At 42.6% G+C, this 72,089-nt stretch overlaps 1 protein-coding gene across 2 annotated transcripts; it reads left to right on the top strand.

Annotated features, from left to right (window-relative positions):
- The first annotated feature begins 14,740 nt into the window (after nucleotides 1–14,740).
- KCNS3 (potassium voltage-gated channel modifier subfamily S member 3) lies at nucleotides 14,741–68,989 on the top strand. Of its 2 annotated transcripts, XM_054548360.2 has the most exons (4): nucleotides 14,741–14,928; nucleotides 37,084–37,225; nucleotides 53,708–53,899; nucleotides 66,980–68,989. In XM_054548360.2, the coding sequence occupies exon 4, from the start codon at nucleotides 67,039–67,041 to the stop codon at nucleotides 68,512–68,514; it is 1,476 nt and encodes a 491-aa protein (XP_054404335.1). In that variant the 5' UTR covers nucleotides 14,741–14,928; nucleotides 37,084–37,225; nucleotides 53,708–53,899; nucleotides 66,980–67,038; the 3' UTR covers nucleotides 68,515–68,989. The 2 variants fall into 2 exon arrangements, with proteins under 2 accessions (XP_054404335.1, XP_002812311.1); XM_002812265.5 differs by lacking the exon at nucleotides 37,084–37,225 and having other exon boundaries at nucleotides 14,745–14,928.
- The last annotated feature ends 3,100 nt before the right edge of the window (nucleotides 68,990–72,089 follow it).

Raw genomic sequence — 72,089 nt, 5'->3', positions numbered from 1 at the left:
CTGTTGCTTCAGGGAGGATTACCGTTGTTGTTATAGGAGTGCAAAAAGAAACAAATGTTAGAGTTTCACTTTGGACTTGCAAAATAGGCTCTTGGAGCCCAAAACAATGACTTTGAGAGAAAAGGATTAATTATTGAAGTTCAAGAGTCAAATCCTGGCACAAATGACAGATGGAAAAGAGAATAGTTGAAGAACCAGTTTTTCTACACAGAGCTTGCCATGAGATGGTGGGAAGTCCTTTGGGATTTGGCCTTCAGAGAGTTGGCGGAGGCCCTATGAAGGGGAGAAAGCTGGAAATCCCAGGTACGTTTGGAAAAATCCCATGGCAGAGGATACCAATGCCACTTTCGCAAGCAATATCTGCTTCCAGCATGGTGATGGAACCAGAGTAGTGACAGCTGAGTGAGCTGTCTGGAATTGAGAGGCCAAGTGCCTTACAGGTGCCTTGAGTGAAGGGAAAGGGGCTGAGAGTTTCTGAACCCTGCAAAGGTAATTTGGAAATGCTGTAAGTGATGGACCAGAAGCACTGGGGTCAGGCCATGAGGGAACAGAATGCATTCAACAAGCAACTGAGGGACCAGTGAGCAGGAGGACATCAGTGATGAGTCATGGTTGTAGGATGAGCATCAAGCAGTGGGGAGCCCATCCCAGCAGAGGCCAGTGTGGGCAGAGGCCCACTGTGGAGACTTTACTCCACTTACCCCGTTGCTGGGTGGTACACAGCCAGCAAGTATCCACGATCATAGATACTTGAAGGGATAAGGGAAGGAAGGGGGCAGAGAAAGAGTCTGAATTAACAGAGTTTAACTCTAGGAATTACCAGATTTACCTGGAATTGCTAAAATTGTTTTCTGCTGCCATAAATTCAGCAATAAAGAAATAAAGACAATTAAGAATTTGTACCTCTAAATCTGTGCCCTTGAAATTCACATTTAATAAAATATCAGTTCTTTGCACCCAGCCTGGTACAATGCTAATGTTAGGAAAACATTTGTTGACTGGTGGAAAGAGTGAATGGAAACATAGCTCTTCTGACTGCCAGGAAGACCATATTTGGAAGCCATGTTTCTAGCCCTTTACCCTAAGGGATTCTGCTTGTCATCATATGACAGTATTTGCTGACTCTGCCCTCGGATAGTTTACATATAACAGGAATTCAGTTCAACCAGATTACTTACAGCCCAGTACTTCATTGTGAGAATGGAAGGGTATGCCTTGAAGTTTATTCAGGATTTATATTGATGCTCTTCATTATCCAACTAGGAATTTATTTTGTTTATGAGAAATTTCTCTTTATATACAGAAAAGGAGTATAGGTACTGAGGGCCAGGAAGAACAGTGAAAGATAATTCACATTTATTATTCTCTATTGTGCGTGGTGGGGCACTGAAACCTCCAGACAAACTTGTAAGTAAATATTAGTATTACCCTCATTTTAGAATGATTAAATTGTATCTTTGGTTAGTGCACTTGGCACTCAATAGAACTTAAAATGTTGGTTGAATAAATTAACTAATAAAAGTTGAGCTACATGCTCAAGGCTATGCAGGCAGTAAGTGGTCCTGCAACAACTCTGAAGCCTGTAGATTTCCATGAGGCTGTGAAGCTCACGCTACACTTGGAAATTAGCTTCTTGGTGATTGTTTCAGTCCATTTGTGCTGCTATGATGAAACACCTGGGACTGGGCAAACTATAAATAACACAAATTTATTTTTCATAGTTTTTCAGGCTGGGAAATCCAAGATCAAGGTACCAGTAGGTTTGGTCTTTGCTTCCAAGTAGGCCCTTGTATGTTATCTCCTCACATGGTGGAAGAGGAGGAGAGTAAAATCACTCCCCTAAGCCCTTTTATAAGGGCTCTAATCCCATCCATGAGGGCTCTCCTCCTAAAGGCCCCATCTCTTAATACTATAACATTGGCCATTAAGTTTCAACACATGAATTTTGGGAAACACATTCAGACCAGCGATTGTTTGTTAAAACTCTATTTTTTTTTTTGAGACGGAGTCTCTCTCTGTCGCCCAGGCTGGAGCGCAGTGGCGCGATCTCGGCTCACTGCAAGCTCTGCCTCCCGGGTTCACGCCATTCTCCTGCCTCAGCCTCCTGAGTAGCTGGGACTACAGGTGCCGGCCACCAAGACCGGTTAATTTTTTGTATTTTTAGCAGAGACGGGGTTTCACCGTGTTAGCCAGGATGGTCTCGATCTCCTGACCTCGTGATCTGCCCGCCTCAGCCTCCCAAAGTGCTGGGATTACAGGCGTGAGCCACCGCGCCCAGCCTAAAACTCTATTTTTTTATGGTCTTGGATTTCTTGGTCATTATTGTTTTGACTCTCCAAAGTACTTGGATATAAGCATCTTTCTTCAAGGCAGGAGAAAAAGGGAGACTTCAAGATAGACAAGATGGAAACTGAGGGGCCATACCTCCTGTGGCCTCTATTTTCTTTCTTTCTTTTCTTTTTTTTTTTTTTTGAGATGGAGTCCCTCTCTGTCACCCAGGCTGGAGTGCAGTGGCGCTATCTTGGCTCACTGCAACCTCTGCCTCCCGGGTTCAAGTGATTCTTCTGCCTCACCCTCCCGAGTAGCTGGGACTACAGGCACATGCCACCACGTCTGGCTAATTTTTGTATTTTTAGTAGAGATGGGGTTTCACCATATTGGCCAGGCTGCTCTCGAACTCCTGACCTCATGATCTGCCCGCCTCAGCCTCCCAAAGTGCTGGGATTACAGGCGTGAGCCACTGTGCCTGGCCTTTTTTCTTAGTAAGTAGGTAGACAAGTTCTCTGCTGTGAATGAGACCTGGGGATTGAATTGGTATGAAGATTTCCAGGGTTTAGAGTAGGGAAGACTTGGATGGGGTTTTCTGGGATATGTTGAATAAACTAGAGTTGAGTAAAAGGTTTGCTGATTCCCTCTACTAAGAGGGAATCCCTAAATAATTTATGAGGGTAGTTTCTAAGCTCACAAGTTTCTGATGGCAGAAGTTGTTATTCTTAAGTTGTGGATGAGACAACTGAGAATTTCCCAAGGTTCTACGATTTGTATCAACTCCTGTAATTATCTATATATTTTTATGGAGTTGGCTATCAATATTTATTTCTCAATTATTTGATAGAATGTCACTTCTTGAGAGCAGAGACTGTGTCTTCTTCATCTTTGTGTTTTCTTAAGTCCTGAGCATAGTGTACAGCACTGAGGAGGTTCTCAAAGGACTGGGATCAGAGCTAGAGGCTGAGCTCAAAGAGATAGCAAAATATACAAGCAGTGATTGAATCAATTGAGAATTGCTTGTCTAGAGGAGTAGGCCTGGAGTGGGGAGGACAGAAGCTCAGGGAGGAGCTTAACTCACACTCTCATGCAGTATCCTCCATGAAGGTGAGGCCTCTGGATGTTCAGATTGCCCCTGGCTCATCAGGATTCTCCTTCTGACCCTGGAACTTATGTGTAGAAGGGAATCTGCCTTTCTCTGCTTTTCCATGAATCCGCCTTCACCATCAAGGACTGACTACTAAGCTTTCTTGCTCTTGCTCTTTATGACTCATCACCCCACTTCCAGCCTTGTATAACCAAGTTCTTGAAAATAATAACTCATAATAACTTAGTGTTCTGGTGAAGGGAAAATCCAGGGCCTTCAAAATTGCAGGAAATCCCCTGGAGCCTGCTATTGAGTATGGATATGAAAGTGTACCTGTGTGTGGCTATGCATGTGTGTGATGCATAGTGTGGCTTCCTGAAAGTACGTGTCCATCCATGCAGGTAAGCGTGTGCATATGCTTGTGAATGAGGGTACATGAGGGCTCAAGTCATGTCTAGCTGATTTATTGTCCTACAAGTTCACCTGCTACTTCAAAAGAAAATATAATTTTCCAGACTTCTCAGTCATAAAGTGACCTGAGCCCAAGTATTGATTTGAATCTCCTAAAGATAGTTGTGAAAATACCTACATTGCTCAGCACCACCATATCACTTGATATTCCAGAAGTTAAAAAAATTCTTGAAGCATGTTAGTTTTAAAATAAATCTCATGAGATCTTTAGGAGCTAAATGAAGTAGGGATTATGTGTAATACTTATTAATGTTAAATATTTTCGTTCATCAGTTGAGATTGGAATCAGTTGCATTAATACACACATACACACACATCTATACATAAGTTAGCTGTTTGTTTCTCAGGTGAGAGAAGTACACTGATTTGCATTATACAACATTGATAAAATAGCCCTGCAAAGAGGTGAGGGCCCCATATTCCAATTAGCTCACACTTTGCCACCCCTAAGGTGTATCCATTGTTCTCATGGCTCCAAATGGCTGCAAGAATTCCAGTCACCTCATCCACATTCTAGGGAGGAGGTTGGAAGAGAAAAGGGAAAAGGGCATGGCTTCCTTTTTTAAAAAGACTCCCTGGAAACATAAGAGAATGCATAGGCTTACATCTGATTCTAAAAGTTGGTTTCTCCACACTAGTTGCAAGAGAGGCTGGGAAATATAATGTGTTTAGTTGGGGACATGTCTGCCCCGTAAAAACGGGAGTTCTGTTACTAAGATAGCAGGGCAGAATGGAAATTGAGTGACAAGTGGCAGTTCCTGTCACATTATATGGTGCTTTTATCTCTCAACTCTCTATCCTGCTATCCTGTTATTCTAACACTCTATCTGGTGGATAAGGCAGATGGTGTCAGCCCACTGAATTGCGAGCTCTTACAGGGACGAACCTATTATTCATCTTTTTTATCCTGTGTCTTCAGCTCCTTTCTTTAGCTTTGTGTCTGGCATATTAGTAAGTTCAAAATCCCCATTTTACAGGTAAGAAAATGGAGCCAAAGGGACATAGTGTGACTTACACTGTGGATTAATGAGACTTGAGAGCAGAGTCAGTCTGCTGTCACCCAGATGCTGGAGACTTATCACCCATTACTGCCGTGGATTCCAGAAACCCGGCATCACTTTCAGGTGCTGGGGGATTTGGAGAAGAAAGCAGTCTTATATTACAATCTTATCTTTCAGGTCCTGGAAATGCAAAAATGTAGCCTGTCCAAGCAGTCACCATTTTAATTCTGAATGACATTTCTCATTGTCCTACAAAAAAGAACATGTTCATAGGAGTGTATTTTCTTTAATGTGTTTTTTCATTTTTGGCAATGAAACATGAAGTCAGTCAGCACAAGGTAGGGTCTTTTCAAAAGCACATAAGAGAGATTCTGCTTGATTCCCACCCAGGTTCCGGCAGTGCCTCAACCTCTGGCTATTACCAACATCCTGTCCTGGCTATGTTCTTGTTTGCTTTTATTTTTGTTTGCATGAGCTTCTACCAGACCTAGGCAAGGTGCTAGGTGCTTTATGTATATCATTCCCTTCAATTTCTCAACTCTTTAAGATAGGCATCTGTTCTGATCACCTCCTAGTCATTCCATTGGTAAAGGAGGCCTCCTTTGCCCTAAATAGCATGGGATGACTGCACATAGGACACGCGACACTTGACAGGTGGTTCTGACAGCAGTTTATTAGTCACATATACTCGCAGCCCTGGGGTGGAGGATGCTGCCTGTTATGCAGGGTCACATGGGGTGGCACTCAGGAGCAGAATGAACCAACAGGGACTGTGGGAGGCAGGCTTTGTAATGACAACAGCGTCAGGTGCCTCTTAGTTTCCTTAAGAGGATGTGATCGGCTTTATCAGTAGTTTCATGGGCTGGCAGGGAGGTAAAATCCACTAAGTTGAGTTAGGGTTAGGGGATGCAGCTGGTCCAGCTGATAGGGGATATAGCCAGGTAGGGACCCTTTACCACTGTGTGGGGGCATATCTAGCGAGAGCATGGGAACTCATGGCTAAGACTCTGGAGACCTGTGAGGCTCAAAGATGTCAGTGGCACGTGGAATTTCAGACTTTACAATACAGTATCATTATCCCCATTTTGCATGAGAGGAACTGAGGCACAGTTGGGCCAAGGTGACTTAGCTAGCATAATGCTGAGCCTGACACCATATAGCTTTTCCTTTCCTCTCTATTGCTCTGTATCAAATCATCTTGCAAATGAGGAGGCCGAGGATCAGAGAGAGAAATGATGTGCTCAAAGTCACTCAGCTAGAGAGGGACGGGGTTAAGTTAAAACTCGAGGTGTGGAGTCTAGTGCTCTTCACCTGCTGGGACAACTGCCTCTGGCTGCATTGGTCCTGACATCGGAAGACTAGTCACAGCCTGCTGGCTCCCACATCTCTGGGCAGGCAGAGTAGAACATGACTTTGGTAACGCCGACTGAAATATCAGCAGGGTTCCTGCAGCTTCACTATTTCTTAAAGGTTGAACTGGAGATTGGACTGGTAAGTTTTTGTTTTTAGCTGTTCTGTAGAGAAATAAGGATTGAAACAATCATATTGTATCCAGGGATGATATTCAAATATTTCGCAACTGCTAGAAAGACTGTCAGTTCTAGCTGCTCCAGACATTAACTCTTTAGTTTTTGAGAGGGCGGAAAAGTCTGAAGTGTCCCTGGGACAGGGCTGGGGCAACAGGAAGGATGTTCATGGGGCTTGGGGGCGTGGCTATTTACCAGCCAATGCAGAAGCATTTCAATATTCTCATATCAGCTCTGTTCGTATTCTAACCAGCAATCCTGCGCTGTGTATATATCCCCCTCACACTCTCCCCATGCGCATAAAGTGGCACATGCAAGGATGTTCATCTCAGTGTTGTTTGTGTTGGGGGCATTTGGGGTAGTTTGGGCATCTGTCCCTGGGGAGTGTTGGGCAGCATGTGGATAACATGGTAATAACGAGGAACAGGCCAGATGCACCCAGAGCAAGAGTGATGGAGCTAAAAACACCACACCGTGTGGAGTGGAACACAAGAAAAGAGTGAGATAAAGGACAAATTACCATTTACATAAATTAAAACAGTATGCATTCAAAACAGTCACATACATTTTAAAGGGACACATGGAAAAAGAGACTATCAATAAGCATGTTAGAATGGCTGCCTATATGGCTGGGCATGGTGGCTCACGCCTGTAATCCCAGCACTTTGGGAAGCCGAGGCGGGTGGATCACTCATGGTCAGGAGTTTGAGAACAGCCTGGGCAACATGGCAAAGCCCCATCTCTACTAAAAATACAAAAATTAGCCAGGTGTGGTGGTGGGCGGCTGTAATCCCAGTTAATTGGGAGGCTGAAGTATGAGAATTGCCTGAACCTGGGAGGTGGAGGTTGGAGTGAGCCGAAATTGCGCCACTGCACTCCAGTCTGGGGGACAGAGCGAGACTCCGTCTATGGAAAAAAAAAAAAAAAAGAATGACTGCCTATGGATAGTGGGTTGGCCATGCAAGTGTGGAAGAGGGAATAAGCAAAACGAACAAACAAACAAACAAACAAACCAAGAGAGAGGCCTTGTACGTGCTAATGATGACAATATGCTGTAACTGAAGAGTATGGTCAAGTTAACCCTCTGCATCCAAGGGAAATAAAAGAAGGAAAGAAAGACGAATAAGTCAGTGCAGCTGACCAACACTCCTGAATATTTCCAGCTGTTCATAAAGAGGATGAGTGAGGTGCATTCAAGATGAAATGACCTGCGAGTTACCACTTACAGAGAGTGGGGCATTCACTGCCCACGGTGCTCATCCAGAAAGACTTTTTGAACCCTTCTCACCACCATATTTTGAAATGGAAGAATTTCCTTCTCATTATTGTGAAAAGAAATGGTGATTTTTTTCAAAGGAAATTTTAATGGAAAATGAAACAAGACAAAATATGTAGAACAGAAAGACATTCAGAGAAATAATGTCTAAACACACGTTTTCTTTTTTTAAACCCTAAGAACGAGTATTCTAGTCCCCAGGCTCCTGGCTGAGCCTGTGCCTGGATGCCTGGCCTTGGGCTCCCTTCCTTGCCCCAGGCGGGCCTCAGGCCCTGACCTCATCTCCCACCTCCACTTGAGGAGCACGTTCAGGGTGGTTACAGCTGACTCCAGGCCCCTTTTCTTTCAGAGGATAGGGGGCAACTTCCTCACAGATGCAGCCTAGTGATGCCACGTGTGGCCCTCTTATGTATGATATTTAGTTTAACACAGGCTTTCTGGAACACACGGGAGAACCTGGGTGTCTGTGTTGTGGGGTGATGGGTTTCCACTTGAGCACTTAGAGAACCCTTTGTCTCACGATGATGGACACTCCTATTTCCTTCCCTTCCCCAACCCTGGGTTACACTAGACCTGTCATTCCTCTTTATATCACTAAGAGCAGGGTAGTGAGTTTGCCAGTTCTTTCCCACAGGGCTGAAGGAAGGCTCTGTCCTAGCAGCCTTGATTCTGGTAACATAGGATGTTTATTTCCTTCCTTCCTTCCTTCCTTCCTTCCTTCCTTCCTCTCTCCCTCCCTCCCTCTTGCCCACCCCTCTCTCTCTCTCCCTCCCTCCCTCCCTCCTTCCTTTCTTTCCATTCTTCGTGGGATTCCTTAAACATTTTATTTGAATCTCATTCATAAATACATTTTAACTTTTAAGAACTAATGAAAACCATCATGAAGACTCAAGAGTGCTATGCCAAAACTTTAACACACTGAAACTCATCAACAGGTTGAATACTTCTGACACAATCCCCCAGTTTGCTCATGCTTTAGAATAAAACTTCAGCTGTGCCAGCACTTATCAGAACCTCCTCTGGCTTAGAGTTGGGAGCTCTCAGTGGCCTGCACACGGGAGGTGGGAGGCAGTGAACTGACTGCCATGGTCACCTCACCAGACACACAGACTAGGACCTGGTACCTGGGCCAGAAGGTGTGGGCTACTCTCGCCTTCAACATAGGGTATTTTCATAATACAAGGGACTGGGGAACATGAAGAAGAGGGATCTTCAGAAGCCAGCACCCAGGTGTGAGGGCGACATCTGAATCCCCACTTTTCAGCAGGCAGAAACTCTATTCTTGAAGATGGATGTGACAGAAACCACAAATAACAACAGCTGAAATGAGATGCTAGTTTCTTTCTTTCATATAAATGAGGGCAGTCCAGTGCTGTTAAGAGGACCTAGGCCCCTTCTAGCTACTCATCTGACCATCCTTATCATGTGGCTTGTACCTGTGGGTTCAAATGTCTTTCCAGATCCAGTGATCTTCTCTGTGCTCCAGAGAGCATGAAGGCAAAAGAGGGAAGGGGAAGGGCACTCCCCTCTTCCTGTGAGGACACTCCCCAGAAGCTGAATGTGCCACTTCCACTGACGTCCCATAGGAAATAAGTCTGATGCTCTCCTCTCACTGCTAGGATGTGTAGATTTTATCCTAGGCAGCAATATTGCTAGGAGGATGGCCAACTGTCCTGGTTTGCCCTGGAATGAAGTGGTTCCTGAAATGCTGGACTTTGAGTTTTAAAACTGGGGCAGTTTCAGACAAACTGGGAAGAGCTGGTCACTCTAGTACCCAGGTAATACTTGGAGATATTATTACTGAGAAAGCAGAAATGATCATGAGGGTATGCACAGGATTCTTTGCCATGGGGATACTCTTCATTTGTCTAGTTGGAAATGAAGGCTGTGCCTTAAGTTCCACTCCACAAATGAAGGGCTACTAAAGAGGTGCAAAATGCCCCCAGAGGAACAACCATGAGGATGACATATCTGGTCTTTGCTCCCTCTTGGTTTGCTTTCCTGTACCTTTCCTGTACCTTCCCCTGTTGTCTTTGTTCATCCGTCCATCCAGTTATCTATCCAGGCATCCAATCATCTCCCTTTTCATTCATTTTTTTCTTTTTTTGAGATAGAGTGTTACTCTGTCACTCAGGCTGGAGTGCAGTGGTACAGTCTTGGCTCACTGCAACCTCCGCCTCCAAGGTTCAAGTGATTCTCATGCCTCAGGCTCCCGAGTAGCTGGGACTACAGGCACCCACCACCACACCTGGCTAATTTTTGTATTTTTAGAAAGATGGGGTTTTACCATGTTGGCCAGGCTGGTCTTGAACTCCTGACCTCAAGTGATCCGCCCACCTTGGCCTCCCAAATTGCTGGGATTGTAGGCACGAACCACGACGCCTGACCACTTTTCATTCTTAAAGTATTTGCTGAGCATCTATAATGTGCTCTGAAGATATTGAGATGAACAACACCACTTAGTTCCTGCCCTCAAGGAACTCACAGTTTAATCCATCCATATAGACAATGAATGACAGTACAGGAGTCTAACTGTAATTGGAGCTTTGTACAAAGTATAATGGGACCCAATAGAGCAAGCAACTAAATTTGCTTTGCGAGTCAGAGAAAGCCTCGGAGAATGGGTGACATATACTGGATCCTGCAGATTAAGCAGGCATTTTCCAGGTGGAGAGGGAAGCACTATAGGAACGAGGCACCAGAAAGGCGAGACTCAGATGGCATGCAGTGAGCACAGAGGAGAGATGGGCCACTTCTGTCGGGCTGGAATGTGAGGAAAGTGCCGAGGAGAGGGGAGGGGAGGTGGTGGGGAATGAGTAAGGCAGAGAGAAAGGTGTGAAGAGCTTGAAATGTGGTAAAAAATCAAGTTGTGACCAGAGTATGAGCAATCTGGAAGGCCATCCCTGGAGATATTTTCGTGGGCTAACTTCTCAGAGCCTTTCCTATGCTAGAGTGTTATGAGGACCTGCCAGTGTGATGGAGTAAACACCTTCCTTTCCGTGCCTAGGGTCAGGCACAGGTGTTCTGTGGCACTCACCTTGGGCAATACTCAAGGGCCTTCAGAGGGTGACTCTGAGTACCTGAGGGCAGCATTCCTTTGTGCCTGGAGACATAGCCTGTCACAGGGTTTTTTCTTTCTTTAATAATTTATAAAGTGTCTCCTTTTATCTATAGAAACATAAAGCTTTTAGAGCTGGCAAGGGCCTTAAAGATCATATAGTCCCAACCCAAATGGAGGGCCTGAGAGGAAATATCACTGAGCTAATCAGGGACAGAGCTGAATCAGAATTCAAGTCTTTGGACTTGAAGATCATAAAGATTTAAGGAATTTTTCATTTTCTTTTCTTTTCTTTTTTTTTTAGACAGGGTCTCGCTCTGTCACCCAGGCTGGAGGGCAATGGCACCATCTCGGCTCACTGCAACCTCCACATCCCAGGCTCAAATAATCCTCCTGCCTCAGCCTCCCAACTAGCTGGGACTACAGGCATGCACCACCGTGCCTGGATAATTTTTGTATTTGTTATAGAGGCAGGGTTTTGCCATATTGCCAAGGCTGGTCTTGAACTCCTGGACTCAAGCAATCTACCCGACTTGGCCTCCCAAAGTGCTAGGATTATAGATGTGAGCCACCACACCCAGCCTTAAGAAACTTTTGATATAAAAACAATACCATAGGGCAGTTAGGGTAAGCATACAATAATTTTGTGAAAACAGCATGATCATTGTAGCAATAATCTGAAATAAAAACATTCTAGCTGATTGAGAACTAAATTTAATTTAATGTAAATTTAGTTCTGAGCTTCCTGGCAGCCAAGCAAAAACAGCGATATGATGGTTTACATGTTTTATTTTTACCTGGCAAAAGGTAGCATAGAAATAAGGGATTTAGGTTTTGACTAGGAGCAGACGAAACTGGGCAACCTTCAGTAATTCACTTCACAAACATGCAGATTCAACAAAAGCTCCTGGAAATTCAGTCTTCAAGGAGCTTATTGTCTAGTGGATGATAAACAGTTAAAATCCCATATGGTAGATTCTATGAAAGTGGGAGGCAAAGGGTGCTGAGGGAGTGTGGAGAGGAGACACACAACACACAACCCAGGATGAGAGAGGCGGCTTCCCAGAGGGTCGTGATTATGATGTGATTATCCACTGAATCTTATCCTAAGGGAGAAGGGGTCTGTTGGGCAAAGCAAAGCTTGGTTGTGGGGAACTGTGTTCTTAGCAGAGGAGGCACTGCTGTGCGTTGAGAGAGTCAAGAAAAAGCATGGTGGGTCTGGGGAGTTGCAGGTGTTTCATGTGCTCAGACTAACTGGAGTGATATTCAGGCAGCTGGGTAGAAAGTGGCAAGTGAGAGGCACCCATCAAATAAACGCTGCTCATTATGACTAGACCCCTCACTCCCAACCTTCCTGCCAGAGATGAGCACATCTTCATTTTCACCTGCAGACCTGTTCCAATTTAAGAAGCTAATGAGCACTTCCCTTTCCTTCAGGACTAAGGTAAGTACCAATCTAGCTGATTTATGTCATTTGGACTTAAGTGAGAATAAAAAGTCGGGGACAGGTTTGGCTGTGGGGAGGGAAGGGAAGACATGGACGTGTGATAGGTGGGTAAGAGAGGGAGACCTCCAAACGAGGCCTGGAAGACAGACTGAAATGCATCCCACATTGGTGGCATGTGTCTCCATCCACTCCAGGAGTCCTCTGAAACCACAGAGGAGTGAGCATTACTGTCAACGATGATTAAATGATTGACCCCTCACAGATTAAATGCATGGCTTATCTAGATGCTTCCCTATAGGCACAGTTAATTAAGAGGGAACGGGATGTCATATCACCAGGCATAAAGACTGGGCAGGAGGTGGGTGTGTGGGGAAAAGGAGGCAGTTAGGTCACAGCATGCCCCTGGTAATGGAGACTGGGGTTGGGGAAGGGACTACATACCATGTGTGTGAATTTACCACTTTGCCTAGCTCAACCTTGGTCAACATTCAAGAGTAAACTTTTGGTGAGCAGACCTGCCCCAGGGGTCATCCGGTGTGGTCCTTTTTATTATTTCATTGGCTTCACATGATTACCCTGGGAGAGAGGAACTTTCCTTACAGATGACAAAACCCGGGCTGAAAGACAAAGTGGCTCCCTGCAGGGCTCAGCAGGGTAAGAACTCCTGTCTGTCTCTCTGACTCTCAGATCTGTGGCCCTTCTCTGTGCCCACTCCTACATGCCCACCGTGGAGGCCCAGCCCTTCTGTCCTCAGCCCCCGCAGATGCACAGGGGCCCTTACTGGCTCCCACTGTGTGTGCCTTCCCGACTGCTCATATGTGCCACCCAGACCCCAGGAGAAAGACCTCACTGCCAACTCTCCTGCACTGCAGATGCCTTCTGCAGTGCTTAGAGATTCTGAACATATTTCCTTCTCAAGTAAACCATGCTGGACTTTTTGGATAAACTTAGTGATTTTAAAATGATTAAATAGGTAACTGCTGGGAGAGATCTGGAAGCATTCTTCTAAGGTGTTGATAAAATGTAAATATATTTTTAGAACAATCTTAGATCTTATGCTAAAGATGATGAACTATGTAAGAAAGTTACCTTCTTCAACCACTTGTAAATAGCAGTGTAGACCAACGCTTCGGATCCTCTTCCACAGGAGAGGAGACAAGATTGGAGGAACCAAAGAACCATGGAATTAGGGACAAATGGCTCAAAACAGTGCTCTGCAGACACATGCATCTGTACTTTGCTTCCCAGAAGCCAAATGAAACTGTTGGAGCTTGGTGGGCTCCAGGCCTCAGGGGGAAGACCACCTTAGGCTTTAGCTTTTCCTCTGCCCTTCCTGCCTGCTGTTAGCCTCTCCTCTGGACCAAAACTCCCTTTAAGGGGAAAACCTTCTCTTTGAAGCCCACAGGATACTGTGAGGATTACTCCCTTTTTCTGATTTCCAGCGTGGGTTTTTCATTAAGCAAAGAACAATTAGGAAACCCACAGATAACATAGGGTATTCAGTAAGTTCAGGAAAGTGTTTTCCACCATCTCTTTGCCCCCATTCCCTCCCCAGCGCTTGGCTCAAGGCCTGGAGCTTGAATCTGCGTCGTCTTCCTAGGTGCTTGCCTGAGGTGAGTGGTCAGCGGGTGCTGGCTTGGGGGCAGCTGGCAGGGCGTATGCTGCGGGTAGGAACCCAGGGAACACTGGGCGCCTTAGCTTGGAGCAGCTGGCTCCGAGGAATTATTGCATGTCTGCACAACTTAAAAATCTGCAGTTTGGGGGCGGGAGGGGGAGCGCGGGGGTGGGTCCCGAAGTGTCCCATTTCTCCTCCTGGCTGTTAACTGAGCGCTCTCGCTCAATGCAGCGAGGCCAGCGATGCCTTCTGGACCACACGCCGTCCTCGCCGAGGTCCTGGTTTGTTCCTCAACGTCGGCTGAAGGCATCGTCCCCTGACTCCCTCTTCCATTCGTCCTTCCGAAAGGGGACCCGACTGGTTCCTCTTCTACGTATGAGGCGCATCTGCTTGGTGCAAATGTCCAAGCACCTCTTCTGACTCGGTGAGTGGAGGAATGAGACAAAGCATCTTGTTCTGCATTGTGCGTGAGTCTTCAGGCAGCGGGACCGGTGGCAAACATTGGCAGGAACTGTAGCTATATGTATTCTCCTTCGCACTTTGTTTTAAAACAAGTTTGGGCCTCGCGATTTCCTGAGGAAATCCAGGCAAATTAGCAAAGTGTCGCTTGGGCCGCGACTTTAGAAAGGCGGTTGCCCCAGCCGCCGGGGCCGCGGGGGAGGTCATCTTTTTCCCGCCGGGCCACGGCGCTTCCGGCCCAGGAGGGCGCGCAGGTGGGAGGCGCGGGGAGCGCTCCTGGTCCCACCCGGACAGCGCCCGCCGCTCCGGGGTGACTCTGCACTTGGGCCTGGGCGGGGGCGCGCGGCCGGCAGGGCAGCGTCTCGGTCTATCGGCCTGTCAGCCTGTCTCGCGGTCGGGGCCCCGCAGTCCTCAGCCGCCCGCGCCCTCGGCCCAGGGCGCCCGGCTGCCGGCCCGAAGCGAGGGGCTGGCGGAGCTGCGACCAATGGGGCGGTGGCCGAGCGGCAGGCCCCGCCCCGCCCCGCCCCGCCCCGCCCGCAGCTCCCGGGAGCCGCGCTCCAGCGGGGCGGGACCGACGGACAGACCGGCCGACGCGGGCCACCCCGCTCTCCTCGCCGCCGCGGCGGCAGGCGCGGGGCCGCGCCGCCAGGCCTGATTCCTGCAGCGCGGGCGGGCGGCGTCTCAGAGCGGAGCTAGCTGGATGCGTCCGGACTCCTGCAGGTACCTGGCTGGCGTCCCCACCTCCCTGCGCGCTCCGGAGACTTCTCCGGGCGACCCTGCAACTTTACCGCGCCTTCCCCCACCTTTTGCTGCCCCAGTCCCCCGTAGTCCAGGTCGCGGGTGCACGACCCCGAGGGTCTACGGCCGCAGAGCACTTTCCGTCCTGCTGGGCGCCTGGCCCGCGGCGTCCGCATCCTCTGGTCCCCAGAGCCCGCCGTCGCTGGAGCCCTAAGGCTCCGCCTGTTGCGTGAACTGCGGGCTGCTGAAGCGGTGGCTGGGTTGCTTTGAAAGCCTCGGGGAAGGTATTTAGGATCAGCTTTCGGGAAGTGGGGTGGGCTATGGTCAGGGGGAGGACCACCTGGAGGCGGGAGAATCGATGAGCCGAAGAAAGGCGGCACCTCGCTCAGGGGCATCCCCGGGGCGTTTCCTTGGCGGGGTAGCCGTTCCTTCCCTTTCTCGAAAGGAGGCGCTTTCCTGGCGCTTGTAAATGCTTCCCGGGCCGTCTGCTCCGCCTTCTTTGTCATTTCTTCCCTCCCCTTTGCCCTGCAGCTGTGCTAGGCGCCCCGCGACAGTTGCAGGGACGAGCGAACCCAGGGCCCTTGCTCTTGTGCAGCGCCGCGCCCTGGGTGGGGACGGCGTGGGGCTTGCAGCGCAGGTGTGGAGTCACTTGCGGACTCTGCGTTTGGATCAGTGGCAGTGGTGGGGAAGGGTGCCCCGGGGTCAGGAACTCCTCTTTTGTTTTTCGCGCCCTTCTGGGTGGCTGCCCGACCTCCTGAGGCACCTTGGCTAGCAAGCGAGCCAGTCTTGCCGGCAGGGGCCGCGGCGAGCCTGGCTGGGCGCCTTTCGCATTGCAGGGCTTGTCCTGCACCCCCAACCCCGCTCTGTCCCTTCTCGTTCATTTGGAGAAAGGAGCACCTTTTGCATTCTTGATGTCTCCCCCCGGTTTTGTCTGGGGAGACCGAGCCGAAAGCTTCACTCGGGTGGCCCGCAGCAGGGGCAGAGGACAGCAAAGAGCTACCTCTACCTGCCAAAATGACCCAGGGGCCCTGGTTTGGTGCCAAGGCACGAAGTGGGGGGAGGGGCGGTAGGTGTTCCTTACGTTCCTGCCGGAGAGTAGCTTTGTGGTTGGCCCGGGGCCTTCGGGTTTTTTTGTCTTTCACCCTACCCTCTGAAAATACTGGAGCAGGTGAGCACAACCAGTTCAGAAGCCTTTCCTGTTTCTTTCCCTGTATTTGCTCAAGCGATTTGCGTAACCATTCACTTAGGACTGTGTAAGTCACTCCTAGTTGCCACCCTTCTTAGACTATTTGCAAATACCTGCCCAGGTAAACAGGAAGCACGCACCTATCTCTTTGCTGAAGGCATATGCCCTCGTGCTTTGTCCTCCCTGCATATCTGGAGCCGAAGAGGTGGCTTTGATTCTCTAGCTGAACTTGGTGTAATGTGCAGGCTCCACTTCTTACCTGGGTGGTGACCTTCTTGAGAAGATTGACTCGTTCAGTATGCATTTCCAACCAGCCCGCCATGGGCCAGGCCCCAGGATGCACTCGGGGACAGACAGCAAATGGATGATATAATTTCTGCACCCAGTCTAGTCTGTTCTTTCTTTCTCACCAGCTTCCCTTCTTCTCTTGTTCTAATATGTTTGTCATTTCTGAACTAGGAATTGTCAATATTGGGATCCAGAGAAGGTCATATGAAAGTGCCATAGAACTCTGAATCCAAAGCATCTTGTGAATATACTAAGGAGACTTGCGGGATCTGTTTTAATTGAATCTTTTGTCTGAGCCATAATTGCCTGAATAGAGCCATTGATGAATGCAGCTACTCTAAGGTTTTGCTGGTCAAGTGTATGAGGGCAAATTGGGAGGTCAGAAGCAGTCTTTGTTCTGTTCTGAAATATTATAATATTAAAAATCCAAAGCTCTGGAGCTTGAGTTTGCCAGCAAAGCACCAACTAAGTATCATCATCTTCTTTTAAGAAGGAAGGGGAAGAGTGGGAACTGTAGCTCCCTCCTGTCTTCAGTGGGTTTTGCCCTTCACTGTAATTCTTCACAGATGTGCATCCCTCTGTTCTACCACCCATCTCAATCTGCCCTGTGTCTGGCATTTGCCGTTGGAATGTGTGTCGGCTTTGAGAGAGTAGGCACCACAGGGTTTTCCTCCTCCTTTTCCTTCTATTTTTTAATAGATAACATTTATTGGCTGCATACTATATATCAGATACTCTGCTAGGCACTTTTCCAGGCATTATCTCATTTAATTCTCAAAACAACTGCATGAGGATGTGATGCTTGCTTTCTTCACTGCCGTATTGCTGTGGGAGCCAGCAGTAGATGGAACCCCCCAGGTGCATGTTGAGTCAGATGGGAGGCCAGTGGGAAATGGTGGGCCTGAGATCTCACTAGGAGGAAGGACGGCTCTGCAGGGTATGTTGAAGCAGAGAAGGTGGGTGTGTTTATTGACTCTCCTTATCAGGTGTCAGGAAAGTGGATCTTCCAGAGTGCCCCCTGTGTGAAATACCCACAAAGAAACATCATAGAGAAGAGAATAGGATGTGGGGACCCAGTTTCCAGCTGTGATATCTATTTCTTTATGGCTCCTTGACTTGACATGTCATTTTGCTAATCTGGGTCTTGGTCTGTTTAGCTGCACTGATCTAGATCTCTAATATTTATTGTTACGCTATACTAGGCACTAAAAGCTAAAAGCTTTTACATGTATGAACTCACTTCATCCTGATGACAATCTTAGGATGGTAGGTTCTATTATTACCCTATTTTAGAGGAGGAAAGAGAGACAAACTGAGTAACTTGTACAAGGTCACCCAGCCTGGAAAAGGTGAAGCTAGGATTCTATCCCTGGCAGTCTGACTGCAGAGCCACTGTGAGATTCAGTCTTCCTCATTTATTCCTACAGTTCCAACACTGTTCCCTGTGCTTAGTGGGATCTCAGACTACGTTTGTTGAACAGTGACAGAGGGGGCTTACAGTTATCAAGTGACTTTTGGGTCCCATGTCTCAGCCTTAAGAGGAACCTTAAAGACTGCATTAGCAAAATATTATTTTTGCCTTTGACAAAATAGTCTGCTTTTCAGTGAAATTCTGCTCAGCTGGTTAGGAAAAAAGGAAGATAAACCATAAAGATCATGGGCCAAGGAAACATTATGGTGATTTTCAGAAAATGTGTTTATCAATATAAGAAATTCAGAAAAACCACAGAACACTTTGCACTCTGACTCAAATTTGTCAAGAAAATCAACCAGTGACCAATTCACAAGTACTTATTGTGTGGGTGCTAAGTGCCCAGTACTACAGGCAATGAAGGTAGGCAGAATCTATGACGTGGTCTCTGAGCTTGAACTCGTAGTGGATCTGGAGTCCCCAGATCAATGAGACAAGATAGAACAATACAAGATGCTAAATGTTTAAGTCCTGATAAAAATCACAATGACTCGGTCACATTTGTATAACCTATTGTGGTTTGTAGCAACTTTCACATGGGATATCTCATTCTAGTCCTCAGAGCAACTGAGAATTATAAGCTATAGGTGGGACAGAAGTTAGGAAGCCCATATTGCTGATGAAGAAATTAAGGCAAAGTGAGCCTTGAGCTTGGACACAGTCAGGGGTCTTCTGACTTCAAGTCCGGCATCTTTCTGCCTCACTTCTGTTTGGAGCTAGAGAGCAGAACAGGAGGGCAGTGAGCTATCGAGAGTCCTTGGGGAGTGGGGAACTGAGTTTGAATTTCATCCTGGACCTGGCCTTTGCTTGCCGGTCTTGACTACCGTGGGTGCTTAGTGGAGGCAGGGGATGGGGAGTAAGTACAAGCTGGGGAGGAGGAGAAAGAGGAGAAGAGTGTTGTTGTTTTATTTTTTCGGGGGCCTGCTGTTGTGTGAAGCCTGGAGTGAATACTCAATTATCATGAACATAATAACAAGGCTTAAAATGTACAATAAAATGTAGAAACTGATTTAGAATTTTCATCCCTGTTTTTCCTTATCATTTCTCTAGATCATCTTTTGAAACTTTTTAGCATATCTGCATATTATACTTTTTTTCACAGTTGTTAAGAGGATCAAAATCTGCACATTATAAAAGTAAACTCTTTAATAAGCTAAAATAGTTACTAGACTAGGTTGTGGTATTTTTCTTGTGGGCAAGAGGTCTCATTCTCTTTGGAATCCTGCACAGCCTTTCACTATGATTTGCTTTGAGGAGATACTGTATAAATATTGTCTTCAGTTGCACAAGTATTGAATGATAAAGGCATAAGATCTGCTTTTAGCCAATAATGTTACAGTTAAGCAGTTAATGTTGGCAGCAGCCAGCCTCGGTGAGTTTGGTGAAGTGCCAAACGAATGAAGTATCTTGCTGACTATTCTACTAATCAGCCATCCGAGGACTTACCATATGCTCACCAAAGGTGACATAATGATTAACTTATATAGTCACATATATGTATTCTCATTATATATTCAAATCTGTACATACATTCATTCAACAAGTATTTGAGTACTTACATGATGTTACGTACTATGCTAGGTGCTGGGTATACTGTGGTAAAGGAAACAGGGGGTGGGGTGGGGTGGGGTGGGGTGGGGTGAGAGGTGGGAGGGAGACAGGCATTAAACAAACCAATGCAAAATTTAAGTGGTGGTAAGTGCTCTAAAGGACTTCATGGGAGAGAGTAACAAGGGTAGGGAGGCACTGGTTTAGATGAGAGGGTCAGAGAAGACCTTTCTGAGGAAGAGACATTTCATTTTGAGTGATAAAAGGAGTCCATTAAGTGAAGAGTGGGAGAAAGAGAATTCCAGGCTGAGGATTCTAAGGCAGGAATGAGCATTGAGCCTCTTTTTGTTCTATGCAGGAACTTCAAGAGAACAAGGGTAGGAACAGTTGGGAGGAGGTTGTAGAAGAGGGCTGGGGTCAACCCATTACTGGGTATATACCCAAAGGATTATAAATCATGCTGCTATAAAGACACATGCACACGTATGTTTATTGCGGCACTATTCACAATAGCAAAGACTTGGAAACAACCCAGATGTCCAACAATGATAGACTGGATTAAGAAAATGTGGCACATATACACCATGGAATACTATGCAGCCATAAAAAAGGATGAGTTTATGTCCTTTGTAGGGATATAGATGAAGCTGGAAACCATCATTCTCAGCAAACTATCGCAAGGACAAAAAACCAAACACTGCATGTTCTCACTCATAGGTGGGAATTGAACAATGAGAACACTTGGACACAGGAAGGTGAGCATCACACACCAGGGCCTGTTGTGGAGTGGGGGGAGGGGGGAGGGATAGCATTAGGAGATATACCTAATGTAAATGACGAGTTAATGGGTGCAGCACACCAACATGGCACATGTATACATATGTAACAAACCTGCACATTGTACACATGTACCCTAGAACTTAAAGTATAATTAAAATATATATATATATATATATATATATAAAGAAGAGGGCTGGGGTCAGATCAAGCTGTGCCCTTTAGGTCAAGTTCAAGGTCTTATGGTTTATTCTGAGGGCTGTGAAAAATGGATTTGCAGAAGGTGAGTGTCACGAGCCAATTTATACAAGATTGCCTGGGAAGGCTGTGAAGAACAGATAGAAGAATAGACTGAAGAGGTACAAGCATGGGAAGCAGAAGCCTCGTTTGGAGGTGTGTTTTGTGTTGCAGAAGTGGAACCTAAAGTGAGATTGGACTGGGTTGAAAGATGAATGGAGGTGAGGAAGTGCAGACCATACACATAAAGCGTGATTGTTAAAGGGAGCAGAGAGACAGGATGGGTGTAGGGGCAGGTTTATGTCTATGTGGAAGGCAACCTTGGCTGAAGTTAGGGATGTGAGTCCAGCTCGTTGGTAAATTAACACATATATACCTCTGTGTGTAGAGTTATAGCACTTCTAGAAGATGAGACATTTGAATCCTATCTCTGGCTGTATCTCAAAATCTAGGTAACTTTAAGCATATCACTTTGAGTACTTCTAGAAGATTAGACATTTGAATCCTAGCTTTGGTTCTGTCCCCAAATCTGGGTAACTGAGCATATCGCTTGTCCTTCCCTGTTTTATTTATTTATTTTTTTTCTCACTGCCTGGTGATTTTATATTTTTTTTGAAAATTCAGTCTTCCTGCAATGTTCTTTAATAGCATTATTTATATGTGTTAATGTGGACTATTTTTTATAAATTGAATTAGCAGACTATGAATGGGGATGTAGGAACATTTGCGGTAGGATTCTAAGCATTTGCTCATTGTTGATCATGGATAAGCTGCTTTCAAATTAGCTTAAATGGAGAGACACTAATAATAAAGTCTAGCGGTGAGGAGACAGTAACCCTTCCAATGTAGATGGAATAAGGACTGATGGAGAGTCCTGGGCATGGTTATGAGCCACTTTTTGTGTTTCAGTCGGACTCCTCCTTACCTGGTCTTCTTCATTGCATGAGACGCTTCCTCTGTACGCATGGTTATGTTAAAAAGATGATAAGAGAGGTACATCTGGTCTGTTTTCTGAGAACCCATTTGTGTTAGGGTTTTCTAGACAAACAGAACCAATAGGATGTGCATATGTGTAGAAAGAGATTTATTATAAGAAATTGGTTCACGCAGTTATGGAGACTGGCAAGTCCAAAATTTGCAGGGTGGGCCAGCAGGCTGGAAACCCAGGAGAGCCAACACTCCACTTCAAGTTTGGAGGCAGTTGCTATACAGCCTGGAAGAGCTGATGTTACAATGAAGTCCAAAGGCAGGCTGCTAGAAAATTCTTTCCTGTTTGAGGGAGGCCAGGCTTTTTGTTCTGTTCAGGCTTTCAGCTGATTTGATGAAGCCCACCAGCATTATAGAGGGCAGTCTGCTTTACTCAAAGTCTACCAATTTATATGCCAGTCTCTTCCGAAATACCCTCACAGAAACACTCAGAATAATGTTTGACCAAATGTCTGGGCACCCTGTGACCCAGCCAAGTTAACACATAAAATTAGCCATCAAATCACATTTAACAGAATATACTTGCCTAAACATCGATAATGACCCTCACAGATAACCTGATGGGGCATTAAAGAAGGATAGAGTATCCAGTGATCAATTTCTAGTTGTAGGGAATGAGAGTATAAATAGGGCCATAGAGCCTGGGCGACAGAGCGAGACTCCGTGTCATAAAAACAAACAAACACAAACAAACAAACAAACAGGGCCATAGAACGGAAAGTTACTCCAAAGATCAGTCAAGTCATTTGCTGCCTCTGGACTTTAGGAATGCTGGCTTAAATCCTGACAAATAATTAGTGTATTGAGATAAAAGAATGCCAGCAGACTAAATTTGGGGCTTCAACATGCTTATATATTTTTTACTTTTATTCTGCTGTGCACTGGATTGGCTTTCCTAAGCCCTGATGGACATGCCATGGTGAACCGAAAAGCATTTCCTATGATTTACTTGAGAGAAAAATGTAACTGGCCAAAGAGATGGGAGAACTTCATGGTTAAATACGGTTGTTTGTAGATTTGGATTGAGTGGAGATGTTGTAGCAAAGGCATTTCATTATTCTTGTCTTTGAGTTCAGACAAAACACTTCTTGGCAGTGTTTTTTTTGTGGGTTTTTAAGATCTGAGTTTTCTAAGTATGGTACCTTTGTGAGGCCACTGATGTAAGACCCCAGTCTTCCCTTGGTGCTTAGATGTTACGAAGATGAGATTCAGCCCTGAGGCTCAGGCTTGAGCCTCCATGACAGAGCTTGTCTCCTCTGGGATAAAAGGGTAAAAAGAAAGGAAAGTACCATGTATGGCAGTGTTCATCTGTGTGTCCCATCCATCCATCCGTCCATCCATCCATCCATCCATCCATCCATCCATCCATCCATCCATCCCATTCTTCCACCCACCCGTTTAAATGTCCATCCATCCATCCATCCATCCATCCACCCACCCACCCACCCACCTTTGCCACAGTGTAAAAAGGTATCAGGGTCCCCATGCCCTCTCATCTTCTCCTTAAATCACAATTCCTACAAAGTAGGCTCTTTTGAGATGTGAACATAGGAGTCTTGTGAAAGTTTATGCAAAATCTGAGAACTTTGTTTTTTAAGCAGGTTCCCCAGACTTGTTGATGTAATTAGAAATTGAATGTCAGCATGGTGCATCTTTTTGGTGATGAGAACCGAATTTTTTTCTCCCAGCCTCTCTAGACTTAAAGCAGCACACGTTGCTTTCTCATGTAATTTTTATTTTATTATTTTTTCTCTTCTATTATTATTATTGTTTTTATTTTTCCATAAGTTATTTGGGTACAGGTGTTATTTGGTTACATGAGTAAGTTCTTTAGTGGTGATTCGTGAGATTGGTGCACATGTCACCCGAACAGTATATGCTGCACAATATTTGTACTCTTTTAATCCCTCACCCCACTCCCACTCTTCCCTCTGTGTCCTCAAAGTCCATTGTATCATTCTTATGCCTTTGCATCCTCATAGCTTAGCTCCCACATATCAGTGAGAACATACGATGTTTGATTTTCCATTCCTGAGTTACATCACTTAGAATAATTGTCTCCAGTCTTATTCAGGTCACTTTAAATACTGTTAATTCATTTCTTTTTATGGCTGCATTGTATTCTATCATATGATCGATCGATCTATCTATCTATCTATCTATCTATCTATCTATCTATCTATCCATCTCTGTATCTATATATATCACAGTTTCTTTATCCACTTGTTGATTGATGGGCATTTGGGTTGGTTCCACGATTTTGCAATTGTGAATTGTGCTGCTATAAACATGTGTGCAAGTATCTTTTTCGAATAATGACTTCTTTTCCTCTGGGTAGGTACCCAGTAGTGAGATTGCTGGATCAAATGGTAGTTCTACTTTTAGTTCTTTAAGGAATCTCCACACTGTTTTCCATAGTGGTTGTACTAGTTTACATTCCCACCAGCAGTGTAGAAGTGTCCCTTGTTCACCGCATCCACTCCAACATCTACTGTTTTTTGATTTTTTGATTATGGCCATTCTTGCAGGAGTAAAGTGGTATCACATTGTGGTTTTGATTTGCATTTCCCTGATCATTAGCGATGCTGAGCATTTTTTCATATGTTTGTTGGCCATTTGTATATCTTCTTTTGAGAATTGTCTATTTATGTCCTTAGCCCACTTTTTGATGGGATTTTTTGTTTTTTTTTGTACTGATTTGTTTGAGTTTGTTTTTGTCGTAGATTCTGGAGATTAGTCCTTTGTCAGATATATAGATTATGAAGATTTTCTCCCACTCTGTGAGTTGTCTGTTTACTCTGCTGACTGTTCCTTTTGCCATGCGAAAGCTCTTTAGCTTAATTAGGTCCCAGCTATTTATCTTTGTTTTTATTGCATTTGCTTTTGGGTTCTTGGTCATGAAATCCTTGCCTAAGCCAATATCTAGAAGGGGTTTTCCATTGTTATCTTCTAGAATTTTCATTATTGTTCCAATGCTATCTTCTAGAATTTTTATAATTTCAGGTCTTAGGTTTAAGTCCTTAATCCATCTTGTTGATTTTTGTATAAGATGAGAGATGAGTATCCAATTTCATTCTCCTACAGGTGGCTAGCCAATTATCCCAGCACCATTTATTGAAAAGGGTGTGGGGTGGGGGGAGGGGGGAGGGATAGCATTAGGAGATATACCTAATGTAAATGATGAGTTAATGGGGGCAGCACACCAACATGGCACATGTATACATATGTAACAAACCTGCATGTTGTGCACATGTACCCTAGAACTTAAAGTATAATAAAAAAATATATATATATATGAAGAAAAGGGTGTTCTTTCCCCACTTTATGTTTTTGTTTGCTCTGTTAAAGATGAGTTGGCTGTAAGTATTTGGGTTTATTTCTGGGTTCTCTATTCTGTTCCATTGGTTTGTGTGCCTGTTTTTATACCAGTACCATGCTGTTTTGGTGACTATGGCCTTATAGTATAGTTTGAAATCAGGTAGTGTGATGCCTCCAGATTTGTTCTTTATGCTTAGTCTTGCTTTGGTTATATGGGCTCTTTTTTGGTTCCACATGGATTTTAGAATTGTTTTTCCTAATTCTGTGAAGAATGATGGTTGTATTTTAATGGGGATTGCATTGAATTTGTAGATTGCCTTTGGCAGTATGATCATTTTCACAATATTGATTCTACCCATCCATGAGCATGGGATGTGTTTCCATTTGTTTGTCTCGTCTATGATTCCTTTTAGCAGTGTTTTGTAGTTTTCCTTGTAGAAGTCTTTTGACTCCTTTGTTAGGTATATTCCTAAGTATTTTATTTTTTTTGCAGCTATTGTAAAAGGGGTCGAGTTCTTGATTTGATTCTCTGCTTGGTCGCTGTTGGTGTATAGAAGAGCTACTGATTTGTGTACATTAATCTTGTATCTAGAAACTTTGCTGAATTCTTTTATCAGCTCTAGGAGCTTTCTGGAGGAGTCCTTAGAGTTTTCAAGGTAAACGATCATATCACCAGCAAACAGTGACAGTTTGACTTCTTTGTTAGCAATTTGGATGCCCTTTATTTCTTTCTCTTGTCTGATTGCTCTGGCTAGGACTTCCACTACTATGTTGATGAGGAGTGGTGGGAGTGGGCATCCTTGTCTTGTCCCTGTTCTCAGAGAGAATGCTTTCAACTTTTCCCCATTCAGTATTATGTTGGCTGAGGGTTTGTCATAGATGGCTTTTATTACATTAAGGTATGTCCCTTGTATGCCGATTTTGCTGAGAGTTTTAATCATAAACGATGCTGGATTTTGTCTAATGCTTTTTCTGCATCTATTGAGATGATCATGTGATTTTTGTTTTTTAATTCTGTTTATGTGGTGTATCTCATGTATTGACTTGCATATGTTAAACCATCCTGGCATCCCTGGTATGAAACCCAGTTGATCATGGTGGATTATCTTTTTGATATGTTGTTGGATTCAGTTAGCTAGTATTTTGTTAAGGATTTTAGCATCTATGTTCTTCAAGGATATCGGTCTGTAGTTTTCTTTTTTGGTTATATCCTTTCCTGGTTTTGGTATTAGGGTGATCCTTGCTTCATAGAATGAATTAGGGAGGATTCCTTCTTTCTCTATCTTGTGGAATAGTGTCAAAAGGATTGGTATCAATTCTTTGAATGTCTGGTAGGATTCTGCTGTGAATCCGTCTGGTCCTGGACTTTTTTTTTTGGCAATTTAAAAATTACCATTTCAATCTCACTGCTTGTTATTAGTCTGTTCAGGGTAGCTAATTCTTCCTGATTTAAGCTAGAAGGGTTGTATTTTTCCAGGAATTTATCCATCTCTTCTATGTCTTCTAGTTTATGTGAGTAAAGGTGTTATAGTAGCCCTGAATGATCTTTTGTATTTCAGTGATGTCAGTTGTAATATTTCCTGTTTCGTTTCTTAGTGAGGTTATTTGGATTTTCTCTCTTCTTTTCTAGGTTAATCTTGCTAATGGTCTATCAATTTTATTTATCTTTTCAAAGAACCACTTTTTTGTTTCATTTATCTTTTGTGTTTTTTGTTTGTTTCAATTTCATTTAGTTCTACTCTGATCTTGGTTATTTCCTTTCTTCTGCGGAGGTTGGGTTTGGTTTGTTCTAGATTCTCTAGTTCTTTGAGGTGTGACTTTAGATTGTCTGTTTGTGCTCTTTCAGACTTTTTGAGGTAGGCACTTAGGGCTATGAACTTTCCTCTTAACACTGCCTTTGCTGTATCCCAGAGGTTTTGATAGTTTGTGTCATCATTGTCATTCAGTTTGAAGAATTTTTAAATTTCCATCTTGATTTCATTTTTGACCCAGTGCTTATTTAGGAGCAGGTTATTTAATTTCCATGTATTTGCATGGTTTTGAAGTTTCCTTTTAGAGTTGATTTCCAGTTTAATTCCACTGTGGTCTGAGAGAGTGCTTCATATAATTTCAATTTTCTTAAACTTATTGAGGCTCATTTTATGGCCTATCATATGGTCTATCTTGGAGAAAGTTCCATGCATTGAATAGAATGTGTATTCTGTGGTTGTTGGATGAAATGTTCTGTATATATCTGTTAAGTCCATTTGTTCCAAGGTATAGTTTAAATCCGTTGTTTCTTTGTTGACTTTCTGTCTTGATGACCTGTCTAGTGTTGTCAGTAGAGTATTGAAGTCCCCTGATATTGTTGCTGTCTAGCTCATTTCTTAGATCTGTTAGTAATTGTTTTATAAATTTGGGAGCGTCAGTGTTAGGTGCATATATGTTTAGGATTGTGATATTTTCCTGTTGGGCAAGGCCTTTTACTATTATATAATGTCCCTCTTTGTCTCTTTTAACTGCTATTACTTTAAAGTTTGTTTTGTCTGATATAAGAATAGCTACCCCTGCTCACTTTTGGTGTCCATTTGCATGAAATGTCTTTTTCCACCCCTTTACTTTAAGTTTCTGTGATTCCTTATGTGTTAGGTGAGTCTCCTGAAAGCAGCAGATAGTTGGTGAATTCTTATTCAGTCTGCAGTTCTGTATCTTTTAAGTGGAGCATTTAGGTCATTTACATTCAATGTTAGTATTGAAATGTGAGGTACCATTGCATTCATCGTGCTCTTTGTTGCCTGTGTAGTTTTTTTGTTTGTTTGTTTTTGCTTTTTAACTTGTATTTTTGTTTTATAGGTCCTGTGTGATTTTTGCTTTAAAGAGGTTCTGTTTTGATGGTGTTTCCAGGATTTGTTTCAAGATTTAGAGCTCCTTCTAGCAGTTCTTGTAGTTGTGGCTTGGTAATGGTGAATTCTCTCAGCATTTGTTTGTCTCAAAAAGACTATCTTTTCTTCGCATATGATTCTTAGTTTTGCTGGATACAAAATTCTTGGCTGATAATTGTTTTGTTTGAGGAGACTGAAGATACGGCCCTAGTCCCTTCTAGCTTGTAGGGTTTCTGCTGAGAAATCTGCTGTTAATCTGATAGATTTTCTTTTATAGGTTACCTGGTGCTTCTGTCTCACAGCTCTTAAAATTATTTCCTTTGTCTCAGCTTTGAGTAACCTGATGACAAGTGTACCTAGGTAAAGATCTTTTTATGATGAATTTCCCAGGTGTTCTTTGTGCTTCTTGGATTTGGATGTCTAGGCCTCTAGCATGGCTGGGGAAGTTTTCCTCTATTGTTCCCCCAAATATGTTTTCCAAGCTTTTAGAATTCTCTTCTTCCTCAGGAACATAGATTATTCTTAGGTTTGGTCATGTAACATAATCCCATACTTCTTAGAGGCTTTGTTCACATTTTCTTATTCTTTTTTCTTTGTCTTTGTTGGATTGGGTTAATTCGAAGACCTTGTCTTCAAGCTCTGAATTTCTTTCTTCTGCTTGTTCAATTCTATTGCTGAGACTTTCCAGAGCATTTCACATTTCTAAAAGTGGGTCTGAAGTTTCCTGAAATTTTTATTTATTTATTTATTTTTTAAGCTATCTATTTCCTTGACTATTTCTTCCTTCACTTCTTGTATCGTCTTTTTTTTGGATCTCCTTGCATTGGGCTTCACCTTTCTCTGGTCTCTCCCTGTTTAGCTTAATAACTAACTTCCCAAATTCTTTTTCAGGTAAATCAGGGATTTTGTCTTGGTTTGGATCCATTGCTGGTGAACTAGTGTGATTTTTTTGGGGGTGTTGAAGAGCCTCGTTTTGTTATAGTATCAGAATTGATTTTCTGGTTCCTTCTCATTTGGGTAGGCTCTGTCAGGGGGAAGGTCTAGGGCTGAAGGCTGTTGTTCAGATTCTTTTGTCCCATGGGGTGTTCCCTTGATGTAGTAGTCTCCCCCTTTTCCTATGAATGTGGCTTCCTGTGAGCCAAACTGCAGTGATTGTTGTCTGTTCTCTGGGTCTAGCCACCCAGCGAGTCTGCCCAGCTCTGGGCTGGTCCTGGGGGTTGCCTGCACAGAGTTCTGTGTTGTGAACTGTCTATGGGTCTCTTAGCCGTGGATACCAGTGCCTGTTGTGGTGGAGGTAGCGGAGGGTGCAATGGACTCCATGAGGATCCTTAGCTTTGGTGGTTTAATGCTCTATTTTTTTGCTGGTTGGCCCCCTGCCAGGAGGTGGCACTTTCAGCTGTGCTAGTATGGGGAGGAACCAGCAGTGGGTGGGGCCCTAAACTCTCAAGATTATATGCCCTTTGTCTTCCATTACCAAGGTGGATAGGGAAGGACCATCAGGTGGGGATAGGGCCAGGCACATGTGTCTGAGCTCAGACTCTCCTTGGGTGGGTCTTGCTGTGGCTGCTGTGGGGAATGGAGGTGAGATTCCCAGGTCACTGGAGTTGTGTACCTAGGAGGGTTATGGCTACCTCTGCTGAGTCATGCAGGTTTTCAGTTAAGTGGGGGAAAGCTGGCAGTCACTGGCCTCACCCAGTTCCCATGCAAACTGAAGGGCCGGTCCCACTCCCACCGTGTCCCCTCCTACAGCCGGGAGTCTGTTTCCAGGTGGAGAGTGAGAGGGTCTTGAAAACTTGCCCGAGGCCATCCGCCTTCCAGCTGAGAAAGAAAGGGCTTTAGTTCTTCCTGGCCTGTGAAGTCTGCATGCCTGATTAGGATTCGCACTGTCTCCTGAGTTCTGGCCAGGGGGCTTCTCGCCCCGTTCAAATTGTTACAAAGTTTGCCTAGAGAATTCCTTCTCCTTGTTGAATTTTACCCCCTGCACCTCTGGCCACCCTCGTGATGGATCCCTGTGGTGCCAGGCAGGAATGGGCTGCTTGGGGACCCAGTGAGCTCCCAGGGCTTTTCTGCTGCTTCCTCTGTATTTCGCTCGGCTCTCTAACTTGACTCAGCTCCAGGTAAAGTTGGAAACTTCTCCTGCAAACAGACCTTCTGCTTCTCCACTGGGGGTGTGTGTTTGGGGGAGGAGGGTCTACCTTTCCCACTTCGGCAGTTGGGGCACTCACAGTATTTGCGGGTCTCCTGGGTCCTGCAGGAGCAGTCTGCTTCCTTCAGAGGGTCTGTGGTCCTCTCAGTATTTCTGGTTTGTTCTTGCAGCCAATCTGAAGCTAAAATTCACAATGCAAGCCTCTGCATGCTGCTCTGTATGGAGCTGCAATCTAGTCCTGCCTCCCCTCTGCCATGATCCCAGGAGCCAGTTGTTTTTTTTTAAAATATATATATATATGTATGGGGGTTTGAAGTAAAAAGTACAGGATGGACAGTTTAATGTGGCCCTGAATTCTGTAGATTTGCTTTTAGTTACTTTTTACCAGTCATCCCTATAATCCACATCAATGGAGTTAAGAATACATAAGCAAGCCCTGTTTTACAGTCCTTCATTTATGTTATGTGAGCAACTCAGAAACAATTTCCATGCAGACATCATTAGACACTAGGATTAGGTTTCAGACTGCCCCACCAAAGCAGATATAAGCCCTAATGAGTGCACAGTGATATGGTTTTGAGTACCAGGACCTGAGCACTATGTAATGTAGAAGGGAGGAGATGAGTTTTCTCTCCCAGGAAGGGGGCCACACACTTGCACCACACACCCATCCATACAAACACACACCCTAGATGAGACAGTGCTTACTAATGTGGACTGCTTAGCTAATTTGATGTAAGTAGACAAACCACAAAAGATCAGATTATATTTTTTTATGTAACAGACAATGACAGTCCTCCACAAACCCTGTTCGGGCCATTGTACTGTGACCTTCTTCAGATACCACCAAATAGATTGAGTGTGGAACTGTTTCAAATTTCCCTTGTTAAACTGACTTCAGTAGGAAACTCACAGAAACTTTGATTGTGAACATCAGGTAGAGAAAGCCACGTTTTACTCCAGATTGCCTGGGGTTTGTTTTTCCCAAGTGTGCATTTGTGTTTGCTGTGGAATGAGAACTTTCTGCATGGCAGAAGGAAAGCCTGCACCTGTTCAGAGATGGTGCCTATAGCCATCTCCTGAGGCTTGGCCCTGAGCCGGCTAACGTCACTGCTGGGCTTGCTGGAGGGTGTAGGTGTTCTTCCAAGGACCTCCTTTTCTTCCTCAGCTCAATTCTACCTTGTTCTTTCTTGTATGGAGAACTTGGAAACTCAGAGAGCTGGGTGTATTTAGAAAATGGGCTGGAGAAAGGATAGGTGCGAGAATTCATTTTAATAAGTCAAATTTAAAACTTTTTTGACTTGCATTGCCTGGGGATCTCATTATTTTATATATTTTTTATATTGATGAAGTGTAGGATTAGTTATAATTGATAGTTCTGGGCAAAGCATTTAAAAAATCCTCCCAGGATAGTTTTCAGGGACTGGATACGGATGTTTGTGAAGCATAAACACATTTTTACTACCTTCCAAAGAATGGTCTAGATGCTATATAAACCATCATATTTATTATATCTTTTAAAAAGTTAAGTAAAACTTTTTTTTAACCTCATGAAATAAATAGTCACTCTGGCAACATACTACAGCAATAGACACTTGGCCCTCTGAGAGTTTTGCTGTAAATATGCTGAAGATTTATGTAGCTTGGCAAAAACCACTCTCTTTTCTTCTAGCAGCAATAAACACTTTTCTAAAATCCTTTGGAAATGCTACAACATGTCAGGTGCTCAAATGGGGTATAGAAAAACAACAGCTTAGTCAGACATTGACATCACCATGTCCTGGAGTCCCTAGGAAAGCCAAAATGGTGAGAAGGTACCTCCCAAGCAGCCCTCTCCACCACATTTTGAGCAGGAAAACCCTTGTTTTTTCCTTTAAGTGGAATGTTCATTTAGTAAACTTGCACTGGACATCTCCCACGTGTTTACTGTGTAGCAGGCACTGATGCCACCATATGTCAGTGATATTGCCAAGAAATGCCGTTCTGCAGGCACAAAGGTGAGGTGCTTGTGTAGCATTAGGTGCGTGTATGTGGGAAGGAAGGGAGTACATTGAGAGAAAGTTTCCTGGAAGAGGCGACGTTTGGACTGATTTCTTGAAGACAGAACTGGAGTTAACTGGAAAAGAAGGGAAAAGGACACTCCAATCAGAGGGAACAGCTTTGACGAGGTTTGGAAGGGAGAGTGTGTGGTGCAGCTGGGGATGGTAAATAATTTGATGGAGTAAGGCAGAGATATGAGGTATATTGGTGGATGCTGAGGCCAAACAGACAGGATAGAGTTTAGACTCCATCCTGAAGATGCTGGGAAGCTATTGAAGATTTACATAGAGTTTTGGCATATTCTGACCTGTATTTTTATTTCTTTTATTTATTTCTTTTTATTTTTTAGAGTCGGGCTCACTCTGTTGCCCAGTGGAGTGCAGTGGCACAATCATAGTTCACTACAGCCTTCAACTCCTGGGCTCAGGCGATCCTCCCACCTCAGCCTCTTGAATAGCTGGGACTATAGACTGGTACCACCACATCTGACTCATTTTTTATTTTTATTTTTTTGTAGAAATGGGATCTTGCTATGTTGCCCAGACTGCTTTTAAACTCCTGGACTCAAGCAATGATTCTTCTGCTTCAGCTTCCCTAAAGTGCTGGGATTACAGGTGTGAGCCACTGTGCCTGGCCTGTGACTTATAGTTTAGAAAAGTCCCTCTAGCCATCCACGGAGGGGCAAAGGGCATTACAAGTAGAAACAAGATGATGTCACTGGCTTATGTACTGGTGTGACTTTGGGGGCATTGGAGAGGGGCCTCTGTCACCCAGATAGTTAATTGGTTTTGTTCCTTGATGGCTGAAATTCCTTAGACTCTTTTTTTTTTTTGGAATCGAGAATTCTGGGAAGATTGAGTGGAATTTTTGGCCACATGTCTGTTTCATCTTCCTGAGGTCCCCCTAATTCCCTTTGGGTAATTATACTGCACTGTTGAATATTGACTTTGTAAGTAACTGTTAAGATCTCCCGAGAGGTTCCTTCTGCCAGCTTCTTCTCCCTGCCCCAGTATAGCCACTGGGTGGACAGGTGGTATAGGCTCAGCCAGTCGGACACTGTCAGTTGAGTGAGTTGAGAATGGAAGAGACCACTAGAGTGAGTTCTTTCCTATGGTGGCTCTCTGAAGAGATCTCTTCCTCTATAAATTATTCCTATAGTTTCTTTTTTTCATTTTTTCAACTTTTATTTCAGATTCAGGGAGTATGTGTGCAGGTTTGTGTACATGGGTATATTGCTTGATGCTGAGGTTTGGGGTATGATGGAATCAGTCACCCAGGTAGTGAGCATAATGCCAAATAGGTAGTTTTTCAACCCTTGCCCCCATTGCTACCTCCCCCATCAGTAGTCCACATTGTTTATTGTTCCCATCTTTATGTCCATCTTTACCCAATATTTAGCTCCCACTCACATAAGTGAGAACATGTGGTATTTGATTTTCTATTTCTGTGTTAATTCTCTTAGGATAATGGCCTTTAGCTGCATTCATGTTGCTGGAAAGGACATGATTTTGTTCTTTTTTACAGTTGTGTAATATTCCATGGTGTATATGTAGCACATTTCCTTTATCCAATCCACTGTTGATGGGCAACTAGGTTGATTCCATGTCTTTGCTATTGTGATTATGAAGAACATACAAATGCATGTGTCTTTTTGGTAGAATGTTTATTTTCTTTGGATATACCAGTAATGAGATTGCTGAGTTGAATGCTAGTTCTGTTTTAAGTTCTTTGAGAAATCTCCAATCTGCTTTCCACAATGGCTGAACTAACTTAAATTCCCAGCAGCAGTGTGTACTCAGCAACCTTGCCAGCATTTCTCTGATCATCAGTGATAATGAGCATTTTTTCATATGTTTGTTGGCCGCTTGTATGTCTTCTTTTGAGAAGTGTCTGTTAATGGGGTTATTTGTTCTTTGTTGTTGATTTAAATTTCTTATACATTCTGGATGTTAGTCTTCTGTCAGATGCCTAATTTGCAATTTTTTTCTCCCATTCTATAGGCTGTTTACTCTTTGATAGTTTCTTTTACTGTGCAGAACCTCCTTAGTTTAATTAGGTTCCACTAGTCAATTATTTTTGTTAAAATTACTTTTGAGGACTTAGCCACAAATTCTTTGCCAAGGCTGATGTTGAGAAAGGTATTTCCTTTAATAAATGACTTTTAGAAAGAAAACCCAGGTTTTCTTCTAGGATTTTCATAGTTTGAGGTCTTACATTTAAGACTTTAATCCATCTTGAGTTAATTTTTGTACATGGTTACAAGTAGGGGTTCAAATTTGTTCTTCTGCATATGGTTAGCCAGTTATCTCAGCACCATTTATTGATTAGGGAGTCCTTTACCCATGGCTTATTTTTGTTGACTTTGTTGAAGATCAGATGGTTGTGGGTATGTGGCTTCAATTCTGGGTTCTCTGTTCTCTTCCATTGGTCCATGTGTCTGTTTTTATACCAGTACCATGCTGTTTTAGTTACTGTAGCCTTGTAGTATAGCTTAAAGTCAGTAATGTGATGCCTCTAGGTTGTTTTTTCTTTTTTGCTTAAGATTGCTTTGGCTATTCAGGTTCTTTTTTTGGTTCCATATGAATTTTAAAGTAGTTTTGTCTAATTCTTTAAAAATGACATTAATAGTTTGATAGGAATAGCATTGAATCTATCTGTAGATTGCTTTGAGTTGTATGACTATTTTAATGATATTGGTTATTCCTGTAATTTCAACTTTCAGGTTCCTCAGAAAGGCCCTGACTCCTGCCTGTTTCCAGGTGTGGCTTTTCAGGCTTCTCTTTGGTTCTAGGAGCTTCACATAGCCATCTGAAAAAACTACATTTATTTGAGTTAGCTGCAACCAGTTGCTGCTGCTTGTGTCCAAAGAACCCTAATAGATGTAGGAAACGTCCAGAGGTCTTACTTCACACCAGAGTTTAAAGACTAATCTCCTAGCCTTTCCTACTGGTTTGAAAGGGGCACAAGAAGAGAACACGAGGACATTATTTTCAGAGAGGGAGCAAGGGATGTTCTCAAAGGGGCAGAGGAAACTAAATCTCTGCAGACCAACTTTGCTGGCATCCCAGTATTGCTGCAGGCTGGTCTTGCTCCAAGGTCTACCTAGAGTGGGTCAAATTAGCATCAAATTGGTGGCAGCATTTCCTGTGTACTTTCAATTCCAGTTCTTTCTCAGATGGCACTCAGGGCTCTGGCAATACTTAGTGATAAAAATAATAATAGACTGGGTGCGGTGGCTCAGGCCTGTAATCCCAGCACTTTGGGAGTCTGAGGCCGGTGGATTACAAGGTCAAGAGATCGAGACCATCCTGGCCAACATGGTGAAACCCCATCACCACTAAAAATACAAGAATTAGCTGGGCGTGATGGAGCACACCTGTATTCCCAGCTACTCAGGAGGCTGAGGCAGGAGCATTGCTTGAACCCGGGAGGTGGAGGTTTCAGTGAGCCAAGATCGTACCACTGCACTCCAGCCTGGCGACAGAGTGAGACTGTCTCAAAAAAACAAAAGACAAAACAAAACAAAACAAAAAAAACACAATAGTAAATATTGATATAGCACTTACATAATGTGCCAGACACTGTTATAAATGTGATCCACATATTAACCCATTTATTTCTTATAATCAAATTTTGATGTAGGTACTATTATCTTATTATATTATTATTATATTACATCTATCTATCTTTTGCTGTTAATCATCTATCATCTATCAACAGATGAAGAAACCTCAAGGAACAATTTTAATAATTTAGCTACATTATACAAACAGAAAGTGGTAGTTACAGAATTTGTGCTCTTACTCCTGGATTCCAATCTTAGCTCCACTTCTTTTTGGCTGGGCAAGTTATTTAACCCCTGTGGCCTCAGCATCCTCATTTGCAGAATGGGAGTAATAATAGTATTTATTTATCTAGCATTAGGTAGCACAAAGTAAAATGCTTCAAATAGTGCCTGGCACAAAGTAAGCACTATATAAAGGTTTTCCAGAAAAGTTATTTTGTAATAGACACTACAAAGAAGACTGAACATACATACTTTATAGAGATAAGCACATAACAAACTGTGACTCTTCTATTTATCCCTGTGCTTTGTGGATGTTTTGTAGCTCTTCACAGAAAGGGCATGAGGTGATATAAGTAATTGGTATTGTTTATACACTCATTTAGGGAGATAAAGCCAAAATACAGTTGAATGTAGGGACATGAGCCTGCTATGTCAGGACAGACAACCACCACCCCCTACAGAAGCAAAGAGTACGATGTGCCTCCCCAATATGGGGCTCATTGGAGAGTGGGCATGGTCTCTGGGGTTGCCACCTCTGCTTTCCATTTAACTATTTGAAACCTCAATTTCCTCATTCATCAGTGGGGAATCATCTTAATGCCTGGTTCTCTGTGTTGATCTTGGGATTAAAAAAGATTGTTTGCTTGTTCATTACTTTTGGCTGGGCATTAAGGATGCAAAAATTAAGAAAAAATAGGCCTACCTTTGCAGAGCTCACGGTGCAGTGTGGAGACAATGAGTAAATTGTTCTACTGCATTTCAGCAAGTTAAGTTCTCTGATGGAGGCAGGTACTGGTGGGTGGGATGCAGTGGAAGGGAGCCTGGTTTTGAGGTAGGGAGAGGTCTGGGGTATGGGGTTGGTTCTGGAGAATATGATAGAGCTGAGTCTTGAAGGACATTCTGAGCAGACCAAACAAGTGCAGAGACCTGGACTGTGAGAAGTTGGAGCACTTTCAGAGATTTTCATTAGTTTTTTTTTTTGGTGGGGGATGGAGTCTCGCTCTGTCACCCAGGCTGGAGTGCAGTGGCGCGATTTTGGCTCACTGCAACCTCTGCCTCCCAGGTTCAAGCAATTTTCCTGCCTTAGCCTCCTGAATACCTGGGACTACAGGCATGTGCCACCATACCCGGCTAATTTTTGTATTTTTAGTAGAGACAGGGTATCACCATGTTGACCAGGCTGGTTTCGAACTCCTGACTTCAGGTGATCTGCCTGTCTCGGCCTCCCAAAGTGCTGGGATTACAGGCATGAACTACCGCGTCTGGCTGTTTTTCACTAATTCTTTATTGTTCTAGAGTTTCAGTTGGTTTGTGACAGGCAAGGCTAGTGGATAAGGAATAATAATAATAATAATAACAATTATAATAGCTAACATTTAATTGAACATTTTTATATCCCAAGCACAGAGTGTTTTATTTGTATTGTCTCATTTTTAATCCTCATAACTTGTCTGTGGTATCTGATATTTGGTATCCATGCTTTACAAATAGGGAAACTGAAGCTCAAAGAACCTAAATGACTGACCCAAGGTCACACAGCTAGTGAGTGCCGAATCCAGGATACCAACTCAAGCATTCTGGATCCAGAGTTTACCCTGAAGGCCGAAAGAGCCATGTGGGGACTTTAAGTATGGTGAGTAGGGTATAACTTAATCCAATGTGCATGTTAAGGGTAACTTCAGCTTAGTGTGAAGGAAGAATTTGAGGGTAGGGAATGGAAATAGGCCTAAGGCATGGGGGACAGTTAGGTGTCTGTTGTGGTGAACGAGTGGAAAAATACCGAGTATCTGTATTAAAGCAGATGCAGGAGCGATAGAAAAAAAAAATCGGGTTGAGAGGCAATGGGGATGTGTATTTGCTCACCCTCAGTGCTGGCTGGCTGCCAACAGGCCTGCGTGGCAAGGGAAAAGGAGGAGGCTAGGATGATCTCCAGGTGTCTGGCCTGAGTAAGCGGGTATGAAGGGAATAGAGGATGAAGGGAAAGTGTGGATGTGCTTATTGTAAGGCCCCAGTGGGACATTCAGAAGGACACATCTGGTAAGCAGCTCTGTGAGTCTGGAATGCAAGAGGGAGACTGGGCTGGAGATGCACATCTGGGCTCCACTGTCAGATGACATTGGCCAATGAGAAGAGCAGAGGCACAAGGAGGAGGCCATGGTGGTGGGTGAGGCCGGGTGGGGAGAGGACACAAAGCTGGAGGCCTGCAGATTGTGTCCAGGCTGCAGGTGTCTTCAGCTTGGTTGATGATATTAAAACAGGAAGAACCATAGTTGCCAACATTTAAAACATTCGGGAAGTTTTTTTATAAAAATAAAATTTGTTGGTGTTCTTGACAAATTGGGTGATCTGGCCACCTGATACCCACAGAAAAGGGACAACAGTTGGCCAGTGCCCTCCTTCAGCAAGACCGGTGCTCCCTAGTAGTTACAGTGGCCAGGTGTCCTCCTCCTCTCATTTTGGGTCCCTGCCTTGCTCCTGCAGGCATTTTATTAATATTTTGTGACCCCAGATTTAAGATTTGGGAAGAGGACACAGAGTTTCACAGAAAACTAAACATGAGCAGTCAGACAAGTAGGAGAGAACACAGCAAATGGTGTTAGTGAATTGCAGAAGCAGGGGAGGTCAGTAGGACAAATGCTATGGACAGATGCAGATATGCAGATTGGGAAGTGTCCTTTTGGTTTGGTCACCTGGAGATGCCCTTAACAAAAACGCTTAAAAATGGGGTATTAGGTCAAGAATTGTAGAATAAAAGGAAGGGTGAATGTAGAAAATAATTTCAAGAAGCTGTGTTACAGAGAGGAATTTGAGATTGGGAGACTGTGTGTGTGTGTGTGTGTGTGCGCGTGTGTGTGTGTTTTAATGTGAGTGACTTGAGTATGTCTATATAAGGATGTATTTGACATGAAATAGTACTTTACGTGTCCTTGACTTACATTTGATAAGAACTACAAAAAGTCTAGTCTTGGCTTTGGCTGATAGATTATTATTCTAAAACTGGTGGTTTTTATGAAAACAAAGCCCTCCAGCTTATAGGATGGGAAAAAGTGCTTTTTATACATCTATGCAAAGACAGCCCTGCCCCTTTAGATCTTTACTAGTGTTAAATGCATTTTTTACTAGTTTAATGTGTAAGCAGCCATGCCTTAAGATGGGCAATTTTACATTTTAACAACTGTAGGTTAAGTCAAGCAGTGTTAATGTGGTGATTTGCCACCTACACTTACTCATGAGTGTGTACACTGTCCGTTTCCTTTTAGTATTAGCCAAGTGGAATCTGTATGATGATCTTATCAGCCAGCATCACTTCTATTACAATCTGGGTTAGTGTGCTTTTATTGATTTTATGCCACATCCCCAATTTCTCCATGTACTTTTTGGTATTTGTTTTATGATATAATTTGATCCAGCCAATAACTTGTATGTGTGTGTATATTAGAACTTATCTATCTTGTCTTTAATAAAAACTCTCCTAATTAAGGAAAAAAATGTACCTGCCATCTGCACTGGTTGGTAAATAAGCTACTTGTCTTCTGTGGTGACCACATTTCAAAAGCACATTTGTTGTGACTTTTCTTTTCTCCCAGTTAATGCAGTGGGCAAGAGAGACTTTAAAATTTCATACAGAATGGAAGCAGCCAGTAGCTAAGCTATTGGCAAATGTCAACCAACTCATTAATTCATTAATTCAGCAAATAAATTGTTAAGAATTTACCATGTGTCACATGAAGTTCTAGGGACTGTAATGCAGTGATATGTAAGACGGACACAAATCCCTGCACTCAGGGAGCTCATATTGGAGTGGAGAAGCAAGCAGTAAATAAGATAATGAAATTAAGAAGTATATGTCTAAGTATATTTTTGAGAGCGATAAATGCTGTGGATTAAAAATAAAGCAAGGAAGGGGGTCGAAGTTTTAGGGGGTTATCGACATTTTATTTTATTTTTTATTATACTTTAAGTTCTAGGGTACATGTGCACAGTGTGCAGGTTTGTTACATATGTATACATGTGCCATGTTGGTGTGCTGCACCCATTAACTTGTCATTTAACATTAGGTATATCTCCTAATGCTTTCCCTCCCCCTTCCCCCCACCCCACAACAGGCCCCGGTGTGTGATGTTCCCCTTCCTATGTCCAAGTGTTCTCATTGTTCAATTCCCACCTATGAGTGAGAACATGGAGTGTTTGGTTTTTGGTCCTTGTGATAGTTTGCTGAGAATGATGGTTTCCAGCTTCATCCATGTCCCTACAAAAGACCTAAACTCATCCTTTTTTATGGCTGCATAGTATTCCATGGTGTATATGTGCCACATTTTCTTAATCCAGTCTGTCATTGATGGACATTTGGGTTGTTTCCAAGTCTTTGCTATTGTGAATAGTGCTGCAATAAATATACGTGTGCATGGGTCTTTATAGCAGCATGTTTTATAATCCTTTGGGTATATACCCAGTAATAGGATGGCTGGGTCAAATGGTATTTCTAGATCACTGAGGAATCCCCACACTGACTTCCACCGTGGTTGAACTAGTTTACAGTCCCACCAACAGTGTAAAAGTGTTCCTATTTTTCCACATCCTCTCCAGCACCTGTTGTTTCCTGACTTGTTAATGATCACCATTCTAACTAGTGTGAGATGGTATCTCATTGTGGTTTTGATTTGCATTTCTCTGATGGCCAGTGATGATGAGCATTTTTTCATGTGTCTTTTGGCTGCATAAATGTCTTCTTTTGAGAAGTGTCTGTTCATATCCTTCGCCCACTTGTTGATGGGGTTGTTTGTTTTTTTCTTGTAAATTTGTTTGAGTTCATTGTAGATTCTGGATATTAGCCCTTTGTCAGATGAGTAGATTGCAAAAATTTTCTCCCATTCTGTAGGTTGCCTGTTCACTCTCATGGTAGTTTCTTTTGCTGTGCAGAAGCTCTTCAGTTTAATTAGATCCCATTTGTCAATTTTGGCTTTTGTTGCCATTGCTTTTGGTGTTTTAGACATGAAGTCCTTGCCCATGCCTATGTCCTGAATGGTATTGCCTAGGTTTTCCTCTATGATTTTTTATGGTTTTAGGTCAAACATTTAAGTCTTTAATCCATCTTGAATTAATTTTTGTATAAGGTATAAGGAAAGGATCCAGTTTCAGCTTTCTACATATGGCTAGCCAGTTTTCCCAGCACCATTGATTAAATAGGGAATCCTTTCCCCATTTCTTGTTTTTGTCAGGTTTGTCCAAGTTCAGATTGTTGTAGATGTGTGATATTATTTCTGAGGGCTCTGTTCTGTTCCATTGATCTATATCTCTGTTTTGGTACCAGTACCATGCTGTTTTGGTTACTGTAGCCTTGTAGTATAGTTTGAAGTCAGGTAGCGTGATGCCTCCAGCTTTGTTCTTTTGGCTTAGTATTGTCTTGGTAATGTGGGCTCTTTTTTGGTTCCATATGAACTTTAAAGTAGTTTTTTCCAATTCTGTGAAGAAAGTCATTGGCAGCTTAATGGGGATGGCATTGAATCTATAAATTACATTGGGCAGTGTGGCCATTTTCACAATAATAATTCTTCCTATCCATGAGCATGGAATGTTCTTCCATTTGTTTGTATCCTCTTTTATTTCCTTGAGCAGTGGTTTGTAGTTCTCCTTGAAGAGGTCCTTCACATCCCTTGTAAGTTGGATTCCTAGGTATTTTATTCTCTTTGAAGTAATTATGAATGGGAGTTCACTCATGATTTGGCTCTCTGTTTGTCTGTTATTGGTGTATAAGAATGCTTGTGATTTTTGTACATTGATTTTGTATCCTGAGACTTTGCTGAAGTTGCTTATCAGCTTAAGGAGATTTTGGGCTGAGACAATGGGGTTTTCTAAATATACAATCATGTCATCTGCAAACAGGTACAATTTGACTTCCTCTTTTCCTAACTGAATGCCCTTTATTTTTTTCTCCTGCCTGATTGCCCTGGCCAGAATTTCCAACACTATGTTGAATAGGAGTGGTGAGAGAGGACATCCCTGTCTTGTGCCAGTTTTCAAAGGGAATGCTTCCAATTTTTGCCCATTCAGTATGATATTGGCTGTGGGTTTGTCATAAATAGCTCTTATTATTTTGAGATACATCTCATCAATGCCTAATTTATTGAGAGTTTTTAGCATGAAGGGCTGTTAAATTTTGTCAAAGGCCTTTTCTGCATCTAACGAGATAATCATGTGGTTTTTGTCTTTGGTTCTGTTTATATGCTGGATTACGTTTATTGATTTGCATATGTTGAACCAGCCTTGCATCCCAGGGATGAAGCCCACTTGATCATGGTGGATAAGCTTTTTGATGTGCTGCTGGATTTGGTTTGCCAGTATTTTATTGAGGATTTTCGCATCGATGTTCATCAGGGATATTGGTTTAAAATTCTCTTTTTTTGTTGTGTCTCTGCCAGGCTTTGGTATCAGGATGATGCTGGCCTCATAACATGAGTTAGGGAGGGTTACCTCTTTTTCTATTGATTGGAATAGTTTCAGAAGGAATGGTACCAGCTCCTCCTTGTACCTCTGATAGAATTCGGCTGTGAATCCGTCTGGTCCTGGACTTTTTTTGGTTGGTAGGCTATTAATTATTGCCTCAATTTCAGAGCCTGTTATTGGTCTATTCAGGGATTCAACTTCTTCCTGGTTTAATCTTGGGAGGGTGTATGTGTCCAGGAATTTATCCATTTCTTCTAGATTTTCTAGTTTATTTGCATAGAGGTGTTTATAGTATTCTCTGATGGTAGTTTGTATTTCTGTGGGATCGGTGGCGATATCCCCTTTATCATTTTTTATTGTGTCTATTTGGTTCTTCTCTCTTTTCTCCTTTATCAGTCTTGCTAGTCGTCTATCAATTTTGTTGATATTTTCAAAAAACCAGCTCCTGGATTCATTGATTTTTTGAAGGGTTTTTTGTGTCTCTATCTCCTTCAGTTGTTCTCTGATCTTAGTTATTTCTTGCCTTCTGCTAGCTTTTTAATGTGTTTGCTCTTGATTCTCCAGTTTTTTAATTGTGATGTTAGGGTGTCTATTTTAGATCTTTCCTGCTTTCTCTTGTAGGCATTTAGTGCTATAAATTTCCCTCTACACACTGCTTTAAATGTCCCAGAGATTCTGGTATGTTGTGTCTTTGTTCTCATTAGTTTCAAAGAACATCTTTATTTCTGCCTTCATTTCATTATGTACCCAGTAGTCATTCAGGAGTGGGTTGTTCAGTTTCCATGTAGTTGAGCGGTTTTGAGTGAGTTTCTTCATCCTGAGTTCTAGTTTGATTGCACTGTGGTCTGAGAGACAGTTTGTTATAATTTCTGGTCTTTTACATTTGCTGAGGAGTCCTTTACTTCCAACTATGTGGTCAATTTTGGAATAAGTGTGATGTGGTGCTGTGAAGAATGTATATTCTGTTGATTTGGGGTTCTGTAGATGTCTATTACGTCTGCTTGGTGCAGAGCTGAGTTCAATTCCTGGATATCCTTGTTAACTTTCTGTCTTGTTGATCTGTCTAATGTTGACAGTGGGGTGTTAAAGTCTCCCATTATTATTGTGTGGGAGTCTGAGTCTCTTTGTAGCTCTCTAAGGACTTGCTTTATGAATCTGGGTGCTCCTGTATTGGGTGCATATATATTTAAGATAGCTAGCTCTTCTTGTTGAATTGATCCTTTTACCATTATGTAATGGCCTTCTTTGTCTCTTTTGATCTTTGTTGGTTTAAAGTCTGTTTTATCAGAGACTAGGATTGCAACCACTAGTTTCTTTTGCTTTCCATTTGCTTGGTAGCTCTTCCTCCATCCCTTTATTTTGAGCCTACGTGCGTCTGTGCACGTGAGATGGGTCTCCTGAATACAGCACACTGATGGGTCTTGACTCTTTATCCAATTTGCCAGTCTGTGTCTTTTAATTGGAGCATTTAGCCCATTTACATTTAAGGTTAATATTGTTATGTGTGAATTTGATCCTCTCATTATGATGTTAGCTGGTTATTTTGATTGTTAGTTGATGCAGTTTATTCCTAGCATCGATGGTCTTTACAATTTGTCATGTTTTTGCAGTGGCTGTTACCAGTTGTTCCTTTCCATGTTTAGTGCCTCCTTCAGGAGCTCTTGTAAGGCAGGCCTGGTGGTGACAAAATCTCTCAGCATTTGCTTGTCTGTAAAGGATTTTATTTCTCCTTCGCTTATGAAGCTTAGTTTGGCTGGATATGAAATTCTGAGTTGACAATTCTTTTCTTTGAGAATGTTGAATATTGGCCCCCACTCTCTTCTGGCTAGTAGAGTTTCTGCCGAGAGATCCGCTGTTAGTCTGATGGGCTTGTCTTTGTGGGTAACCCGACCTTTCTCTCTGGCTGCCCTTAACATTTTTTCCTTCATTTCAACTTTGGTGAATCTGACAATTATGTGTCTTGGAGTTGCTCTTCTCGAGGAGTATCTTTGTGGTGTTCTCTGTATTTCCTGAATTTGAATGTTGGCCTGCCTTTCTGGATTGGGGATGTTCTCCTAGATAATATCCTGCAGAGTGTTTTCCAACTTGGTTCCATTCTCCCCATCACTTTCAGGTACACCAATCAGGCGTAGTGGTCTTTTCACATAGTCCCATATTTCTTGGAGGCTTTGTTCATTTCTTTTTACTCTTTTTTCTCTAAACTTCTCTTCTCACTTCATTTCATTCATTTGATCTTCAATCACTGATACCCTTTCTTCCAGTTGATCGAATCGGCTACTGAAGCTTGTGCATTTGTCGCGTAGTTCTTGTGCCATGGTTTTCAGCTCCATCAGGTCATTTAAGGACTTCTCTACACTGGTTATTCTCAGTAGCCATTCTTCTAATCTTTTTCAAGGTTTTTAGCTTCTTTGCGTTGGGTTCGAACTTCCTCCTTTAGCTCCGAGAAGTTTGATCGTCTGAAGTCTTCTTTTCTTAACTCGTCAAAGACATTCTCCATCCAGCTTTGTTCCATTGGTGGCGTGGAGCTGCATTACTATGGAGGGGGAGAGGTGCTCTGATTTTTAGAATTTTCAGTTTTTCTGCTCTGTTTTTTCCCCATCTTTGTGGTTTTATCTACCTTTGGTGTTTGGCAATGGTGACGTACAGATGGGGTTTTGGTGTGGATGTTCTTTCTGTTTGTTAGTTTTCCTTCTAACAGTCAGGACCCTCATCTGCAGGTCTGTTGGAGTTTGCTAGAGGTCCACTCCAGACCCTGTTTGCCTGGGTATCAGCCGTGGAGGCTGTAGAACAGCAAATATTGCTGAACAGCAAATGTTGCTGCCTGATCGTTCCTCTGGAAGCTTTGTCTCAGAGGGGTACCCGGCCGTGTGAGGTGTCAATCTGCCCCTACTGGGGGTGCCTCCCAGTTAGGCTGCTCGTGGGTCAGGGACTCACTTGAGGAGGCAGTCTGTCCATTCTCAGATATCAAACTCCATACTGGGAGAACCACTACTCTCTTCAAAGCTGTCAGACAGGGACATTTAAGTCTGCAGAGGTTTCTGCTGCCTTTTATTTGGCTGTGCTCTGCCCCAGAGGTGGAGTCTACAGAGGCAGGCAGGCCTCCTTGAGCTGCAGTGGCCTCCACCCAGTTCGGGCTTCAGGGCCGCTTTGTTTACCTACTCAAGCCTCAGCAGTGGCGGGCGCCCCCCCCCCCCCCACCCCAGCCTCGCTGCCGCCTTGCAGTTCTATCTCAGAATGCTGTTCTAGCAATGATCGAGGCTTCGTGGGTGTGGGACCCTCCAAGCCAGGCGTGGGATATAATCTCCTGGTGTGCTGTTTGCTAAGACCGTTGGAAAAGTGCAGTATTAGGGTGGGAGTGACCTGATTTTCCAGGTGCCATCTGTCACCCCTAACCTTAGCTAGGAAAGGGAATTCCCTGACCCTTTGTTCTTCCCGGGTGAGGCAATGCCTTGCCCTGCTTCGGCTCACACTCAGTGGGCTGCACCCACTGTCCTGCCCCCACTGTCTGACGAGCCCCAGTGAGATGAACCCGGTACGTCAGTTGGAAATGCAGAAATCACTTGTCTTCTGCGTTGCTCACGCTGGGAGCTGTAGACTGGAGCTGTTCCTATTCGGCCATCTTGGAACTGCCCCACCTCAGGTTATTGACATTTTAGATAGGCTAACTGAGGAAGGTCTTGTTGAGAAAATATCATTTGAGTGAAGACTTGAGGGAAGTGAGAGGGCAAGCCATGCAGAAGAAAGAACATTCCAGGCAGAGGGATCAGCCACTGCAGAGGCCCTGAATTAGGATGTGGCTCACTTGGCATGATAAGCATTAGCAAGGAGACCAGGATGACAGATGGGAATGACAGAGGGTGAGAGGAGTAGGAGGTAAGATCAGACAAATGAAGTTAGGGGAGGGCGGATGGTGAGCACTTTGACTCTGAGTAGGATAGAAGCCACTGGAGGGTTGAACATAGGAGGGACATGATGTGATGCACATTTTAACAGGATCTCTAGCTAAAGGATTCTTAATCCTTCCTTTTGTCATGAACCCCTTTGGGAGTCTGAGAAAGCCTATGGACCCCTTTTCAGAATAGCGTGTTTAAACACAAAAGATGAAACCTACGGGATGTAAAGGAATCCAGTTATGTTGAAATGCAATTACCAAAATAGTAAAAGCAATTTATGAGTTAGCAATATATTTGCTTATTAATTCTTTAAATAAAATCTAGCAGTAGGTCTATAACTACTGTGATTCCAAAGTAATAATGAGTATAAATGATATTTTGAGATCTCTGCAATAACTCTGATAGGATATGCAGCTATTCATACTTCTATTGGTGTGAAGTCATTGGCACCGGTAATACACACTACCCTGGGCCAATGCTTGCATTTTTAATGGAAGGAATTGCTAAAATTTTAGTTAGAGATTGGTGAAAATAAATATTTTTTTCTGTCTAAATTCAAGGACCTCCTGAATTTCAACACAGACCCCCTACTCTAACTCTTAGGTGAACAGATTAAATGGAATACAAAAGAGGAGAGGGATGAAGTAATGAAATGTTGCTGTTTCTGTTGTTGTCTGCATATCAGTTGGCACTACTGGAATTCACTGCTTGCCATTTCAGATCACTGAGATTCTTGGTGGATTGGCACACCCAGTGGAAGTGTCTACTTTTTTTTTTTTAAAAATGTTCTAGGAAGAGCATTAACTCCAAGAGCTCTTTATAGTCTCTGATTGGTTCCTTGTGGCTAAATCTTTCAGGAGGCCTGAGGTGTGGTCCTTTTGTAGCCGCAGATTCTCTGTATGGCCACAGGCAATCAATCCATTCTCCTCTCCCATAGGCAACTCTTACTTTGGTATTCCTAGTTCACAAAGATGTGAATAGTACAGGCAGAGTTCTTCATATTTTAAAAGAAATAATCTGTATAAATAGCTCTAGGTCATAGGCTACTTCCTATAGCCCAAGTCTACCATTTTCTGCTCTCTGTCCATACCACGAGCTTTCCTGCCACCATGCTTTTGTGTGTTCTTTTCTCTCCTTGGAGAAGAGCCTTCTTACCCTTACCTGGCTCCTTTACTTGTTCATACCTGACTCGCTCTTCAAGGATTAGCTCCAAATACTACCTATTCATGTAGTTGTCCCTGCTTCCTTATCTCGAGGGACTCTACCTCTTCTGAACTTCCTCAATACCTTCTCTGTACCTTTTCCCATGCCTGACATACTACTGCACCTTGTATTGCAGTTATTTATTTACCCATTTACCCTCCTTTTTGTTCTTCTCAGCTCCTGTAAGCTTTGAGGGCAAGATCCATGTTATCTTTTGGCCTTGGTAGTTCCCAGGATACTGCCTGTCATAAAGCAGCCATGAATGAACAGCAGCAGCTCAGGATAGTGGAGGGCTTTGGCTGGGGGCTGGGGATCCTTTCTCATGTGAATCTATAAATTCATTTGATATCTATATCATTCCCCTTTTCCTCTGCCCAAATGCTGACTGGAGCTGCTTATGACCTTTTATTTTTCTATGTAGAAATAACTATTTTCATGAATATTTTATAATACCTCTTTATTTAAAGTAAGAAATGTATACAATGTTGACAGATAGACAGTAGAAAGCAAAAATCACTCCAAATTCCATTATCCGGAGACAATGAATTTAACATTTTGGTATATATTCTCATTTACTCTAAAAAGACATATTTTACAAAGATAGGATCATGCTGTATATTGTATCATAATTATTTCTCTTTTGTACTTAGCATATTGTGACTTTTTAATGATTTTTCATACAGTAGAGCTGTAGTAGCTAAGAGAACGGCTTTGAAGCATTATTGTTTGGGTTCGAATCATGGAGTTGTCACTTAATAGCTGTTGACTCCCTAAAATCAGTTAACTTCTCTATTTACCAGTTTCTCCATCTGCAAAATGAATGCAATAAAAACACCACTTGCCTGAGTGCTGCAAGGATTAAATAGATTTAGACATGTAAAAAGCACAGGGCCAGACTTAGTATAAGGAACCTGTAACTTCTGTAACTTTTATTATTTCAGCATTTTTAATGGCTACAGAGTATTCATTGCATGGCTACCCCTAGTCTATTTAATCATTCCTCTACTGATGGACGTGCAGGCTGTCTTTGACATTTCACTCTTACGAATAATTAATGATGCAGTGAACAACCTTGTACATGCATCTTTCAATGCTTGTCTGATTTATTTCTTCAGGACACATGCCAAAATGTGAAACCCTGGGATTTTGTGATACACATTGCTATGATGTCCTCCAGAAAGGTTTCTTTAAGAAGTTTTCACTGCTGTTATTGTATGATACTTTCCTGCTCACTCCAAAGCTGCTTGCTTTCAGTTCCTCTTTATTGGCCTGTGTTAGTGCAGTCATTTGATGCATTCAAATGGGACAGCCCTAACCTCTGTCTCCAGCTAGCCATGTGGTAGGGAGATGACTACAAGGTAGATGGAGCCAGTGCAGTTCCTTTCTGTGGCCAGGAGCAGTTGCATGGACCACTCAAAATGACCCTAGAGCCCTGTCAACACTCAGTGACTGTGTGGTGCCTCCTTCTATGAGGTGCACACCCTTCCCCAGGGAAGCTCCTGGTCTGCCTTTCTCTCCTTTCCTTTCTCTAGATTTTCTTGCCAAGGCAACACAGCTGCGTCCCTGCTGCCTGCCCTCCATTCCCCAGGGGGAGGTTGTCTAGAAACAGAGCAGGAGGAAAGGAAGGTGGTGTTTAGTTACCCATGCATCAAGTCTTGGGATTTCTGCAGTTGGTATGGCATTTACTCACTCTGAATGACCAAGAAAAATATAATTTATACTAACCTTTCAAAAATAATTTAGAGACTTTGCTTTAGAAAGCACTTACTGGTTTGTCCCTGAATATATTAGACCCTGAGAAGTTTTCATTTTCTTTTAGGGACAGATTTTTAAAAATCATGTTAATTCAAGGATTTGCCATATTAACTTAAGGTACTTCTTGAAATTTGACAGTTAAATTTGGACAGAGTGAGTAGTGGAGGGATATTCTTAGTAATGCCCTGTCTGAATCAACTGGAAGATGTTTGATTCTGATTGCTTTGGATTATAGGATTTAAATATCAGTATAATTTTTTTCTAGCACACTAAATCCAATTATGGCAGTATGATTATGATATTTTAATTTTATTTAAGCAAAACACTGGGTGACAGTTTTCAATAGTTAAGCCAGGTAGAGGTAAGGTTGGATTTCACCTTTTGTTATTATTCATATAATTTTATTGCTCTCAGATTTTATTAAAAGTAGGTCTGTGGTTGATGATGAATGGTAGCAAGACTACAAAACTGACATGAATTTGCATTTTTTCCAGGGACACCAATTAGTTTCCACAAGGTTGGAGCTTCAGTCAGGAGTGGGCGTATTCAGCAGGCTGAATAGCCTACCTGCAGAAAGCTGCAGCAGGCTGTAGATCTGAAACTAGATTAGTGCATATGCACAGTATATCATTCTGGCACTGAAAATGTTAGCAAATTTAAGACAGACTCACTAACCTTTAGACTCAAATTGCATGAAGCATGGTTTGAGTTTCAACAAAAGGCTAAACTTGCTTTTATCTTTCTTCATTTTTAAAGTTTTGGTTGTATGACACTGGAAATTCCATGACTGAATTCTAAAAGAACAAGTGTTGGGAGGGTATCCCCAGCCCCTGTCAGCGGATGAAGTATTAGTACAATTTGTCATTCCAAGCCTTCTGACCTTCCAGCTCCCAAACAGGTGCCTGAGGCTCTTTTACTCTACTTGTAGAGCATTGGTTCTCAAGTGGGGATGATTTTGATCTCCAAGGGATATTGGCAGTATCTGGAGGCATTTTTGGTTGTCACAGCATTGTGATGGGTGGGTGGTGTACAACTGGCATCTAGTAGATGAAGGCTAGGGGTGCTGCTAAACACTCTACAGTGAATGGGACAGCCTCCACAAGAAAGAATTACCTGGCCCCACAATGTCAATAGTGCCGAGGCTGAGACATCCTGCCATAGAAGTTTTCAAGGTCAGGATATCTCCAGATAAGCCAGCCGGCTGCCAGGAGGGTACTCACAGGTCCCATTTCCCAGGTAAGATTATCACAGGTCAGGTTGGAGTCAGCTATCTCTTAGCCTTGCAACTTCAGAATTTCACCTCAGGTGTCCCAGAGCTGATCAAACTGTAGGAGGTTGACTTGCATTGAAACTCACAGGAAATTGCATAAATACACCTCTTCCTGTCTTACTAAGTTCCAGTACAGTCATAGACAGAACTAGCAGACAGAGTAGACACTTGTGTTGGCCGCATAGCTCGTTTGCTCCTGATAGCAAGGTGTGTGGGAACCCAGATCAGCAGGAGGCGCCTCAGGGAGCCTGGAGTCAGAACAAAGGGAAGTCTTTGGGGATTATAAAGATACCTGAAACTCCGAGGTCTTGACTTTCAAAACCCCCCTCTTGAGATGTCCCACCATTGGGGTTGGACATGCTGAGTCTTCAGGATAAGACTCTTCTGTTTTCACCACTGCTGGGATTGGTCGTGGGAACCAGCCTCAGTCTTTCACACTTTCCTTCTCTGCTGCTACTACTTACCAGCTGCCTTTCATTATCCATATTTATTCTTTTCATTAATTTACTCTTTAGTCTTGTTGGCTCAGGGAAGAGGAATTGGTTCAAAAAATGTGTCATGCACTACTCTGACAGGGATAATTAATATGAAGATTGATATTAGGACACTGTCCCTAATTGGAGTCTTTCTCAGTCTAGAGGGTGGCACTGATGTGACAACATTTCAGAAGATTGTGGGCAAGACAGTGATGGGGCCACACAGGATTCCGTGCAAGCACAGAGGACACAGACCTACGGTGTATTGTCACTTGGAGTGTCTGCTTTGATCTATTAGGCGCTGATTTTGTAGTTTTTGGAGGGCAACCTTATTCCTATGATTCTGAGACCTGGGAGAATGGTACAGGGAGTCATTCTCACTCATGTGGACTATCTGCTGTCCATTTGCTTTTCCCTGGGTTCTGTTCCAAGATTGGGTGTCAGGTGTCTGGAAGATGAAAGAGTCCAATATGCCACTTAGTCATTACCTTTTCCCTCTCAATAATGGAGGCAGTCAGTTGTTCACTTTTGAATGCTGTAGTCAACCCACCAGGAAATGCAGCCAGCCTGGAGGGAAGTAGAAGGATGATGCAGAGAGTTTTGTGAAGAAAGGAGGGAATTCTGCAGAGGGTGGCAATATTTGAGTGAGCTTGATGTGTTTTCCAGGATCGGGCTGAATCACTCAGCAAAGTCAGAAACCTGTTAAGTGCTAAGTCACAAACAATGCTCTCTTCTTTTGAATAGGCCAACACTGATCGGGCTGGTAGGAACATAGAGAAATGGAAACACTGGATGGGATTGTTAGGGAGGAATGGGAGGATATGTTGAATGGACACATTTTTCTTCCCCAAAGCCTACTGGCTTGCGTCATGTTCTGCTCACTCCCCCCAATCCCTGCTTGACCTTCCCCAACATCTAAGAGGGGTCTTGATTTTCCACACTAATTGAACTCAGGCATTCTACCTGAGTTTAACTCCTGGCTGTGGTACACCTTAGGTTTAGGACTTTGGACAAATCACTTCTCTGAGCCTCAATGTCCCCCATATAAAATGGGGATAATACCACTTATAATGGCTGAGGGCAGAGGAGATGTGTATAAAAATCCTAAAAAGGTACTTAGCTTCTTGTGGGTCTCAGAAGATGCTAGTTATAATTTTATGTTGAGAAGTCACACTTAGAATGTGAATGCTCTTAGAGGGGTGCTAATTTACATAAATTCATAACAAGAGGTATTGTCTGGTATTACATCTTTTCTGAAACTCCAGTTTTTTGGATAGGAATCATGGTGATGGAAAATGGGGCAAGGCACAGGAATTCTGAGTTTTGTGGGGAGGGGGAGAGAAAGGGACAGCCTGGGATGTCATTTAAAGGCCCATAAGGTACCAGTGCTATAAAAAGGATACACTTGGCTAACCTCTCAGTCTGTCCGTGGACCAGCCCTGACCTTCCTGTGGTAAGCCAGGGCAATGAACTTTAGGCAGTGCTTGGGGATTCTTAGAAATGCTGCATAGCCTAAATATTTGGTTATTTTTTCTTTAGTAATTAATATAGTGATTTATTAATTACCTCTCAGCCAGATTAATCCCACCTTCCCTTAAAATGTGCTACAGTTGGAAAGGCATCTGATAGGGAAAGGAAGACTACGTGTGTGCTATATCCTTTTACCAAGGTGCAGCAGCAGTTCTGTATCTCATTGGAATGCAGAGAACTGAGGCTGACCCAAGGACATGCCACTGAGAGGCTATGAAGGAGGAGGAGGGAGAAAGGAGGAGGAGGGAGAAAGGAGGAGGAGGAGGAAGGGGAGGAGGAGGAAAGCGTGGAGGAGGAAGGAGGAGGAGTTTAGCACCTGAATTGATTTTACTTACCCTGTTGAGATTTCTCTACCTCCTCTGCTAAGTGTTCCATCTTACAAGTTCAGTTTGGGTGGAGCTGCATTTTGCTTCTGGATCTTTCTTCAGTATAATCTCTGTTGGAGGTGGGAATTTACCCTTCTGCAAAGTCCAGATGTGCTGAAGGATTGCTCTGCGGTTGTTGGGACAACTTGGAAACCGTGTTCCTGCTTCATTCCCCCTCCATTGCCCCTTGATGTTGTTAGGATGCTATTCACTTGTTTATTTGGTTTTGGGCCTGAGAGCTCTTGAGGGACTGGGGACAGGCACTGCATCTGGTTTATAATCCCAGTGCCTAAGATAATGCCCAGCAGATCATAAACAGGCCTAGCCAGAGGCACTTTTTTTAAAATCAGAATCAATATTTTCTTCTTCTTTTTTTTTCCCTCCCCCTTTTGGACCTGGTGTTGATTGAAAAACATGAAAATCAATGGATGGATGCTTAGAAGCTAGTACCAATGTATGGGAATGCATCAGCATGAAGCAAGGCTTGCCTGGGTGGAAACTGGAATTTTTTTGCTTTTTAAAATTTATTCAGAGAGATAAACTGAAATTTGGCTTTTTATTTGTTGTGACAGAAACTTAAAACATGCTCCCAACACGCACTTCATATACATAACCACACACATAAACTGTGATTGCACCTGTGTCATTTCTGATCTGTGAAATATAATAATGGGCAAATAAAGCAAAATTGAATTTGGCCAGCCTTTGAAATCTATTGATTTCAAATTAGAGCAGCAGTGTTAATTCTATTATAGCAGTAATACCCAGAAGTTAGATTTTGAAATGGATTAGAATGCGTTCATTTAGAAGCTTACAAGTATATCCTTGATGAATTAGCTGGGAGAATAACACTTCTATAAGAAACCTTGTGGGAGTAGGTAACTGCAGCCCTAATTCTAGTGCCTGGTTTTATCTAGACGTTTTAGTGGCCTCTGTCAGTAGAGGAATCCTAAGACTTTCACTACTGTTGAGTTCTGAGAATCCTTAAACCTAGCACATGTCCAATGGCAGTGATGGTTCCACAGGGGGAAGAGACCACCCCTCACTTGCTGAGAATTAGATGGGGCTTTCAGATTTGAGTCTCATCAGCAAAGTGCCCAGAGTGTTGATCCTTAGGTAGAGTGTCTTGGGTGTATTTCTTCCTTGCAGTTACAGCTTGGCTGATGGTTTTTTCTGCAGGTGAGAGTGATTTTCCAGTGATTGCTTTGGCCTGTACGACCAGAGAACAGGATTCTTCCCTTCTTTTTGGCCACCAAATGCCTATGTGCACCACACATTCCAGTGTGCTGAGAAGGGCAGAGCTTCTTGGATGATGATGGACGTCCCACCGGGCAGGATGAAGGCAGAGCGTGTGGCATCTCCACCTCAAGGGTAAGAGTTGCCATTCTATCTTATTTTCTCAAGCACCCATTATTTATCAAAGGAGGATGAGAATGAGCCTTACAGTGTAGTGAGAAAGATGAAAGTTAGATACTTCTGATGGTCAAATCCACTGGGCAGTTGGGACAGATGACTATGGGAAGAAAAGTGTTGGTCTCAAAGGATTAGATTGGAGTTATATTAAGGGACACCACTGGCCAACTTTAGAAAATGCTGTGGTTCACATTTCCTCCCTCTCCCTTTTTTGACATTTATAGTTCAGACTTGAGAGAATGACACTACTGTTATTGTAACTAGATTCCATTTGTGTTCATGTTAGCCAGTCTGGCTTAAAATGTGTGTTGTGGACTGGAATTGGTCAGAGTCTGGCTCAGGTCACAGACTGGGTAGCTCATCAGATGTACCTGGCCCAGAGGCACATCTTTGTTTGAGCCACATAATGCTTAAAACATGCTGGATCAGTTCTAACTAAACTTGCGATATTCCACATAAGGATCAGGGTTTCCAGGTTCTCCTGGGAAGACAGAATGATATGTCTGTACTGGGCCTCTGTTCCTAAAAAGGATTCTAGTGCTGAGTAGCCTCTGCCTCTTAGACAAGTGGGGACAGTTCACCACCATCCCCAACCATCTCATTTGTTTGACTTGTTTGGTCACCAGAGGTATTTAATTTTGCCATGCCTGTTCTAGATCATTCTGCTAGCTCTTTGACAAAAGTAGTAATAGCCTTTGTTAATTCCTCCAGATAAAAGCAAGTATCTTTTACTAGATTATGGGCAGCACTTAGTATAAGGGGCTATAGCTGTAAGAGGATAATACATGGTCCCTTCCACAGCGAAGCTTGGAGTCTAGAGTGAGCAACAATCAGACTTGTGGGGAATAAGGAGAATTGTAGATAACATCATAACGCCTTGTGATATGTGCTAAAATCAAGGTGTACACAAATGGGCTGTGGGAGAGGGTAGAGAAGAGAGAATCATTAATTTGGCCTGGGCCCAAATTCTCCAAAACTCCCTCCCCTGGGCAGCAGAGCTTTCCCATGACAGACCTCTGTATGTGCATGATTCCAAGCAACCTGGCTCAGCTGGAGATGTGATGGAGTATTTACAGCAGGGCTAGGGTCCCCTCTTGTGGTAAAGTCCAGGTTTTTCCTGTTTCTGTTTGAAAAGCTATCATCTACGATTCTTTGCTTTTTACAAAGAGGACAGCTTTCAGGTTGTTTGGCTCACTAAATCACTCAGCCTTCTGAGCAGCTCTCTGCTTGGAGATGAGCTGTGTGAATTACAGAGATCCCTGGAGTTTCCAGAGAGTAGCAGTCACACTAAATACAGATCCAGAGGGAGTGAGTACAACTTTAATGTGATTGTACTAGTTGGTGGGAGTAAGAGAAGGGAAGGGAATAGGGGAAGGAAGTGGGGGAAGGTAGAAATACTGTTATATCAGTCTTTTATTTTTGGAACACAGTTTTACATGTGTCTTGTGCTTTATGTTTTCAAAAGACTTTTACATTTGTTATTTTATCCTCAAGGTGGTTTTATAAACTCCTTCTATAGATGAAGACTCCACCTGCCCAAGGTCATGCAGATAAAAAGAGGCAGCTCAGACACAAGTTTTCAGAATCCTAGTCTTTCCCTCTTTTTTGCTAGTTGATGCTGATAATTCAGCATGAATAAGAGGACATGCTGTTTTTGTTTTGTTAAGTTCAACATTTAAACGTTGCATTCAGTTTATGAATGCTCTGAAATAGAGCACCCTGGGACCCTGCAAACTATCTGGACCTGTGTCATTCGTGTGTTGTCCGACTGTGGCCCATACTGTCAGAACATGTCCAGTGCAGAACAGACCTGGCAGGGAGTTTTCTTGCCTGACTGTTTGGCCGGTGGGACTCACGCTTTACAGCAAGACTTCCTCAGTGGACTGGGCTGCACCACTTGGAAAGCTACTGGAGGTATTGGCTCCATGTAGGAGCCTCACCATGCTCAGACAATGCTGTAAGAGGAGACTGTTACCGGGGAGGCGCCTGGTAGGAGATTGGTAAGGAGGAGACATGGGTATGGATTGAGTTTAGGTTTCCAATTCTGTTTGCATTTGCTTGGTTTTTCCATTTTGTATATCCCCACATGGCATAACCAGAAATTGAATTTAGCATGACCTACTCTTTAAAAAAATCAAAATGAGCTTTCTTTTTAAATTTAATAGAATAAAAGAAAACTCTTAGAAGAATGTTCCAAAAAGAAGGCAGTGTTAAATGCTGAAAATGGTGTATTTTTTTCTTTGATGAAAAAGGATTAATGTAGATTTTTGGACATCTACAAAACAAGAAGGAAAAACAAATCTGGGTTTTTATTTACTTTTATGAAATTGATACCAAAAAAGCAGTTCTGTCCAGTAAGACAAATTGGCTTGTATTATAATACTTTCATTACTTTTCTGAGCAAAGCAGGTGCATTATCAGAGACAGCCATGAGCTTGTGTGTATGTGTATGAGTCAGCCTTGAAAAGACACAATTTTGAGAATATTTTCTTAGGTGAGTTTGAGAGCATGAAGCAACAAGAGCAGGAAGTGGACCAAGAGGAGGCGAATAAGAGGTTAATGGCTTTGAAAAAGCTTTACGGGGTACCAGTTGGAGACAACTGAATCAATGTTAGTTTTTATTTTAAGCTCCCAGGGAGTTTCTTGGATTTTTGATATATTTTTCTTCTTTTCAATCTTATAAACACCAAGAGGGGCAAGGCGGTCAAATACTGTATATATAGTGTTCTCACCATGAGTGATGTGGGTTGATATTAAGGAGGAGAATCAATACAGTGAAGCTAAGTTTAGATTTAAGAAGAGAATGAAAATAGCAGTTGGGTCTTCTACTTTGTGGCCAATGCCACTGTACCCTCAGATGTGCCTGATTTTAGACCCCATGTGTCTTCAGCATGTGAATGTCAATCTCCTTACAGTATGGCTGACATAATATGCAAATGAGAACATCAGCCAGTCTCTACCTCCTCCCACTTGAAAAAAATAAACTTTAAATACTCATATTTGAGGCATTGTGGAAAGAGTCTGCCCCATAAAAGCTGGACAACGTTGGGCAAATTCTGAGCCTCAGATGTCCCCATTTGCAACACGGGAGTCTAAGGTCTATGACTTAGGGCTGTTAGAGAATTAAAGAAAATGATTCATTCATTCAGTTACATGTACTCATTGCCTGCTAGTGCCTATGTACTGCACCAGTTGTTGAGAATAAAAGAGTGAATAATAGTGTATATGAAAGCACTTACCAGAGTGCATAGCCTGAAAAAGATGCTTAGCACATTTTTCTTAAAACATTTTTAATGGAGAATTTTAACATGTACAAAAATAAAATAATACATTAAACTCTTGTGTGCCTATCCATGACCCGCTGCAACAGTGATTAACTCATAGCCATCTTGTATGATCAGAGCTCCTGCCTTTCCATGTATTATTATGAAATCAATCCCCAATGTTGTGTAATTTTATCAATAAATATTTTAGTATGTATTTCCAAAAGATAAGGGTTTTCTTTTAAGAACATAATTATATTACTATTGGGACACTGAAAAATTAACAATACTTTTTCTTATAATATCAGGTATCTAGTTGGTTTTTGTACTAGTTCGTTCTCACATTGCTATAAAGAACTATGTGAGACTGAGTAATTTATAAGAGAAAGAGGTTTAATTGATTAAGAGTTCCTCATGGCTGGGAAAGCCTCAGGAAACTTAAAATCATGGCAGAAGGCAAAGGGGAAGCAAGCACATCTTACCATGGTGAAGCAGGGGAGCGAGAGAGAGTGAACTGGGAGATGCTACACATTTTCAAACAACCAGATCTTGTGAGAGCTCACTAACAATCATGAAAAAAGCAAGGGGAAGTCTGCCCCCATGATTCACTCACCTCCTACCAGGCCCCTCCCCTGACACTTGGGGATTACAATTTGACATGAGATTTTGGTGGGGACACAGAGCCAGACCATATCAGTTTTCAAATATCCTTGATTTTCATATATGTGTGTATATATATATATCTATATGAAAAAAATAAATATACATATATATATATTAAGCATTTGGCTGGTTAGAATCAGGATCTATACAAAGTCTCTACATTGGCTTTGTTTGATATGCCTCTTATTTGATCTGTGTCATTTGTCCTGTATGGTTTCCCAGTCTTGATTTTGCTGATTGCACCCCTGTGGTGTTATTGAACATATTCCTCTAAAATATTTATTTTGTTCAGTAAAATCTAGTTATTTTGTTACATTAGGCTTGATTAGTGGGTTCAGATATTGTAACTCTGATCTCTGTTATGAAATTCCCCATCAGCTTTTTATCCAGATTTTATCAGCCATTGATGATCATTGCCTAGATCTATTATTTTATTATGAGATTTGAATGCTATTATTTCTTTTTTTACTTATTAGCTGGAATTCCTATTTATTTATTCACTTATTTTTATTATAATTTTTAAAAATAATAAATAGAAATGGAGTCTCACTGTGTTGTCAAGGCTGGTCTCAAACTCCTGGGCTCAAGTGATCCTCCTGCCTTGGCCACCCAAAGTGCTGGGATGGAATCCCTTTTTAAATGACAGTATTATTGAGATATGCTTTGAATACAGCAAAATCTACCTTTTTAAAAATGGGTTTAATGCAGTGGTTCTTGGTATATTCATGACTGTACAACTTTCTAATTCCAAGACATATTTATCATCCCCAAAAGAAACCCAAAACCATTAATAGTACCCATCTCCCCTCCCCCCAGCCCCCAGCAACCACTAATCTACGTTCTGTTTCTATAGTTTTGACTATTCTGGATATTTCATATAAATGGAATAATACAATATATGATCTTTTATTGTCTTTTTTTTAGTAGACTTTTTTCATTAGCATAATGTTTTCAAAGTTGATCCAGGTTGTAGTCTGTCAGAACTTCATTCCTTGGTAGACATTTAGATTATCTCCCCTTTTTGGCTATTATGAATAATGCTGCTATGAACATTACATACAGTTTTTGTTTGAACATATGTTTTCAGTTCTCTTGGTACTATACCTAGGAATGGAATTGCTGGGTCATATGGTAACTCTGTTTAACTTTTTGAGGAATGGGCTTAAACTGCTTTCTCAAATGGCTGTACTATTTTACATTACTTCCAATGACACACAAGGGTTCCACTTTCTCCACATCCCTGCCAACACCTGATGTATCATAATACAACACTTGCATTATTATTACTTTTTGACTATAGCCATCATACTGGTATGAAGTGGTGTCTCATTGTAATTTTGATTTGCATTTTCCTAATGTCTAATGATGTTGAGCATCTTTTCAAGTACCTTTTGGCCATATTTATATGTTTTCATAGAAATGTCTATCAAAATTATTTGCCCATTTTAAAGGAGTTTATTTGTCTTTTTATTACTGAGTTGTAAGTGTTCTTTATTCTGGATACTATATCCTTATCAGATATATGATTTGCAAATATTTTCTTCTATTTTGTGAGTCGTCTTCTCATTTTCTTGATACTTGTCCTTTGACTTGATAGTGTCCTTTGAAGTGCATTTTACATTTCGATAAAGTCAATTTAACTATTTTTTCTTTATTTTTCTGTAATTTTAGTGTTATAGCTAAGAAGCCATTCCCTAACTCAAGGTCATGAAAATTTATGTTAATGTTTTTTTCTAAGAGTTTTATAATTTTAGCACCTACATTCAGGCCTTTGATGTATTTAAAGTTAATTTTTGTATATAGTATGGGATACATATCCAAATTAGATTTTTTTTTTGCATGTGGCTATCCAGTTGTTCCAATACTATTTATCAAAAAGACTCTTCTTACCCCTGTTGAATTGTCTTGACACACTTGTCAAAAATCAATCAAAAAGCCCATATGGGCTTATTTTTCAGTTTATTGATTGATTTTTGACAAGCGTGTCAACAATCAATTTGTCAATTTCTGAAGTTTTAGAATTTTGGAATCAATTTGTCAACTTCTGAAAAAAGGCAGCTAGGATTTTTATAGGAATTGTATTTAATCTATGAATTAATTTGGAGGGTATTGCCATTTAACAATAGTAAATCTTTCAATCCATGAACATTGGGTGTCTTTCTATTCATTTATTTCTTCCATAATTTTTTCAACAACATTTTGTAGTTTTCATTTTACAGGTTTATGCCACTTTTGTTAAATTTATTTCTAAATATTTTATTTTTCTGGATGCTGTTGACAATATAATTGTTTTCTTAATTTCATATTTGTGTTTTCTTATTGCTAGTATATAGAGATACAGTTTTTTTGTATATCAATCTAGTATCCTGCAAAATTGCTGAACTTATTTATTAGTTCTAATTATTTTGTATATATATTCCATAGGATTTTCTATATACAAGATCATGTCATCTGCAAATAGAAGTAGTTTAAGTTTTCCTTTTCAGTCTGGATGCATTTTCTTTCTTTTCTTTGCCTAATTTCCCTGACTAGAACTTCCAGTACAATGTTGAATAAAAGTGGTGGGATTGGACATTCATGTTTTGTTCCTGATCTTAAGAGAAATGCTTTTAGTCTTTTGTCATTAAATATGTTTTTAGCTGTGGGTTTTTCATAGATGCTCTTTATCAAATTGGAGAAGTTTTGGTCTATTCTTAGTTTTTGAGTTTTTTTTTTTTTAATCATGAAAGAGTGCTAGATTTTTTCAAATGCTTTTTCTGCATCTTTTGAGATGATAATGTCATTTTCATTATTTCTTTAGTATTTATATTACCTTGATTGATTTACATGTTAAGTTAACCTTAAATTCCTGAGATAAATCCCACTACTCATGGTATATAATTCTTTTTATATGTTGCTGGATTTGGTTTGCTGATGTTTTGTTGAGGATTTATTCATCTGTATTCATAAGGGATGCTCCCTGTAGTTTTCTTGTGATGTCTTTTTCTAGTTTTGGTATTAGGATAATACTAGCTTCATAGAAGGAGCTGGGAAGTATGCCTTTCTCTTCTAATTTTTGGGAGGGTTTGTGAAAGATTGGTGGTGATTGTGGTAGAATTCACCAGCAAAGCTATCTGTACATGAGCTTTCCATATGAAGGTTTTTAAAATTGCAAATTCTGTATCTTTACTTGTTAAAAAATAGGTTTATTCAGATTTCCTTTTTCTTCTTGAGTTAGTTTGTGTAGATCATGTCTTTCTAGTGTAAACCAAAAATAAAATTCTAAGCCCTCTTGACCATCTGAACGGACCCCTTCTCTAGGCCAAGGTCATTCCAAAATTAACCTGAAAAATGAGTTCAGACCATGATGAGAAGGAGAGGTCAGACATGCTTCATTATACCCTCCTGAATTTTGGAATTCAGGAAAAGCTTACCAGCGTTAACATCAACATGAACCTTAGGACTGATAGTGCAGTCTCTTTAATTCTGATAAGAAACATTTACCATCTATTCTCTCTCAGGTTGCTACCTGGAGGCTTCATCTGCATGATAAAACCTTGGTCTTCACAACTGCTTATCTTAACCCAGACATTCCTATTGATTCTAAGTCTTTAGACAATGTATTAATCTATTTTCATGCTGCTATAAAGACATACCCAAGACTGGATAATTTATAAAGAAAAGAGATTTAATTGGCTCACAGTTCTGCAGGGCTAGGGGGTCTCAGGAAACTCACAATCATGGTGGAAGGGGAAGAGGCACATCTTACATGGTGGCCAAGAGAGAGTGGCAAGAGAAGGGAAAAGAGCCTCTTATCAACCATCAGAACTTGTGAGAACTCACTCACTATCATGAGAACAGCATGGGGGAAACTGCCCCCATGATCCAATTACCTCTTACCAGGTCTCTCCCTTGACACGTGGGGATTACAATTCAAGATGAGATTTGGGTGGGGACACAAAGCCAGACCATAACATTCTACCTCTGGCCTCTCCCAAATCTCATGTCCTCATGTTTTAAAACCAGTCATGTCTTCCCAATAGTCGCCCAAAGTCTTAACTCATTTCAACATTAATTCAAAAGTCCAAGTCCAAAGTTTCATCTGAGACAGGGCAAGTCCCTTCTACCTAGGAGCCTCTAAAATCAAAAGCAAGTTAGTTACTACCAAGATACAATGGGGGTACAGGCATTGGATAAATGCTTCCATTCCAAATGGGAGAAATTGGCCAAAGCAAAGGATTGTTTTGGCCCCCAAACAAATTGGCCCCAAAGGGGCAAGTCTGAAACCCATCGGGGAGCCATTAAGTCTTAAAGCTCCTAAATGATGTCCTTTTACTCCATGCCTCACATCCAGGTCACAGTGATGCAAGAGGTGGGCTCCCATGGTCTTGGGCAGCTCCACCCCTATGGCTTTGCAAGGTACAGCCCTCCTCCCAGCTGCTTTCATGGACTGGTGTTGAGTGTCTGTGGCTTTTCCAGGTGCTCAGTGCAAGCTGTCAGTGGATCTACCATTCTGGGGTCAGGAGGACAGTGGGTGTCTCTTCTCACAGCTCCTCTTGGCAGTGCCCTAATGGGGACTCTGCATGGGACTCTAACCCCACATTTCCTTTCTGCACTGCCCTAGCAGAGGTTTTCCATGAGGGCTCTGCCCCTGCAGCAAACTTCTGCCTGGACTTCCAGGCATTGCCATACATCCTCTGAAATCTAGGTAGAGGTTCCCAAACCTCAGTTCTTACTTCTGTCCACTCGCAGGCCCAAGACTACATGGAAGTCACCAAGGATTAGGGCTTGCACAATCTGAAGCCATGGCCCAAGCTGTACTATGGCCCCTTATAGCCATGACTGGAGCTGAAATGGCTGGGATGTTGGGTGCCATGTTGCAAGGCTGCACAGTGCAGCGGGGCCCTGGGCCTAGCCCATAAAAACATTTTTCCTCTAGGCTTCTAGGCCTGTGATGAAAGGGGCTGCTGCCAAGACCTCTGATATGCCCTGGAGAAATTTTCCCCATTGTCTTGGCAGTTAACATTCAGCTCCTGGTTACTTATGCAAATTTCTGCAGCCAGCTTGAATTTCTCCTCAGAAAATGGGTTTTTCTTTTCTATCGCATCATGAGGCTCCAAATTTCCCAAACCTTTATGCTCTGCTTCCCTTTTAAACAAAAATTCCAATTTCAAACGATCTTTTGTGAATGCATAAAATAGAATGCTTTTAAGAGCACCTGGGTCACATCTTGGACACTTTGTTGCTTAGAAATTTCTTCCACCAGATACCCTAAATCATTTCTCTCAAGTTCAAAGTTCTACAGATCTCTACAGCAGGGGGAAAATGCCACTAGTCGCTTTGCTAAAGCATAGCAAGAATGAGTGTTTGTTCCAGGTCCCAAGAAGTTTTTCATGTCCATCTGAGACCACTTCAGCCTGGGCTCATTGTCCATATCACTACCAGCATTTTGGCCAAAACCACTCAACAAGTCTCTGGGAAGTTCCAAACTTTTCCATGTCTTCCTGTCTTCTTTGGAATCCTCCAAACTGTTCCAGCCTCTGCCTGTTACCCAGTTCCAAAGTTGCTTCCACATTTTGGGTATCTTTATAGCAGTACCCCACTCTCTGTGGTACCAATTTATGGTATTAGTCAATCTCCATACTGCTATAAAGACATACACAAGACTGGGTAATTTATAAAGAAAAGACATTTAATTGACTCACAGTTCTGCAGAGCTGAGGAAGCCTCAGGAAACTTACCATCCTGATAGAAGGGGAATAGGCATGTCTTACATGGCAGCAGATGAGAGATGAGCGAAGGGGGAAGAGCCCCTAATAAAACCATCAGATCTTGTGAGAACTCATTCACTATTACAAGAACAGCATGGAGAAACCACCCCCATGATCCAGTCACCTCCCACCACTTCTGTTTCTTGACACTTGGGCATCACAATTGGAGATGAGATTTGGGTGGAGATACAAAGCCCCACCACATCAGACAATAACTTAACTCTTTCAACCAATTGCTGATCAGAAAATCTTTGAATCTGCCTATGGCCTGGAAGCCCTCCACCTCAGCTGCCAGTTTTCTGGGCTTTCTGGACAGAACCAATGTACATATATTGATTGATTTATTGTGTCTCCCTAAAATGTATATAGCCAAGTTGTAGGCCAACAACCTTGAGTACATGTTCTCAGGATATCCTGGGGGCTATGTCACAGGCCATTGGTCACTCATATTTGGCTCAAAATAAATCTCTTTAAATATTTTACAGAGTTTGACCCTTTTTGTCAACACTAGCAATTTGTACACTTCATCTAGGTTATCTAATTTGTGGACATATGATTGTTCATAGTATTCCTTTATAGTTCTTTTCATTATGTAAGGTCAATAGTGGTATTGTTCTTTCATTGCTGATTTTGCTAATTTGAATCTTTTCTCATTTTTTAATTTTCCTTTGTTTTGTTTAAGTTTTGAGACAGAGTCTGACTCTGTCACCGAGGATGGAGTGCCGTAGTATGATCTCGGCTCACTGCAGCCTCCCCCTCCTGGGTTCAAGTGATTCTCATGCCTCAGCCTCTCGAGTAGCTGAGCCTAGATGTGCATGACACCATGCCCAGCTAATTTTTGTATTTTTTGTAGAAACGGGGTTTTGCCATGTTCACCAGACTAGTCTTGAACTCCTGGCCTCAAATGATCCATCTGTCTTGGCCTCCCAAAGTACTTTCATTTTTTCTTGATTAGCCTAGTTAAAGATTTGTCAATTTTGTTGATTGTTTTAAATGACCAATGGCTTTGTTGATTTTTTTGTTTTTAATTTTATTCTCCATTTATTTATTTGCATGTTAATCTTTATTATTTCCTTTTTTTTTCAGAGGAGGAATTTGTTCTCTTGCAGACAATCTTGCCTTTCCATAAACATAAGGGAAAAGAGATTCCTTTCTGACCTTTCTGCTCCCTTTAATGGTGTTACCGTCTGCCCAGTTTTACAGACTAGAAAACACATCCTCTTTTGGCCTTTCTGCTTCCTTGTCCCTTTTTTTTTCCAATCAGTTACCAAATCCTGTAGATTCTATCTTATAAACTTCTTCTGAGTTTATCACTTCCTCTTTATATGCACCGCCACTGTGTGTGTCCATGTCCTTGCCACCCCTAACCTGTTCTGTTGCAGCCCTGTCTTCTTGGGCCCAGCTTTTGCCCCATGCAGCTTTCACGCTGCTGTCATTGGCGGCTTTCTAAGTCACAGTCACAAACCTAGCTATGTCTACTTGTTGATTAAGACCCTTTAGTGGTCTTGCTGACAGAACAAAATCCAGATTCTTTGGACTGATATAGAGGGTCCTCCACAATCTGGCTTCTGTCTACCCTTCGATGCCTCTGGTGGGAATGTCCTTTTCCTTTCAGTTTGGTGGTGTGTTAGTCTGTTCTCACACTGCTATAAAGAACTACCTGAGACTGGGTAATTTATAAAGATTTAATTGACTTACAGTTCTGCAGGCTGTACAGGAGGCATGGCTGGGGAGGCCTCAGGATATTTACAATCCTGGCAGCAGGCGAAACGGAAGCCAGCATGTCTTACATGGCAGAGCAGGAGAGAGAGAGAGTGAAGGGGGAGATGCTACACACTTTGAAAGAGCCAGATCTCATGAGAACTGTATCACGAGACAGCACTTGGGGGATGATGCTAAGCCATTAGAAACCACCCCCATGACCCAATCACCTCCCACCAGGCTCCACCTCCAACACACAGGATCACAATTCAACATGAGATTTAGGTGGAGACACAGAGCCAAACCATATTAGGTGGACTCCACTTGAACCTTTGAGCTGCATATAACCTCTGCTATGAAGCTTCTCCAGCTAAAGTCACTGCTTTTTTCTCAGTAATCCCAAAGATGCTTGACTGACCTCTTGCATAGCATGCCTCACATTGGATTATTAGATTATAAAAAGGAAGAAGGCGGGGGAAGTCTATGTAGTGGAGGGAACATGGACTTTGGAATTAATTCAACCTGGGTTTAAATCTTGGCTCCACCATTTACCTATTATGTACCTAGAGAGGCTGAGAGCAGTACCCATTTTTCTATCCATCTACCATATAGTGTTGGAAGGACTGAATGACATCATGTGTAAAGGCCTCCAGTAGTATCAGGTGGGGACTCAGTATATGACAGTCTCCTTTTATTTGTATCATCTGTTCTGAGGAAGCGTCATTGCATTGGGTGAAGATCAAAATCTGTTATTTTCTCTCTGAGAAAGCGACCTGATGTATCCTGATTAGTGTCAGAACTAAAAACAGGCCACGTGCTCAGCCAGTATAGACAATCTATGGAAAGATAATTATAGATTAGGGCCACGTGGGGACTGTCTGTGAGGGGAAGGAGGAGGTGGGAGTGGAGCGTGTTTGTGTCAGGAAACTGATAGTGCAGTTACCATAAAGAGGTTTTCCCAAGTCAGGTTCTTTTCATGTGGATGTTCCTGAAACACCATCCCATGAAGTGTAATGATACCTTTAAGATATAAGGTACTTAAGCACAGGGAGATAATTATATCCTCTTGATTGTCCACATCCAAACATAGGGAGTAGGGCTTCCTCTTAAAGGAGTAAAACATTGGTACACAAAGGGAAACTCACATCCTTTGTAAGAGCTGAGCTGAGCCCCCTGTAATGTGTGTGTTGGGGGCATGACCAAGCCCTAGGGATGGGAAGGGATGAGCTTCAAGCCTGGCAGCAACTAGCCTGTCATGTCTGAATTGAGTTTCCCAAACATGAAGAGCCTGTGCTTGAATCTCTGGAGATGCTTATGTTATGTAAGTGATCTAAATTGCATTGTATTTTTGGGGGCAAGGTTGGGAGGTACAGTTTGAATGCTTAATACACAGAGAAATGGCAATTAGGGATCATGCAAATTATTTTGCCATCTTTCCTCTTTCCTAAAGAAAATGGGTTCCCAAAATCCTAAGTTTTTTTGGGAAAAATCTGTTTTGTGTTGATTTTGTTCTGATCAAAATGCATAATAATGTATTCATTTTTATTGCATTTCCTGCTTTGCTTTTAATGTAGCCCATCATCCTGGAAGGGGCAGATTAAAAATAAGCTTGGCCGGGCACGGCAGGACAGAGTGCTAATATCATCTTGTGCTCTTTCCAGGTGCAGCCTGATCTTCCTCGTCTCCCTTGCCAGCCAGCACTCTGCCTTCTGTATCCACCATGGTGTTTGGTGAGTTTTTCCATCGCCCTGGACAAGACGAGGAACTTGTCAACCTAAATGTGGGGGGCTTTAAGCAGTCTGTTGACCAAAGCACCCTCCTGCGGTTTCCTCACACTAGACTGGGGAAGCTGCTTACTTGCCATTCGGAAGAGGCCATTCTGGAGCTGTGTGATGATTACAGTGTGGCTGATAAGGAATACTACTTTGATCGGAATCCCTCATTGTTCAGATATGTTTTGAATTTTTATTATACGGGGAAGCTGCATGTCATGGAGGAGCTGTGCGTGTTCTCATTCTGCCAGGAGATCGAGTACTGGGGCATCAACGAGCTCTTCATTGATTCTTGCTGCAGCAATCGCTACCAGGAACGCAAGGAAGAAAACCACGAGAAGGACTGGGACCAGAAAAGCCATGATGTGAGTACCGACTCCTCTTTTGAAGAGTCGTCTCTGTTTGAGAAAGAGCTGGAGAAGTTTGACACACTGCGATTTGGTCAGCTCCGGAAGAAAATCTGGATTAGAATGGAGAACCCAGCGTACTGCCTGTCCGCTAAGCTTATCGCTATCTCCTCCTTGAGTGTGGTGCTGGCCTCCATCGTGGCCATGTGCGTTCACAGCATGTCAGAGTTCCAGAATGAGGATGGAGAAGTAGATGATCCGGTGCTGGAAGGAGTGGAGATTGCGTGCATTGCCTGGTTCACCGGGGAGCTTGCCGTCCGGCTGGCTGCTGCTCCTTGTCAAAAGAAATTCTGGAAAAACCCTCTGAACATCATTGACTTTGTCTCCATTATTCCCTTCTATGCCACATTGGCTGTAGACACCAAGGAGGAAGAGAGTGAGGATATTGAGAACATGGGCAAGGTGGTCCAGATCCTACGGCTTATGAGGATTTTCCGAATTCTAAAGCTTGCCCGGCACTCGGTAGGACTTCGGTCTCTAGGTGCCACACTGAGACACAGCTACCATGAAGTTGGGCTTCTGCTTCTCTTCCTCTCTGTGGGCATTTCCATTTTTTCTGTGCTTATCTACTCCGTGGAGAAAGATGACCACACATCCAGCCTCACCAGCATCCCCATCTGCTGGTGGTGGGCCACCATCAGCATGACAACTGTGGGCTATGGAGACACCCACCCGGTCACCTTGGCGGGGAAGCTCATCGCCAGCACATGCATCATCTGTGGCATCTTGGTGGTGGCCCTTCCCATCACCATCATCTTCAACAAGTTTTCCAAGTACTACCAGAAGCAAAAGGACATTGATGTGGACCAGTGCAGTGAGGATGCACCGGAGAAGTGTCATGAGCTACCTTACTTTAACATTAGGGATATTTATGCACAGCGGATGCACGCCTTCATTACCAGTCTCTCTTCTGTAGGCATTGTGGTGAGCGATCCTGACTCCACAGATGCTTCAAGCATTGAAGACAATGAGGACATTTGTAACACCACCTCCTTGGAGAATTGCACAGCAAAATGAGCAGAGGTGTTTGTGTCTGTTTCTCTTATCCTTTCCCGACATTAGGTTAACACAGCTTTATAAACCTCAATGGGTTCATTAAAATCATTTAATTCTCAGGGTGTACCTTTCAGCCATAGTTGGACATTTATTGCTGAATTCTGAAATGATAGAATTGTCTTTATTTTTCTCTGTGAGGTCAATTAAATGCCTTGTTCTGAAATTTATTTTTTACAAGAGAGTGTTGTGATATGGTTTTGGAATATAAGATAAATGGTATTGGGTGGGGTTTGTGGCTACAGCTTATGCATCATTCTGTGTTTGTCATTTACTCACATTGAGCTAACTTTAAATTACTGACAAGTAGAATCAAAGGTCCAGCTGACTGAGACGACATGCATGTAAGATCCACAAAATGAGACAATGCATGTAAATCCATGCTCATGTTCTAAACATGGAAACTAGGAGCCTAATAAACTTCCTAATTCAGTATGGAGAATGTCTTGGCTGTATGTTTTTATGTTGAGTAACTACATTTTAGCATGTTCAGGATTGGTTTGGAAGAAAAATGTTCTTTCTGGAGTACCAAGAGCCCTTCCTTTCTTTATGCTTTTGAATTTTGGGTATGTACCAAGCATGTGCTAGCTCTTTTTTCAGTAGACTTGATGGTAGTTGGCAGATAGAAGAACATGTCCATGACTAAATTACGCTGTCCAGCATAAACTGATTAAACATGTAGGTGTTTGGGACACACTCAAAATTGGCATATATGAATGAAGCGTGTACTCTTACAGATATTTCTTCAGTATATCTTTTGAATTTTATAATAATTTATACTGCTAGGACAAAATCTCACTACCTAAAAAATATTGCAGAGCAGAGTAAACCTACACATTCACAGGCAGGGATACTTTCAGTGAATGGAAGAAAGGAGAAATGTACAAACACACAGATGTGATTCATTATGACCAGAGGAGTGAAACTTAAATCTCTGGAAAAAGCTATGCCAGCAGCTATAAAATGAGCCAACATTTTCCAATAGCCGTAGAGATGGTAATTTCTGCATCTCATGTAGAAACTTGTCACAAAGAAAGAAGACATACATATGCATTTTCAGACAGTGGCAGAGCAATTATATCCCATGTGGAGAGAATTTAGCTAAAGTGTTAATTTTGGAGATGTGTGGAGACTGTCATGCACGCCACCAGGGGCTGGTTATGGATTCTTTACCTGAAGTCTTTCCAGTGGAAGAGCCACATGGATTTGTTATGTTTGTAGATGCATTTCATTGAAAGAAGGGCGTTATCAGATATAGGTAACTCTTTGACTCATCACTCCTCTTAATGTTTCTATGGCTTCTGAGATGGCTATAACTAAACAGGGTTTATGGCCACTTTTAAATCTGGAGGTTTATTACATGCATGTGTGTTGCCCCCTGCTCATTAAAAAATGTCTTTTCTCCAAAATGCATTTTTGATATTGGAGTAAGTACAGTTTTGAGGCACAGCAATAGAATTTGGGATCTTGTTTTATCAAAGATTTTCTAATTAGTGGTGAAGTAACTGAAGACTGCTTATGTAATAATAGTAACAGAAGTAGTAGTAGTAACAAGAACAGCAATAATAATATGATAATAAGCTAACTGTATAATTGCATTTATTTATTACAACATCCCTTGAAGCAAAAGTTTGTTACTGTTCCAATTTTAAGATGAGGAAACTAAGGTTTGCAGGGAAAGTGGCTTGCGGAAGTTCAAGAGTCAGCAGTGGGGTTGGGCTCTGGACCCAGGAGGCTGACTCCAGGGCCTGTGATTTTCACTGCCCCCTGCTCTGCCGTGTTAGGGAGTGGATTTAAGGAAACATCAGAACAGAGTGCATCTGAAGGGACAAAGAGCCACAAACGCTGTCAGACTTTGACTTTTTAAGGATGTGAGCTGAAAGGGGGAAATGCTGGCTTATGTATCTTTCCTTTCCTAATCCAGACATCAGATACACTTATTTACAGAGACAGTTTTCTAGAATGCCCCTCGAAGCTGGAATAGGCTCTGAGGGTCTGTCCCTGAGGACACTGCATGGCAGACACAGCAGAAACTGTGGCTCTGTAAGAGCCTAGAAATGTCTTTTCGCTGGTGAGACCAAGTAGAGTAAGGGGAGCTTTGACAGTTGGACCTGTGTAGGACCTGAGTTTCTGCCTGTGTCTCACATTAATTGCTGGAGAGCGGCTTGCTGTGTGGCATGAGTGGTGGTGGTGGCTTCCCTCTGTGCTTGGCCGGCTGCAAACCCTTCCCCCAACCCCTTCTCAGCCCGGTCCCTGCCATACTCTTCAGTTAGAATCCCTGCCACATCCCTAGGCCCCCATGCCACAAGCTGCAGTGCCTTGTGTTTATTTTAGCCTCTCTGAGCTTCCCCACCATCCACACAGGGCTCCTCTTCCTCATTCCCACATGGTGACATGCTGGGTTCCTTCTTTCTCCAAGGCTTGAGTCAGTGGCTGAACACGCACTCTCGGGGATGCTGGCCAGGGACTGAGGCACTGCCTGTTTCTGTGTTGATTGGTCCTGGGCATCAGGGTTCATTTGTGGGAGACCCGGCCACTTCAGGGAGTTTTATCCTGTAATTCCTTCCAGTTCTTTGTTCTTGTCCCGTGACCGCTTTTTCTCCTTCCAGTTCCTCAGATTTGTTTTCATCCACAGCAGTACTTTATGGCGGTTTGGAAGGCCGTTGACTCCCCAAGCACCTGTCCCACCTGAGTCGATTTTCTCTTTCCCATTCCCTTTGCCCTGGAGATTGTATTCAACTTCCGCTTGTTTTCATTCAGCATTTCCTGAGTGCTTGCTCTGATGTATGTTCAGGGCAGCCTCCGGGAATAGCAGACTGAGACTCCATCCTTATCCTCTGGGGGCCTTCAGGCCAACAGGAAACAGGGATCAATTGGCTCACCTCTTTATCTCTCTGTGTGGAGAGAGAGAGCAAAGAGACAAGAGGCTTCCTGGAGGAGGCGACACCTGAGCTGTTAGGGGCGCTAGTCTCTGAGTCTGGTGAGTTCAGTTTGATGTTAGGGGTAAAACCTTCACTGATACTGAGCAGGTAGAGTCTGTTGCCTCCCAAATCCCAGTTTCCAGCCATATACACTGCTAATCTCTGCCTCTATGGCTTCCCTTTTCTCCCATTTTGCTGACCACCCTACTTTAGTTAAAAGATCTTTCACCTTTAGATGTGCTGATCTCTCTTTTTTTTTTTTTTCCTGTGGAGGTTTAAATATGCTGATATAAGTAACTTTGTGACTTTACTTGCTCTTCCTGGTTTTTTTTCATTGTTTGTTTTGGTCTCTCAATTGCTTGTGTACACGCCTGAAATCTTCCTCAAGTGTTTATTTTATATTTAACTCAGAGTTTTAGGGGCACTTGCTATTGTTTCTGTCTAGATGGTTATGGTGGGCCATTGTCTTGGGGCTTCTATGCTGTGAGACCGCTGTTCTATTTTATAGAGGCTGATTAATGTTACTGGAGAAGCTGTAACTAATGTTCAAAAATGGGTATTTTGTACCATATGGAACTGCCAGTATCTATCACTTTTTGATTGAGAATAACAGCAGTT

This window comes from Pongo abelii, chromosome 12 (assembly GCF_028885655.2).
Source record: "Pongo abelii isolate AG06213 chromosome 12, NHGRI_mPonAbe1-v2.0_pri, whole genome shotgun sequence".
NCBI lineage: Eukaryota > Metazoa > Chordata > Mammalia > Primates > Hominidae > Pongo > Pongo abelii.
This window is presented reverse-complemented; position numbering and strand designations above follow the sequence as displayed.

What these genes read in the sequence shown, in the direction of transcription:
- KCNS3 (XM_054548360.2), top strand. Translation starts at nt 67,039, where the DNA reads ATGGTGTTTGGTGAGTTTTTCCATCGCCCTGGACAAGACGAGGAACTT.